We start from the raw sequence: 58,843 nt of genomic DNA, 5'->3' as shown, positions 1-58,843 counted from the left end.
ACAAACTACAAACTAGCAGAATATATTTGCCATGAAAATAACTGTAACAGAGGTATCCTTACTATATAAAGAACTCTTCAACATCCTGAGAAAAATGTTTACATCCAAATTGAAAAATGGGCTAAGGGAGAAACAGAAATGGTCAGTAAACATGAAAAAAATCTTTATTTCACCAACAATCAAATAAATGTAGTTTTAAGAAGTAAAAGTTTTAATCTATAAAATTCTTAAGAATTGCAACTTCTTTTTTAAGATGATGTCCAGAATTGGTGAGAGTAGCTGACCCAGGCTGGGAAAACTCCTAGATCTCCTAGATATCATCTCCCTTCCTAACCCAGAGGGAATTAAGTCCTCCTTCTTTGTTTCAGTGTCACCCTAAACTTCCATCTCTTATCCCTTATTGTTACTGGCTACTTACATGACTGTATCACCCAGTTAAATTTCAACCCCCTGAGAACTGTGGCTTATTCTTCAGTGTACTCCCAGTTCTAGCAGAGAATATAAACCCTACACGTTTATTCTATGTTTATTGAATGAATAAGAAGAGTGAATTTGGTACAGATTTCCAAAGGGCATTTTGATCATGTCTATCAAGTCCTTAAATTCTTTAATATTCCTTTGACTCAGTGATTCAAAACTGAGAAGTCTGTCCTAACCAAAATGTACAAAGATATTTATCTCAGGGTTAGTTTTAAATGTGGAAACAATGCAAATGTCAAACATTCAGTGATAGATTTAATTTTTTTAATTTTTATGTCCTTTTTCACTGTGGTAAAATGCACATAACATACTATTTATTATTTTAACCGTTTTAAAATGTGAAATTCAGTGACATTTAATACATTCACAATGTTGTGCAACCATCACTACTACCTTGTTCCAGCACATTTTCTTCACCCCAAAAGGAAACCTCATACCCATTGAGCAGGCTCTCCCCATTCCGCCTTCCCCCAGAAGGAGGAACCACAATCTGCTTTCTGTCTCTATAGATTTACCTATTCTGGATATCTCTTATAAATGGAATCATGCAGTACTGTATGTGGTCTTTTGTGTCTGGCTTGTTTCATTTAGCATAATGTTTTCCAGATTCAACCATGTGGTAGTAATTCATTCCTTTTTATGGCTGAATAATATACCTTTGTATGAATATACCATATTTTATTTATCCATTAATCAGCTAATGAACATTTGGGTTGTTTCCACCTTTGGCTGTTGTGAATAGTACCGCTATAAACATTCATGTCCAAATTTTTGTTCAAACACTGTTTTCAGTTCTTTGGAGTATATACACCAGGAGTGGAATTGCTGGGTATTTCTATGTTTATGTTCTATAGTAATTCTATGTTAAATTTATTGAGGAAGGGCCAAACTGTTTTCCACAGTGGCTGCACCATTCTACATTCCCACCAACAATGCACAAGGGTTCCATAGATTCACATTTTATTATGTGCTTTTGCGATGCGAGATGGTTCTGGCATGAATAAAACAGCCAAGTCCCTGCTTTTAAGAAGCTGACATTCAGGGACTTCCCTGGTGGTCCAGTGGTTAAGACTCCATGCTCCCAATGCAGGGGACGTGGGTTCAATCCCTGGTGGGGGAACCAGATCCCACATGCATGCCGCAACTAAAGATCCCGCATGCCACAACTAAGACACGGTGCAGCCAAAATAAATAAATAATAAAATAAATAGGTAAATATAAATAAAAAGAAACATATTCAGCAGCGGGAGTCAGGTAATAAACAAGTAAATAAACATAAACCTTCTTTTGATTTTTTTTCAACTCTTTGAAAACATTAAGACCCATTCTTAGTACATGGGCCGTGCAAAAACAAGCTGCAAGCCAGACTTGGCCCGAGGGCTGTAGTTTTCTGACGCCTGATGTACATTCCCACTTACCAAGACTGACCTACCTAGCTGCTGCCAACCTGCCGCCAACCTGCCAGGTACAAAGATCAATGCTGAGCCCGGGATACGATGCCTCACGACTGCCAACCAACCCCTTCAGCAGGAAGAGATAGTGTTACTGTGATACCACAGGGGTTGAGAGGAATGCGTGTAGAACCCAGGTGATCCTGGGACTTCCCTGGTGGTCCAGTGGTTAAGACTCCAAGCTCCCAATGCAGGGGGCATGGGTTCAATCCCTGGTTGGGCAACTAAGATCCTGTAGGCCGCGTGGCGCGGCCAAGGAAAAAGAACCAGGTGATCTAGTCAGGTCTCTTCATATCACTTACTTGACAATTGTACTGCAGATGGACAAGTGCTGCAACCCTGACCTGAGAAGGACATGGTGACAAGGGGCTCAGACCACTACGGGTGAGCCATCAAGGTCTGAAGAAGTGACATGAGCGTGAGGATAGCGGAGGCGGGACAAGATGGGTGTCAGCTGTGGCCCAAGAGCAGCTGCAGCTACGGAGCTGTAGTTCATCCCAAGAGCCTCCCTCTTCCAATTTTTCCCCTTAGTAGGAAAGACCCATGGGACCCATGAAGGAGATGCTCCCCAATAATGTCAGAATAAGGGGATCTGCATGAAGCAAGGCATGGACTTTAGCCATCATGTGAGTGTAACTGAGCAGGACCCTATGGGACCTTCCTGGGACAGACCCCTCCCCCATATCCTCTGCTGTAGCTCCTCTCTGAAGTACCCAGGTAATAGTATCTCATGCATATTTCCTGAGTTTTTCAGATGCTAAAAACCACCACCAAATGCAAGAAATTAACTACCTGATGATCATGTGCATGTAGGCCTATCTAAGGATCAATCCCATCAACCAATCAGAGAATTGTGCATAAGCTGATGACGTACCCTGTGACCACCCTCTCCCTCACCTGGCCTTTAAAAATGATTTGCTGAAGCCCTTCGGGGAGTTCAGGGTTTGAGGGACACAAGCCACACATTCTCCTTTCATGGCTCAGCAGTAAACCTTTCTCTACTCCAAAGTCCAACATTTCGGTTTGTTTGGCCTCACTGTGTGTCAGGCACATGAACTCGGAACGTGAGTTCAGTAACAGAAGTGTGCCCGCTTAGGTCTCCCTTTCAAGAGTGACCTTCCCCCACCACGTGTGTTGTTAGCTAATAGCCTCAGCCACAGTGCCTTCAGGATCCAGTCCGAGAGCAGAAGACCAACGTCCCAGCTCAATCAGTTAGGCAGGTGAAGTTCCCTCTTACACAGCCTCTTTCAGACGTCCTATTCAGGTCTTGCATTGATTGGATGAAGGCTGCCCACATTAGGGAGGACAACCTGCTTTACTCAGTCTACCTGTTCAAACGTTAATCTCATCCCAAAACATCTCCACAGACACACACAGAATGATGTTTGACCGAATGTCTGGCACCCCAAAGCTTAGTCAAGTTAACTATGTTTGTCTATTTGTGTGTTGTGCTTCAAACAGTCTTTGACTATAGGCTCAGTGACACTCATAAAAGGTATAGATACCTGTAAACAAGTTTTTTTACTCGGCCTATTGTTACTCTCTGGGACTGGATAGTAATTGATGGGCATCTTGGATGATATAAAACTAATCTGATTAAAATTAAGATAACTCAATTATGAACCATGTAAAACTAACCTAAAACTCAATTTTACAAATACTGTGTACCTCACTAGCTTAAGAGCTCCTTGAAAACACAGGAACTGTCTTAAATTACCTTTTATTCCCTCAGCCTTATATACTGTCAGAAAGCCTTATAATGTCTCAAAGGTTCAGTCTCTTCATCTGTAGAATGGGGATTAAATGATTAAATGAGATAGTGCAGATAAAATGATAAATACAGTATCTGGCATGTAGTTAGTTCTTATTCAGTGTTAGCTTTTATTATCATCATCATCATCATCATCACTGTTTCTACATAAATCAATTATGCTACAACCATGTAATGAAATGTACCCTTTTAATGTATCCACAACATCTTTCCTTTCCCTCTTCTTCCTTACAAACAGAATTCTAATTTTGTTGAGAATAAGAGTGGTTAGCCTCCCTTGATGATAGGGTTGGCTATAAGACTCAGTTCTGGCTAATTAAGTATAAGTGGGTATTGCTGTCTCCAACTTAATAAGTTCCTTGAATGTGGGGGGTGGGGGGTGATTCAGCTAGCATATGCTTTTTGAACTTTGTCCTACTCTTTCTTTTTTTTTTTTTGGACTGTAGACATGATGCCTGCAGCTCCAGCAGCCATCTTGTGACCATGAGGCAATTTGAGTCTAGAAGCCAGCACTAGGGATAACAGAGAAGAAAGAATGAAGGAGGAGTCTGGATATCCTGAAGCTGCCATACCAGTCCTGGACTCCCTATTCCTGACTTCTCATTATACAAAAAATAAATAAATAAGTAAGTAAATAAAATAAATAAATAAAATAAATAAGAAACTCTAATTTGTTTTGACCACTCTGTATACCTGTTTCCTCACCTATAAAATGGAAAGAATAATAGTAACCTAGCTCATAGGTTTGGAGTGAGAATTAAATGGGTTAATATATGTGACTTAAAATAACTGAAAACTATGAGCAGAATGACCTCTGAAAGTTGTAACATTCTGCTACTTCTTGAGCCATTTCTCTTGCTCTTTTGTGAGAAAAATGCCTGGCATTTAAGTGCTCAGTAATAAGTGTAAGCTAACATGATCAACATTATTATTATTTCAAGTTTTTGTTACAGGCAATTGAACCCAATTCATAACTGATACAGCAGTGATTAAAAACTATACCTATTGGGCTTCCCTGGTGGCGCTGTGGTTGAGAGTCCGCCTGCCGATGCAGGGGACACGGGTTCGTGCCCTGGTCCGCGAAGATCCCACATGCCGCGGAGCGGCTGGGCCCGTGAGCCATGGCCGCTGAGCCTGCGCTTCCGGAGCCTGTGCTCCGCAACGGGAGAGGCCACAACAGTGAAAGGCCCGCGTACCGCAAAAAACAAACAAACAAACAAAAACTATACCTATTAAAACTATCTAATGGCCAGGGAAGATAATTCTTTTTTTTAATTTATTATGTATTTTATTTATTTAGTTTTGGCTGCATTGGGTCTTTGTAGCTGCACGCAGGCTTTCTCTAGTTGCGGTGAGCAGGGGCTACTCTTCCTTGCAGTGCGCGGGCTTCCCCTTGCAGTGGCTTCTCTTGCTGCCAAGCAGGGGCTCTAGGCACGCAGGCTCAGTGGTTGTGGCACATAGGCTTAGTTGTTCCACGGCATGTGGGATCTTCCCAGACCAGGGCTCGAACCTATGTCCCCTGCATTGGCAGGCAGATTCTTAACCACTGTGCCACCAGGGAAGCCCCAGAAGATAATTCTTTATAAAATGTTTAGTGAGGAAGAAAACACATTATAAAACTGTATATATAGTATGACCCCAATTTAAACAATTATAGAAATGCTCAGAAATTCAGAAAAGTCTTAGAAGTAATTAGTTCTGAGTGGTATGATCACAGGTAATGTTTGTTGTCTTTATAGTTCATTTCCAAAATGTTAACAATAAACACAGGACATTTATTACTGGGAAAAATGTTATTTTAAGACATTAAAAAGTAGGCTAAGATATAACAAGTGATTTTTACCTTAAGCATATTCAAGGTAGCAATCCACATGCTAGAATAGATCATCTAAGGAATAAGATAAACAAGTATGTGCAGTAGTGGTGAATTCACCCACAGAGCAGAACTAGTGGGAGCCTGAGGTTAAAAGAACAGTCTGTACATAGGTAAATTGATAATGTGTTTATGTATGTGCCCCAAAGTTTCTGACCCACAAGTAAGGAATGTCTAAAAGGGAACACTGAGTCCTCAGCCTGGGGAACTTGGCTTGCTGCCTACCCATTAGAGTTAGAAGGTATCTAGGAAACACCAGGCATGTCTTATTAAACGCATTTAAAGAGCAGGCTTCTAATTGATTGTTTGTTCATGGAGACAGAGGCAGTGCTGAGCACCATCCATGGCAATTGTCTGAATCAAAAAGTTTTAGCAATAAAATTAAGCTTGATGTACTGACTCAAGGTTTTGGTTTTGTCTATGGAGACGGGCTCATACTTCCATGGCTTTAACACACAGAATTTGTCCCTGTGAGTCTCCCTCTAGCTAGCAGCACGGCCCTCTCAGGTGTGATGTTTGTACTATCGCCCACAAATCAGGAAAGAGCTGTTTTAGGATCAAGGAAATTCATAGGTATATATTTTACACTCGGGTCTTACTTGTGCAATTCTGAGAACAGTACGCAAGGAAAGTGGTTTTCTGACATAAATCCCAATAAAACATAATTTCTTCAAGAAGAGGTGCAGTGCCAACAGACCGTTTTCAGAGATTAACATTTGGCTTTCAAAAAAATTACCAACCTTGGTATTGTGCTCGGAATGAAATACGGTGCTCTTAACCACACATGGCAGAACTTTTGTGAGGAAGTGTTTTACTTCCAAAATTCCTTGGTGTACCTCCCTCCCCACCTGCCTCACGCGCTCCCACTACCACCTGCAGCAGATTTAGAGTTTGGTAAACTGCCCAGCTCAAGCCCCAGCTGAGCGGTGCTTACTTTCTCTACTTTTCCCAGTATCATCTTTTTCAAGACTGGGATACTAAAGCACAAAAGATAAAGGGGCACTTGGTATGTGAGGCAGAAAGTGATTCCAGTGAGTAAATATTTGTACCTCACTTGCTCTTATTATTTCTCAAGGCATTATGAGTAATAATAATAATTGCTAACATTCTGGGCAGGCTTCAATGGCCGTGCCACCTGTGTAGTTGCACGGGACCCCACTCTCGGAACAACCCTGCACTTGGCTTAGTGCTCTGCTATTGTCATCTTAATTTTTGAACGTCTTCATTTTGCACTGAGCCCCACAGATTATGTAGCCAGTCCGATTAACATTTATAGGGCACTCGCTATGCATCAGACTCTGCTCTAAACATTTATCCATATTAAAGTTGGGTGGAGTACCACCAAACTGAATTCATTTCCTCATTACTGAGGGTAATTTACAGGAGTCTGTTTTCTAGCCACTAAAAAGTGCTTAAATTAATTTGGGAGGGGGGAGTAAGGAAACACTTGTTCAGCAACTCTTCGTTTTAAAACAAAAGTTGTTTTTTTTTTTAAACTGTCACATTACTGTCTCTTTCATATCACAGATCTGCAATTACTTGTTGACCAGCTTGTTTCCTACGGAATCATAAGCTCCATGTTTTTCACCACTGAATTTACAAAATCTAACGTAATGTCTGACACATAATAGGTAATCGATAAATGTTTTAATAAACCAAGTGTCCAAAGCATCTTGGAAAATATAAACGTAGAAAAACAATGTCTCTCCTAAAGAGCACAACAGATTATCAAATCAATTGCTATGGATGCGGATTGATGCAAAAATAATGCTTTTTTGTCGTTTTGTAAAATAAAAGTTAATTTAAACAGTTCTTGAGCCCCTGCTATCTGCTTGGCAATGTGCTACATGCCAGAAGCATTCTAATAGATGGAGAAACACTGCAATACATGAACAATGCACACTCAGGAAGCCGTTAGCAACAAAGACAGCGTAGATGACAATGGAGACTAAGATGTGAGGTTTGCGTCCCATTTTGGTAGGGAACAGCCTTTAATGGGGAGAAAACCCCGTGGATGGGTGAAGGAAACAACCAAGAAAGGTGTACGCGAGGGGCGACCTGGGCAAAGGCGCTCAGGGAGTGAGTCCACCGCGTGCAGAAAGCACTGGGGAGGCAGGCCTATCTCTGCAAGGACACACACCTCCTTCCCTTTCACACTGACACGAGAGGCCGTAAATTCTTCTCTTGCCGATGTGAGATCTGATAAAAGCCAGGTTATAACATGGACCAGACAGGGGAAAGCCTGTCCCTCCGGATTATAATATTTAAAACTCAGTATAGTTTGTAAAAACTGTACAGTGTGGTGTACAGGTTAAAACATCTGCTTCCTGACTTGCGGGGGGGCGGTCAGGAGGGGAGAACGCGGTGCACGGGAGAAAAGGGCGGCAAAATAAAGCACTTAAGAAAGAAAGAGCGGGCTAGCGGGAGAAGGGGAGGCAGCTCAAGAAGCCAATGAATGAGATCTAGGCTGCAGCACGTACTCCCGCCGCCCGCATGCGCAGGCGCACGCCGCGTGATCTCGCGGGAAAGAACCATTGCAGGTCCCGGCGTTGCACTCAGGTAGGAGGTGGGGGGGAGGCGGGAGTGAACTCTCGCGAGAAGAGGCGGTTGCTGTAGCGGAGCTCTCTGGCTGTGTGTCTCGAGGATCTGGCGCCGGAGCTGCGGACGGTTTGCTGAGCCCGTTAGTGTCCTTGCTGAGACCCACGCCGCCGTCATGTCCCGGTACCTGCGTCCCCCCAACACGTCTCTCTTCGTAAGAAACGTGGCGGACGATACCAGGTATGTACAGGGGAGGCACTCCGGGCCCAAGAGGGGAGGCCGCGGGCGCTCTGAGAGGACCGGTGTGGCGGCGGCGGCGCGCTGGGCCTGCGCCGGGGGAGGGGAAGGGGTGAAGATGGCGGGTCCCGCGCCGGCTTTCTGGCCCGAACTAGGCCGCGCAGCCGGCATAACCGCCGCGTGGGAGCGAGGGCGGCGCCGCTGGTCCTCCCGGGCAGCCGCGGGAGAGCGGGCCGCGTGGCGGCGTTTCGGTCCCCTCCCCCTCCGCAGATGGGGGCCCCTTCCTTCCCGCTTCCTCTCCGGGCGTTCAGCCTCTGCCTCCACCGAACATCAGCTCCCCCCATTGATTTGAAGTTCACGTTCTTTGGGGTGCACGCCCCCTTGGCCCAGAATTTTTTTTTTTCTAGTTAAAAAAAAACTGCTCTGCAGTAAAATAACGGATCGGGGGAGGGGAGTGTGGCGAAGCATTTGTTACCCTTTTTGTTGTGTTTTATTTGCGATTTTTTTTTTTTGGTGTTGTAGATGTTTGGATAAAGGGAATGTTGAGATTAAAGATATAAAATTCTTCCACTTAAATGGTACGAACTAGTTTTTCCCATTTCCGGGAAATACTGGCCACCCTTTGAAAACGGAGGTTTAGGAAGCCTCTACCATTAGGACGTTGATAGCTAAATTGGATTAACCTGGACCGTCCCTTTGTTCTCGCCAGTTCCCTTAATTGCTTGGAGTTGCCGTCAGACTTTTTTGAAGAGATCTTATCACAAGATGAGATTTACTGTTTAACAAATAATCACTCTACACACACAAATCAAAAAAAAATTAGGTAGCCTCGTATGATTTATATTTTTCTGTCTTTAAGTAGGGCAAGTAAGCAATAGTACTTACTGTAGCGTCTAGGAAACTTTCCCCTTTATGTCATATTGACATTTATTGAGGAATTATATATATTTGTGACTTTTATTTTTCAAACCGTATCTACCATTAAGTGTGTAACCCTGTCGCTAAAATTTGGAGGTAAAATAAGTGCTTTGTATTTTTCAGAATACTAGAGTTGCTTTGATACTGTTTAAAAAAAAACATAGCAGTAGTTAAGTACAACTTAATGCTACTATACTATTTATGAAAAATGAAGGCTGTGGATAAAAGCAATAGAGATAAGTTGTAGTCAAGTTTCCTTAAATGTCTTTTCCTGTTGTTAAGGTTTTATTATAAACTGCGTTATTATCTTTCAGAATCTTGCATTCTGGCTTTTCTTTTTCAAAAAGACATTGTTGTATATTCTTACCGTTGGCTCTTGATGTTGAGATTTAGAAAGCTTGTTTGTTTCAGGTCACCCAGGAACATAGCACAGTCTCTTTCATTAATTGAGATATTACGGAAAGAAACCTATTTCTTACAAAGTAACTTTTAAAGGAGTGGACTTAAAAATTTGGCCTCTTTTTATGATGTTTTAGGTCTGAAGATTTACGACGCGAATTCGGTCGTTATGGTCCTATAGTTGATGTGTATGTTCCACTTGATTTCTACACTCGCCGTCCAAGAGGATTTGCATATGTTCAATATCCTTTCTTCAGATGGCTGATTAGTGAGGGGTGTTGAAGTTTGAAATTCAAGTTTTTGTAAGAGGTAACATCTAAAAAGTAGTTGTTTTTTTTTTGTTTTCTAATAAATGTTTTGTCTTCAATTTTTTCTAAGTTAATTCTGACTCACACATTGCTCTTACTATTTCTTAAAGTTGATCCAAAAACAGTAAAATATTTAAATTCCCATTCATGCTGCTGAAACTCAAATCAGTGATTATGTGATTTAAATCTGAATACACTCTGGTTGCTACCACCTTTAATGTAACTCAAAAGTTAATATGTTCTTGTGCTTAGCAATTAAAGTTTGGTATTCTTGTTTGTTAACTTGAATCACTTGATCAAAAACAAATTGTATAACAATGAGGTAAACTTCTTTAATATTGTCCCCTAATTTGCTGTCCTCTGTTGTTACCTCAGAGAATGTAAAGCTGTACAGTTATGGCGACCCCAAAGAGAAAGCATGAAAGAACCTTTAGAGTAGAGTTCAACACTTAAGGCAAGTAGACAAGCCAAAGACCTCTTAAGGATCAGGCTTGAAGAGAAGGGAGAGTTTGGGAAAAGAAAATATAAAGAAAAGCTGGAAGAAGGACAAGCCTAATGGGAGACAAAGCCTCGCTTTATCTACAAAAGGGGGAAAAGGTTGTTTTTCAAAGTTAAAGATAAAGCCATCTGTCATATTTGGCCAAGCATCTCATGACAAGTCCTTCTGACAAGCACTTAAAGAGTTAAAGGTCAAGATGAAGTTGAATGATGGCCAAGATTAAAGGAGTCATACCTGATGTATCCTACAGAATAACTATTTTCCTTTTTTTTTTTCCTCCTCATGTTTTGTAAGCAGTTAATTTTCAAAATTATTCTGGTTTGGTCTAGTGACAAAACCTGTAACTTGATTTACATGGGCCTTTTTGATGTTGTGATGTGGTCTTGTATAAATGCACTCTCTCTTAGCTTGTGAAGTTAAAGTGTACCAGGATGTAATGTTGTTAAGCTTAAACTCAGCATATTTCTGTTTTGGACCAAGTGGTCCGGTGCCATAGCGTAGCAGGCAGTGCTCTTTGGAGTAGCATGAAGTTCTGGAGTCAGGCCGACTCCATAGAGCCATGCTTAGAGGCCACACAGGTGCATGCACTGGGGACTACTTAGAAATGGCTCTGGTGGTTTTCTAAGGTCAGATCCACTAGAGATACTGTCTGTTTATAGATTTTTTAAAAGGGCTGTTAGGGGCATGCACATAGTCCTAACATCTGAAACTTAGATCTGTGAAACCTGCTGGCCCTGACTGCTTTAGCACATGTGATCAGTTGGCCCAGAATGGGTTGCAGAAGGCCTTATCTTTGGTATGGGTACGTAATCAGGATCTATGGGAAATTGTTCCTTGGCCCAGAGTTTCAGGTGACATTACTTCCTTCAGTGAGATCATCTCCTTGTGGCAACAAAGGTTTGGGCTGTGGACTTCAGGCTAGGAAAAATTCTTACTGCTTAAATTCAGTGGATCTCTTGAAACTTAGCAGAGTTCTAATGAGACTTAGGCGAAATGCCAAAAGCTGCTACTCCTGCAGGCCCAGTGATCAAGGACAGTTGTGGGAATTGGTTGCAAAGCTCTGTTACAGAGAGGATAAGAGGTATATCTGGCTTGGTTTAAAAAAAAAAAAAAAAAAAGTAATGGTACATTCTGGCTTACAATGTGTTGGCCTGATTTTACCTGGTTTGGGGGTGGCCTGGGAACCAGGATCAGCAGTTTGAAGAGTATGTGATACTTGAGCCAGGAAAGAGTTAACCAAAGGAGTCTCAAGGTGAATTATAGCTATTTTTATACACAAAGTCTGTCTGTGGTCTTCAAGTAGTTAAAAAGAAATAGGTATCAGGATTTCGCAAAGACCCTGAGTACAGATTTCTCCGTAACTGGCATCAGAATGATATTTGACTGTCCCTGCTGTGGTCCTCTTTTCTATCTGACCCCATTCCCAGCTAGCTTTCTCTTAACAGGTCTGGTAGAACCTTGCCATGGTTCATCCAATCCCGGATTCTGTTTTTGAGGGTAGCCCCAGAGGATGATAGGCTCTCATAAATAATTTTTATACTTCTTGGTCTGAATCCTTTAAGAAGTTATTCTGTCTCTCAAAGTATCAAAGTAGTATACCCTTTAAATGAACTTGTTCTTTTCAGTTATTTTAGAGCCCAACTGCATTAACCTGGAGGGGTGGTTGATTATAGCGTTCAAGGTTCTAAACTCCCCGTCAACCTTTTTCTTTTCATGATGAAAACTTCGTGATTTAGGACTTGAGAAAAGCTCTCGTTCACTACACATAATAGCCTCAGAGAGAGAGAACTGGGACCCTGTTGTGTTCTTTAAGTCCTTCCAGAACAAAAAATAGGAAATCTAGTGAGGCAGACCTTTTAGTCTCTGGAGTAAAAGAATATTAATATCAGTCTTGAAGAGAGTATATCGCTTCAGGGATTTTTTTAATCAGCACTCAAGATCTGCACTCCTCTCAAATTTAAGAAATAGAAATGGACAAGTTAGAATAGTGAATTTTAGTACAGAATGAAAATCCACAGCCAAACCTAGCCTAGCTCCCCTTCAGAAGCTTTTATATCAAACACTGCTCTGAATATGTGCTTGGCTTCTGTTAGAATGGTGGTTTTAGGAAAGGAACTAAATTTGGTCAGAATAACTTTGTTTGGGGAGAACAAGGCAACAGCCTCTCAGATCAAAAATGGGTACCAGCGGTTCCTGCTTTAGGCTTATAAATACTATCTTGAAATTTCTCAAATTGAAAACCAGTCCCAAACGCACTTCACTTCGGGAAGCTTTATGTTCGGTGTCATGGTTAGGGCTTTCCAGTCCAGGAATCTTTAGAAATGGTCTGTTATTTCTTGGCAGCATGCTTTTATGGTCTGTGCATGGATATAATATGTCTTAAGTATTGCTTGACACTCTCTTGATATCTACAAGTGGCTGGTGTACCAGTCTTCCCAGTAAGGTATAATAAGGAAGACAGCTAAGTGAAATAATAATGTTAGATATGTCTGAGAAAAATAGGAAGATTAATTTGAGGTTGATGCTTTCGTTTCTTGTAAGGTATATTCCGCTTGCTTACACAAGAACTATTGGCATTTTCTTTTTTTCATTTGAAACAAAAATAGAAAAACAGTTTTGGTTTTATTTTAAGAAATTTTTGCTTTAGCATACAAAATAAAATTGACATTTGTTTTTCTTTTTTGTCTTGTTTTGTAAAATTCTTAAAACTCAGGAAAATCTTCTGATGGGATTACTTGGTAGTTCAGCTGTAACAGGCCTTATTTCAGTAATAACTTCATAATATGTATTCATAAGTGTTTTCAAACTCATGCCTTACGGAGTCACAAGTGCTTTAATACTCTAAAGTGTTTATAGCTGAATCAACCAACCAGTTAGTGGGGTCTGGTTGATTTTCTAGAATAATATCGAGAGGTTGTGAATTGTTCCAGACTTACCAACTGAACTTTCATTCATTATCAAAGTTTGCAAAACTTCCCAAGCCCCTTAACATTTAGCACATTTGAGGATGTTCGTGATGCAGAAGATGCTTTACATAATTTGGACAGAAAATGGATTTGTGGACGCCAAATTGAAATACAGTTTGCACAGGGGGATCGAAAGAGTAAGTACCTTTATGCCTATATGTAAAATGCATCATTTCTTTTTTTTTCTGTATATATATATATATTTTTACTTGGATTATAATTGCTTTACAAAGGTGTGTTGGTTTCTGCTGTGTAACAGAGTGAATCAGCTATGTGTATGCATCTATCCCCTCCCTCTTGGGCCTCCCCCACCACCACCACCCCCATCCTACCCATCTAGGTCATCACAGAGCATTGAGCTGAGCTACCTGTGCTATACCACAGGTTCCCACTAGAGATGTGGATGGACCTAGAGTCTGTCATACAGAGTAAAGTAAGTCAGAAAGAGAAACACATGTATGTGGAACCTAGAAAAATCGTACAGATGAACCTGTTTGCAGGGCAGGAATAGAGATGCAAACGTAGAGAATGGACGTGTGGACACAAGAGGGGAAAGGGTGGAGGGTGGGATGAATTGGGAGGTTAGGTTTGACATAAATACAGATTTTTTAATTTTATTTTTTAATTTTATTTTTTCAGCCGATTTATTTATTTTTGGCTGCTTTGGGTCTTTGTTGCTGCGCGTGGGGTTTCTCTAGTTGCGGTGAGCAGGGGCTACTCTTTGTTGCAGTGCGTGGGTTTCTCATTGCGGTGGCTTCTCTTGCGGAGCACGGGCTCTGGGCACACCGGCTTCAGTAGTTGTGGCACGCGGAAATACATCATATTTATACAAATTGTTCTGAGAGTGCTTCTTGGAAGTATTGTGCAATATGTCTCTCTATTCAAAACCCAGAAAGATAGTTTTTGGGAAGATAGAGTATCTTGAATACTTTGCAGAATTTCAGGGTAGACAAACGACTTAGAATGCAGCGATCAGAATGCCTGAGATATGTTTGGACTCTTTAAGAAGGTAGATCAGTACCATCAGCTGTGGCATGTTTAATATACTAAGAGTGGAATTGAAAAGAATAAACTTTGGAAAGTTTTGGTTCTCTTGAGCCATTTCCCTTCTGCATAAAGATCATCAAGGTGTAATTGGGTAATTATGTAGGTGCCTGGCTGTAGAAATGAACAGATAGACTGGGAAAGACTATATAGATTAAATTTAGAAAAGATTTTCTATTAGTACTTGGTTTTTATTAATAATGCAGGCATACACCAGGTGTTGGCTGCATGCTAATGAGGCATAAGTACAGGCTTTGGGGTCAGATACACCTGGGTTTGAATTCTGGCTCAACTGTTATGTTTCCTTAGGCAAGATATTAAAAGATAGAGATTAAAATAACTGCTGGAAGAAAAAAAAAGCTGCTAAAGAGAGGGAGTACTTAGGTAGACACAAGCTGTTGGTGATTCTGTAGTTCTTGGGTTGAATGATAGGTTCCTGGGTAGTCAGTGTTATTTATACATTCATACACATATGCATAAAGTATCTGCTTCATAGGATTGAATGAGATAACATAAGGATTGAGGACTGTCCGGGGTGTGGGTATGTCTAAGGCATTCGACAAGTGTTAGTTTTCTTCTGCTTTTCTTTGTCACGGTTTCTCAGAACTGTATGACTATATATTATTGCGTTTTGACACTACATATCATTCGTAGGCCACCATTAAGTATTTTGTTATTGTTAATTTTGTTCCTACTGAATGGAAACCATGGTAGGATAATTCCAAATTAGCATATGGTTCAAAAGTCATTTGTATTTTAATTTGGAATTTTAAAAATACTTTCATGGTATATTTTCCTAATGTCCAAGTAGTTGGCATATTTTTGGACAACAAACTAGATGTGAGAGGTCTTTGAAAAAACAAAATAGTTGGGGAGATATTTGAGGGTATCATTTTTAACATAAAACAGTCTTCTGATAGACTTGCTTGAAAGTAAATACCTTTTCCAAGATTAACATTCACAAGTAGCCACAGATTTGGAAACATAAAGGAAGGAGATGCAGGAATTTTTCCTATAATTTGGAGGCTTAAATACTACGTTTTTAATGTTTGTAAATATTTCTGTTCTATGTATTTCATAGCTCCAAATCAGATGAAAGCCAAGGAAGGGAGGAATGTGTATAGTTCTTCACGCTATGATGACTATGACAGATATAGACGTTCTAGAAGCCGAAGTTATGAAAGAAGGAGATCAAGAAGTCGTTCCTTTGATTACAACTATAGAAGATCTTATAGCCCTAGAAAGTAAGTGATGTGTACCACAGAAAAGATTTAGTTTGTTGGCCTTTAATTTTTTAAAATCTTCTTGTATACTTTTAATTATGTATATTGTATGCTTCATTGAGACTAAAAATATTTTTAGTGCTTTATTTTAAAAGTTTTATGGTTCATTTTTTTAATTAGAAACCTGTAAATAGACATGTGTCACTGTTTGCTTTTTCTGATGTACTTTTTAGCAGTAGACCGACTGGAAGACCACGGCGTAGCAGAAGCCATTCCGACAATGATAGGTAAATAACTTTGCTTTGAAAAAGACTATACATATCAATTTCAGAGTGAACTTTTGCTCTAAAAATAACAAATTTGATTAATATAGAATCTAATTTTTACTCTAATTGTATCTCTCCTCTGTTTTGAAAGATTCAAACACCGAAATCGATCTTTTTCAAGATCTAAATCCAATTCAAGATCACGGTCCAAGTCCCAGCCCAAGAAAGAAATGAAGGCTAAATCACGTTCTAGGTCTGCATCTCACACCAAAACTAGAGGCACCTCTAAAACAGATTCCAAAACACATTATAAGTCTGGCTCAAGATATGAAAAGGAATCAAGGAAAAAAGAACCACCTAGATCCAAATCTCAGTCAAGATCACAGTCTAGGTCTAGGTCAAAATCTAGATCAAGGTCTTGGACTAGTCCTAAGTCCAGTGGCCACTGATAGTATAAACCATGATATTTTTAGGCATGTATCATTCATTTACTCTCATAGTTTGGTTTACTTAAATTATCAGGAATACAATGTTGCAATGATGCTTAAAAAAACACTTGTCAGTTTTCCCTGTACCAGGCAATGGTTATTATTAAAATGATATGCTGTTGAGAAGCCACTCTTAAGAGTCCAGTTTGTTTAATGTTATGGGCAGCTACCAATTTGTGGTGTCTCTGTATATTTTTGTAAAGATTCTCATTTTTTAATGCTTGAGGTATTGGTGAAAAGATGTTGGTTGACCATAATTTGCAACATTGTCTTATTAAAAATAAACTTTCATATCCATATTTGGTAGAACTGTTAACCTAGAAATGTAGCTTGCTAATCAGGTAGAATGATACAAAAGTGAAGTTGTAGCCACCGTACAACACTGACCCGACTAGACACATTTAGGTTCAGGGTGGACCTTTTTGTCTTGTCAAGGTGTCGAGACCCACGATGATAATTTATGGCACAGTGTGGAATAGTTCTTTTGTTAACCCCACTGTCTCGGGGAATGACGCCAACTGGGTTAAGTAGCATTTTCAGGGAGATGGCGTTTTTGATTGAAACACGGAGCCTTCACTTTTCTGGTTTCTGTGAAGATTTGGAACCATACAAACATTGGAAAAACCCACCTTAAAATTTGGGCAGGTTGATGATGGCAGAAATAATTTTAAGGGGAAAAGAATGCTCTTATGCAGTTACTCTAAACTTTAAGGAGCATTGTTGACCATAATATTGCTTAGTTTTCTCACTGCTGTTAAAAGCAAGTAAAGTGTTTTCAAAGTAGGTTTTGTTTGTGTGTGCGCATAGTGTAAAAGGACTGAATTTTGATACTTAAAGCACTTGGTGTGTGCATTTGTATCAAAATTTGCCCATATCTTTATGAAGGAGGCTTGTTCTTCACGCCTCAGTTTATTTAATGTGAGGCAAGTAAAAAGACAACACTCCCATTCTACGTGATTCTGTGGTGCCATGAGATTTTAAATAATTCTGGAAAAAACTAATTTTAAGGAAGTCACATCTCTTGAGGTTTTGCCTGATTATCCATGTAGTACCTGATGAAAATAATACCCTAACTCTTTATAATTTCTAACATCTCTCTGCGAGACCATTTGGGGGCAATAAAAAGTGACTTGACGTGTCCAATCTCATTTCAGAATAAAAGCTGGCATCCTTAAAATTTTTAGATTGCTTGCTTACAGGCATAATAAGTAAGAAATATTTTAGGGAAACCATTCCTTTTAGAGGATTACTTTTTTCAATTTTGGTTTTAGTAATCTAGGCCTTGCCTGTAAAGAACAAAAGGTGGTTTTTAAATACTGTTTGTGGAATGTGTTTAAAGGATTGATTCTAGAACCTTTGTATATTTGATAGTATTTCTAACTTTCATTTCTTTACTGTTTGCAGTTAATGTTCATGTTCTGCTATGCAATCATTTATATGCACGTTTCTTTAATTTTTTTAGATTTTCCTGGATGTATAGTTTAAACAACAAAAAGTCTATTTAAAACTGTAGCAGTAGTTTGCAGTTCTAGCAAAGAGGAAAGTTGTGGGGTTAAACTTTGTATTTTCTTTCTTATAGAAGCTTCTAAAAAGGTATTTTTATATGTTCTTTTTAACAAATATTGTGTACAACCTTTAAAACATCAATGTTTGGATCAAAACAAGACCCAGCTTATTTTCTGCTTGCTGTAAATTAAGCAAACATGCTATAATAAAAACAAAATGAAGGAAATAATGATTAACTGGAATTATTATAGTTTTGAATGAGATTATACAATAACAACGGATTTAGGAATATTTTAAATCAGTGTTGCACTAGGCACAGGTTTTACTTTGGAAATGATAGAACCTGCCAGAAAGGTACATCTTTTACGTAGTACTTAAAAATTCCTTATGTAATGTCAGAGTTGTTTCATTATTGCTTATTAAACCCCTTGGGTTAAATAACAGAGGTTATTGGTAGTGTTAAGATACGCATTAAAATGAAATTTGAGTTAGCTAATTTTAAGTTTATATTTTCATTATTAGATGGACCAATAATTCTACTCTTCCCCATCCTAAACAAGATGGATTGGGCCTTATGTTTATGGCGTGATTTGAAATATTTTTGCATTGAATGTTCGTGAGCACTTAATATTAAGTGATAATCACTGTGGGGAACTGGTTTAGGTGTTTTGTGGTTTGAGTTCAAGCTGCTTTATAATGACAAGTATAGCTGATATTTATTGAGTATTTATGATGTGCCAGACACTGTTCTGAAAGCTTTATGTGTTAACTCATTTACTCATCACGAGACCCTATGAGAAAGATACTTTTATTTTCTCGTGTAACAGATGATAAGGAAATGGAGGCACAAAGAAAAAGCAGTAAAAGGCAGATCCAGGATTTGAGCTCAGCCGGATCCTTAGATGTTTTTTTTTTTAATGGACTGTAATTAGAGTAGATTGGGGAAATAGCCCGTTTAATTTTTCTGTCTGTATAGAATTAGAAGTAGTGGTTTCGTTTTTATTTTTTACTTGTGTCACTTATTTTTAGACTCATGCTGTTTTCTTGAGAACCTTATATGTTACTTCTAAAGTGACATACCTAAATAACATAGCTTCAAAGGGACTATTTTATAGTTGAACCCATGATAGATAGGATCCTACTGATACTTAAGGATCCTTATACAGGGCTTTAATATTGGGTTACATAGTTGAGTTCCATAATTATTGAGTATCTACTGTGTGTCTGGCACGGCTCAGTATTGGAGTAGAACATATCAAGACTCAAGTGAGAGCTGACACTTCACCTCTCTTTTTGCTTAAGATCTCTGCATTTTTTTTTTTTTTTGAAGCCAAGTAAGCAAGAAGAATAATGACAGATAATGCTTCAGTGAGAAAGGAAAGGTGCTACATAGAGTATGAGCTGTTAAGTTACAACCCAGGGAAAAGACCTGGGAACTATTATACTATTCTCTTGAAAATTTGGCCCTGTAAGCTGCTACATCCAGTTCAACTAACAAAATCCTGTATACCACAGAGAAGAATAAAGAAAACCAAACTGACAAACATCCTTCTTTTATTTAAGACCAAACTGCAGCTGGAATACCCAGTACAGTTCTGCTTACTACACTTCAAGAAAGATCTGAGAAAGCGGAAAAAGAACCAAAGAAGGGCAGTTCAAGCGACCAAAGGGTGGGTGGAAGGTGCTGCAGTATGAATACTGTACGAATATTTTGACTCTGGTCTGAAAAGATAAAAGAATGTTATCGAAACTACATGGAATAATTGAAGTCCCTTCAAGTTTGAAAGTAAGCCTTTTAGGACAAATAAAAGGAAATTCAACTTTGTACTTGTGGAAACTAATCCCTAAATCTGAATAGGTTTATATTGATTCATGGGTAACAGGTCCATGTTAAATTGGAAACTAGGATGTTTGAATATCAAGGAAGACAGCCATAGTCTCTTACAGTGCCTCTATTGGTCTGTCTCAAACTGAATTGGGTGAGAAAAGGTATGGTCCAATATAAACTTGCTTATCTCTTAAAGTCAGTTCTGTTTTTGCTATTGGCAAATCTTGCCTTTGTTTATTCCAGTGCCAGTGTTTTCTGCTTAATGGTTTGCTTTGTTGGCATCTGAGTTTCCTTACTTGTATGCCACATGCGGTTTACATCTTCCTTAAACACTCTCCCACATAAATTCCAATTATACTTGACATCCAGCTAAGAGGGTCCATCTCTTCTCACCTCTTTCCTAGTCAGTATATTCAGCAAACATTTACTGAGCCCTTACTGTGGGCAAAAATTGTACTGGGTAATTGGGGAGAAAAATAGATAAAATTCACTTATTCAATAAATGTCTACTGAGCACAATCTAGTGAATCATTACAGTGTGGCCTCACTGTTTTGTTTGAGGTGTATTATTCATAACTATTTTACACCATTTATATCCTATGTAATTATAAAACCCAATATACTATCAAATATAAGTAATTTTGTGGTTATTTGCCATTTAAAAGTATCCAGTATTTGTTTTCATCCCATTAATACAAATAATGAAAAAATGATATGTTTTAATCTGTAATAAACTGATTTATTGTGCAGTGACTGTAATATACTAGAGTTATATATAATTGTTAACTCTGCCTCCTCAAACACGTTAGGAAACAATCCCCAAAAATATTTAACTTTGCATCAGATGTAAAGGAGACTCTGGGTGCTATAATTAGATTATTTTGAGGCAGATAGCTGTTATTCCCAACTGATTTAGTATGTTCTGTAATTGAGAAAATGTTCACCAAATATACTTTCTAGCGATTTACATGTACATTTTATAGGGGACATGTTCTGTGTATAGTGAATAAATAACTTTTATAGTATCACAAAATGTTTTGGATTCCTTAGTTCCTTATTAGGATATGAAGTTTATCTATACATTGATTTCATCACTTGCATATTTGGTTTTTGTCTTTATTTCTGCCACATTTAAAACTTTGTGTAAAGTTACTCATCTAAAAATACAGACGTGTTTAAGCCTTTAATTTATAAAGATTTTGAAAATATAGCAGAATATACCTAAGGGAGATATGAAACGGAGGTATTTTTACCCGTTTTAATTTTTCAAACTTGCCCGAGATCACACAGCAAGTAAGTGGCAGATACTAGATAAGTGTCCAAGGTTTTTCATTTGGTTCATCTTTTTTTTTCTTTTTTACAAATGGGGAAATTTTATAACAATACAATTAATATAATGGAATCTAGAGTTCACTTAGAGGGAAGATTTAATAGATTTATGAAAATTATTTAATTACAAAAAGTATTTGTAACCTTCTTGGATGGAAAAGGGGTTAAATGTAATCTAAGATCTCAACAGCTGTTGACTCACTTTCCAGCCTGGCTTTCCAAATTTCAATCTCGTGTTGCATTTTGACCATATTCCTGTTTACAAAATCCTGAGATAATTTTGAAGGGGAGGCTGTGACAGGAATAAAATAAGTGTTCAACTAGGCGGTCTATCAGAGCTTTTAGGAGTCCCAGGAGTGAATTGTCCTGATGAAAGAAGTCAGCAACCTTTCCATCTTCAACTACTGACATCTATAAGACATAGCTAGCTGCTATGGAAAAGGATCTTTTTTGGGGGGGTTTCCCTTTGTCCCTTCCTCCAGCAGTGTCAGTTATGTTTATTGTGTTGCTTCTATGTATTCCTAACAGTTGTTTCACCCTTATGTTAAAGATGGGGGATTCCTTTTTTATTTGGAGTACAAAGCAAGGCATGTAAATTCATTTTGTTGATAATTGACAGAGTAGTTTGTAAAGAAGTAAAAGGCCTTTGTGTCGTTTGTTGTAGAGCACATCTCTGAATGCTAGATAATTAAATAAACTGGTCTAGGATCCAAAAAATCTTGGATTTTTTTTTTTTTTTAGGTTTAGTTCTGCCTGACAGATTTGTGGCTCAGTAGGCTTTCCTCATTTGTGTAAGAGGTTTGAGATGTACTCTATCCCACTTGGTTTACGAAGTAATTGCCTATGAGACAATTAAACACTAGAAAACTAGTGTTTTCCTTCAGTTATTTTCCACCTTGTGCTTCTGGGATGAAGAGAATTTACCAGAACTGAAGTGTAAAGATAGGTTATGGGCTCAAGATTCCATTGTACTATATACGCTGCCATCAAAAAGGTATGACAAGTTTAAATTGTAACACTGACAAGGCTCATGCTATGGCTGACTGCAGCCCTACAGGGTAGATGAGCTCTAACAACTTTTTGGTTCTTACAAGTACGATTTGAGAAATTCATGTCAACCATACTTCCTGTACGCTAACCATAACTTTATTAGTACCTTTCTAAGGTATGAGATATAAAATACGATTATTAACTTTTTAAGTTAACCGTAGCTATTAAAAATTTTTGTAGTTAAAGCCAATGTGCTCTTAATTCTCTGAACACTTTTACCACTGGAGTCAGTCCCAAACCAGAAATCTAGTATATACTGTATTTACATGTATACATCAAAACCTAACATAAAGATGCTTGGGATGAAAATTGTTGAATCGAGCGGGATTCCAGTGCAGTACTGCAAAGAACTGGGCAATTCTTGCCACTGTTAATAGAAATTACACTGGGAATAAACAGGAAAAAAAGACTCATTATTTCTGCCAAATCAATTTCTTCCGACAGTTTGCATGAGAAAATACAACCTGGCTCTGGGATTCACTGCTTGCTTAGTGTAGAAATTAAAAGATTTTTCTTGAACTAGTTTGAGTTATCCTATCATTTGGAACGTATTTTAGAAAGCCAGTTTAGTTCTTGGGTCTTTTCTCTCCTCCAAGGTCCCCTTGTGAAAATTGTTTATAGAAAAAAAAATTTGCAGAATTTCTCAAATTGACAAGAACTCTTGTGTTTACCGAAGTCATCTTAAAATGTAGAAGAGGGAGACAGGCGATTACACCTGCTTTACTCAATTTGGTATGAGATGAATTCAGAAGATTTATGTAAATTTCCAAAGTAATATTCTGTGGCCTTTTACTGTTAGCCCTGCTGGGAGGAGGAAGCCACAGTTGCTTTTTTAACTGTATAGCTGCTAATCCAAATGTCTATTATCAGTTAGCAAATTGGTTGCCTCTTAAAACCAACGGTCCTACTGTTATTTCAGTAGGATTAATTATGTGCATTCTAAGAATATTACATGGTCGTAACAATTTTTTATACAATAAAAAGAAGACACAGGAAAAAGCAATTTTATTTTTTAATTTCATGCTTCAAATTCCTGTATGTACATTAAGTACTATTATATAAACTTGTCTTTTATCATTATTTGATATGGGCAATATTATCTCACCTGAATTTGGAGAAATACAACTTACCCATTCTGCTTAAAAGTATCAAAAAAGCTGCCAAATGAGAGAAGAGGGCACCTACACTCATTCTAAATAGACCCCCCCACACACACACTTTCCTTTTAATTTACTACTGAGTTGGCTGTTATAATTAGCGCTTATCTTTAAGATAAGCAAAACATGTTATCATGGTATTAGGCAAGAAATTGCATCTTTTGCAATGAGTGGTCCCCTGGGTTGTACCTGTTGACCAAAAAAAAACCCACTGGCATTGTACACTATACTCATAGGTTACACAAATTGTTAAAAGCCAAAATTAATCTTTTAAGGTAAGAGGAACCCCTTAATAGTTAATCTTTGGGCTTAAGAAATTAAAATAATCCCATACTGCATTTCACATCTCTCAAAAATAGGAAGTGTTTTAGCAGCTTAAAACCTACCTTTTCAGTTATATAAAACTTCTTACACTAGGATTTACTTTGAAATATAGTTTACAGCAAGATCAATTATAGTATACATACAGTGGCACTTTAGCACAAGGGCAAACTTTAAAAACAAGGTTTTTTTGGACCTTTAAAATTAGGCCATAGTATAAAAAGGGTCCATGTCTTACATTCAGCAAATTCATACTAAAATATTCTATTTTTGTAGGATAAACGCCAACAAAACTTTACATATGCTACAAGTTTATTACATGTATTTACATGGCTCTTTCCTAGATATGTAAAACTTTCACATTATATAGCTCCCAACTTTAAACAAGCTTTGCAGGGATGATTTGAAGCCAGATCACTGTAAGAATAGCTTGTGCAGTGCCATAATACTAAAATGTATTCTGAAAGCTACTCGGTGAACACCGAATACTATTTCTATATAAAATGGTTTCGGTGCATTTGTTGGCAGACACCTATCCACTGCATGTCAGTTACAGGGACAATGGGGTATACTGTTTCATTCTAAATAGCCCCTAGTGCCCTTTCCGCATTCCCCACCATACAGTTCACTAAAATACAACTATACTCTAAAAAAAATTCACATTTTCTTTTGGCAGTGCATCAGATTGTTGGCATATTACTGGTTTAGGACATTAAACTTTCAAATATTCAGCTAGTTTTCAACCCCTGTATGTCTTAACTGGATGCTTACAATCACATTTGCCAGATCTCAACAAGTCACTCTGCTGATCCGTGAATGATAATCTTAAATTACTATTTTCCCCCAATAGGCAATAGAAAAAGTTGATTCCTTTACCATTCCCCAAATCTAAACTTGACTGGTTTCACTTGAATGGTTACTCAATTGAGAACACTTAGTATTGATATGAAGTACAATTATCAATAATTTAGTTATTTTAACTTGCACTGATTCTACCATCACAGTGCACATAACACACAAAACAGTTAAGTCTGATTATATTTTCTACATTAATTAAAAGTTTTACAGATTAAATTCCCTAGTGAATTTGGTCTGAGACAATTGCCAATTATCCTTAAATATGACTAAATTTAAACACATAATACTTTATCTCATTTTACACCTGTACTTTAAGTAACGTTTTAAGTTGAAATGTCATTATTTCTTTATCAGAAGGATTAAAGGAAACAGGAACCCAGTGGCTTGGTGGTTTAGGAAGAACACTTGGTGATGGCGGCTCACTAAATTTGGCTCCAGCATAGTTCTGATTAGTCTGAGACTTAAAAAGTAAGGTGGGACTTGATAAGCTAGAGTTCCAGTTTTGATTATTTGGAAAATTTTTGTTCTTCCCCCCACTTTGCATGGCCTGCCATGCAGCTGCTGATGAATTATAAGTATGTCCTCTTTCCTTTTTCTTATGAACAATCTTCATCTGGGAATTCTGATCCTTGGTCTTCTGTCTACTAAGCTGTTGTTGGTTCTTACTAACATTTCTAGACTGAGGGGCTGGAATGTTATACCTCTCTCCACCACCCATCTTCAGCTTCTTTGTCACCTGTAAGTGAATGTAAACAGAATATTGAGTAGAATTCCACTTCAAATAGTTCAAAACTTTAAGAAACTTCAGTAGCTCCAATTTGTAACTCCAGAAATCTTGGGCAAGACCCAAATATGTGCTATTCGGCTGCTTCAACTTCACTATACTGTTCACACTTCATTACATGCACTTTATTATACCTTCCTAAGAACAGTGAGCTTATCCACAATTCTGAATAATCCTCTATTTAAAAATAAAAACAGTTTAGGATGAGTCCATCATAAAATGCCCCATTACAACGGGAAGGTTTTGATACCTTTCAGTCTGCTTTTCAGATTGCAGGATTTCCACCACCTGTCCTCTTCCTTGCTGCCACGCCCAGGATAATAGATGTTGCTTTCTGATAGATCCTTTCCTTTGTCTCAATACAGAAGTTTTCATGGGCCGATCTGCTGAGTTCAGCCTAGGAGCTGAGGCCAACATCTGAGTCTCCTCAGCACACAAGTTTGAGAGAAGTCTTAGCTAGAAAAGCAAATATTTCATTATTTCAATTCAAAAACACAGGAGAAAGTGATCCTTTATATTTACTACATAAATAGTGACTACTTCCTGAACTAAAAGGCAGAAAATAAAGTCTCTAAAGATGGCTTTGACCTTGTAACTGTCATCATTTAAATACCCTCGAGATCCAGGAAACCCTGAGGAATCTGGGGAGGGGTGTCCGCCAAATCCCGCAACAAGCTGCATCTTTTTCCTAGGAACCTTTCAGATTCTCACACGGATTTTGTGACCAAAATGTTAAACCACGGAAGCATTAACTTTTACAGCCATGCCAAGAAATGGGCTTAAAATCTTTCCTAAAGACCATGTTTTGAAAGTCCCACAGAATTTCCCAGTCTTCGGACACATCACATATCTGTTTTCACAAAACCTCCTCTCCCAACGTGTCTACGTCATGCAGCTCTTCCTTTGGATATGAACTCTTGACTCCTCCCCGTCTTAAAATAAGTTTCACAAGCCGTAACAAGCGAAGTCAGTTCTTAAATACAAAAAAATGCCTTCCTATCGTGAACATTAAACATTCGAGATTTCATTTGATATTCCAAGAAACCAAGTTACCGAACAAATAAGAAGCCCTCTTCTTTTCGAAAAGGTGAGCGGCCCTTCCAGACTATGTTAACAGCCCTAAAGAAATTAGTTCCCGGATCGTGAGTCATTCCCAACGCGAGCCCGGAAAGTTCGGTTCTGCCGACGGCGCTGGGCTTCCGAGCGGCTCAGCGTTCCTCGAGCCCGGCCCGGGAACCCGCTCCCCCGGGCCGCTAGCGCCCGCCCGGCCTCGGATCTCGCCTCCTTCCCCCAACAATGGGGAGCGCGGCCGCCAACATGGCCGCACCCGCCGCGCCGCCGCCACTCACCGACTTCGAACCCGGGACTACGGCGGCGGCGGCTCCTGCTCGGCGTCGAAGCCCCCTCCCCTTCCAGGGAGCGACGAGGCACGGAACGAGCGAAGCCCACGAGCACCGATGAGACAGCTGCAGGCCACCTCAGCGTCCCGACCGACCTTCCCCTTCTGCCTCTACCGACAAAATGGAGGCGGCGGTGAGCGCTAGAGCGGGGCCGGGGGGCGCGGCGGCCAATCAAAACACGCCTTTGCGCGGCCCGGCCAATGATACGTGGGCCGCCGCCTGTTGCTGAGGCCCGACGGGGCCGGGGGAGGGGAGGTGGTTGCGGCCGAGGGTTTGAAATCCTCCCCGAGAAGAGCATGTCGGGAACAACCGCCGCGGCACCGGCTGCCGTTCCTCCGCCGGCTACCGGGTGACACCGGCCTCTCCCGGAGGTGCCCGCCCGGCCTCGCCCGGCACTTACAGAACACGGCCAACGCAACCCCCTCGTGGCGACTCCGGGGCCCGAGGCCGGCGCGCCGGGGAAGGGGCGTCAGCCGCACGCCCGGGCAGCGGCTTTCACCCGGGCTGCCCGGCTCGCGGGGCCCGCGGCCCTTGGAACCCGATGGTTCCCCGCCGTGGGGAGTCAGCTAAGGGGCTTTGAGTTCCCGAGTTAAGTTCACCGAGTCGTGTACTCGATCTCTTACTGATGGAAGGTACTCCAGCAAGTTGATTTCTGAAGCTGGCCCCTGGCCACTTAGTCCTGACACTCCTGTCACTCTGTTCCCCGGCCACGGGGACTTCTTTGCAGCTCTCCAGCTTGCGGTTCCTCTGCGGTTCCCTCTTGTCCTCCCTGCCCGCAGCCTCGAAATTCTTGAGTAGTTGCCTCCCTTGTGAAGGCGTTTCCGACACAGGTGCGGATCAAGTTAATCAGTTCCTCTTTTGTGTCCCACTGGCCCTGAACTTCAGTCACACGGTGTGGCGGCTACGTGTCTGCCCACCCCCCCCCCACACACACACACCTCTTTCTCCGAGCGCAGAGCACACTGTAAGCGCACAAGAAAAATCTGCTGCGAGAATGGGGCTCCCTTATTCCCCTTTCTGCCCAGTTTGTAAGTGAAAGCGGGGAGAAAAGGTAGAGTTCAGTTGATTATGCGACCAAGGTGCAGGGAAGAGGAAAAGGGCAACTTCTTTGGAGTAAATGGATAGCAACCCAGAGTTTGTGTTTTAAAGAATACCAATTTCTATGAACGTGTACGCATTTTTGTTACAGGATTTATATGTACTTTTTATAAGTCCCACATAATTCGTTTTTTAATCTTCAGTTTTTCTGCTACCATCATCCCCCACCCCTATGTTCTTGTAGCCATGGACCTTAATTAAGTTTCTTAAGAAAACCAACTTAAAAGAGGAGTTTGTTAATCAAATTAGTTTGGTAAAATGTGTAGAATAGAAAAGATATTTTGAGCACATGGGTCTTTCAGCTGCTAATCATTATAGTCAAGTAAGATGTACATAGTAAGCGACCTTACTGAACGTGTAATCTATTTCCTAAAAATTCAAGAGGCTAGACATCCAACCAGATTACAGCCAGGCTGTATTTAATGGATTCAAGACTTTGACGTAGGAAAAGACCCTTACAATATATTTTTTAATATAGTGATTTGTAAAATGAACAGTCTGGTTTCAGTCCGAGCACTTCTCTTTTCTAATTCTTTTTTATTATCATCATCCAAATATCTTTCACATTCATCCCTCCTATACTCCTATCTCACCCTCCTTTCTACCCTCACGGATCTGATTGTGTTACTTTAAAACAACAACAACGACAAACACTGCATTGGCCCCAAATTGTATTACAAAATTAAATCACCCTCCGGATCTTACCTGTATAAACATACGGGTAATGTATTGGATGCTTGCAAACACACACACGGTGTACTGTATTGGATACTTACTCTGCCTCCCTCTGCCCTGTGCTAAATTGTTTTGCTTACATCATTTCATTTAATTTTCACAAATTGTGGAGTAGGTGCTATTTTGAACTCCATTGTACAGATCCAAACTCTGAGGCCAGTTTAAAGCTGAAAGCCACACACTAAGGTTCCAGAGCCCACCCTGTGTTCCCTGCAGCATCCGTGTCACCCCTGTGTCCTCCCCAGGGCCCCAAATGTGCTTTGCCCAGAGCAGACACTGACTGGCTGCTGACTGGGGTGCTGGGGAAGCTTGGGCAGGGTGAAGCCTCCATCTTGCCGTCTGGCTGAGCCAGCTTCTCTGCCAGAAGGTCAGAGTCAGGCTGCCCGCCAAAGACTGCCGTTAAAGCCTTTACCATGTCCCAGACTCCCAGGAGCCTCCCAATATAGCTCCAGCCTCATCCTTCATTAATATTTACCAAGTGCCCACAACAGCTCAGAACTGGAGAGCAGGAGTTAAAAATCACATCCTTTTCAGGACATCTGATACAGCCTCTGCCTGTCCCAGGCTGGGCTTTAAAGTCGGTTCCACCAACATGATCCAATTAGTGATTCTCAGATCAAATAGGAAAATGTTGATATAAACAAACAGCTCTCAGGATGTCGATCAGCCACCAATACTGGGCACCAAATGCATAATAAATACGTGTGTTTAATACCAAGCATTTATTTAACAAAGATTTACCTGGTGCCTTCTTTGAGGCAGGCACTCCGCCAAGCCCTGGGAATACAGCAGTGAATGAGGCTCCATCGCAGCCCTAAACATCTCAGAAAGCTTTTCCCTTTACCACTTTTCCGAGAGGGAAGCTGGTGTCTGAGGAGATTCATTTCCTCAGTTCTTCCCCAGAGAGTCAAGGACAGGCAGTGCCAATTGTATGCAAACACAAAAATCAACCTGCTAACACTGCGAAGGAGTACAGGTTCCAGACCTTGGGCTCAGACCCTGTAGAATGGAAGGTAAAAGGAGAGGATTTCCACACTCGCTGAAATCCTTTCCCCCGAGAATCTGTTTTGCATTATGTATCTGTAGGAGCTAAAAATCAACATTACCCACCTAATCTGTAAGTAGAAGTGAGGCAAAAGACATTTCTGAAAGTCCAGCTTTGGAGAACTGGCAAGTTGCAGGCGGATGCTTATTCAATTTAGATCCCACGAGGGGGAGAGCAAGTGAGACAAACACCCGAGTTTGCCAAATATTTGGAACAAGTCTCTAGTTGAACTGACTGGCTTTCAGGCTGGATCACTTACCCCGCCACGGTGTCTATCTCAAAACAAGCCGGTTTGGTTCTGTTTCTTCCTCAAGCTCATCTATGAATTCAGAGGACAGCTTTGAGGGCTTGCAGGTCTGTCAGCTGATGGCTTATTTCATTTAGGGCAAGCAAGTTCTTGGCATCTGCCAAGAGGAAAGTGGACGGACAACCTGCCTGATGTTTTGATGTGCGTTAGGACTCTTATCTTGTTGCCAAACTGGTATCAAAACACGCGCACAGTGGTTTTGTTTCCTGGGGAAGCAGCTGCTGCACGCTCCCCAGTTGCTCACACATTCCAGAGCGGTTGCAAATCAGTCCTCAGCCATTACAGCCATTTCGGTCTAATTACTAAATGGGGCACAGGAAGTCAATGTGAAACTCCCACACTTCCTCTGACTCTGACCCAGCGATTCTCAATCTTCAGTATCTTTAAAGGGTTCTGCTGCCTGGACCCCCAGCCCAGGATCAGAATCTTTGAGGATGGGTGCTTGGGTGTTCCAGTTCCAGCTGAAGCCTGGCAGAATATGCCACTCCTAAATATGCCACTTTGGCATAATGATTATTTTGAGCTAAAGGCACTTGGAAAACAGCAGGTGCAGGAAGGGTGCTCTGACCCTCCTCCCCTTTTCTTCCTGAAAGCAGGAGAAAACGCCCTTGTGAAAGATGCCCTTCCTGGGCTTCCCTGGTGGTGCAGTGGTTAAGAATCCACCTGCCAATGCAGGGGACACAGGTTCAGTCCCTGGTCTGGGAAGATCCCACATGCCGTGGAGCAACTAAGCCCGTGGGCCACAACTACTGAGCCTGAGCTCTAGAGCCTGCGAGCCACAACTACTGGAGCCCACGCGCCTAGAGCCCGTGCTCCACAGCAAGAGAAGCCACCGCAATGAGAAGCCCGCGCACTGCAACGAAGAGTAGCCCCCGCTCACCGCAACTAGAGAAAGCCCACGTGCAGCAACAAAGACCCAACACAGCCAGAAAAAAAAAAAAAAAAAAAAAGATACCCTTCCTATACCAAGAGGAAAGAAATGTTCTTATCACCAGAGACGGGTGGCGGGGGCTGGGGAGGGTGTCAAGGCCAAGAGAATTCTGTGCAAACAGACCTTGTCAGAGTAAGTCTGGAACCAAGCAGACCCCTGTGGGCCACCCCCCACCCCTCCCCAAGTATTGATACAAAGGCCCATTCACATCTCCTGCCTCTTGTTTATGGAAAAGCTGAAGTCTCCCAGGCCTCCCTGAGTCACAAAAGAGCAGGCTCAAGCAGCTAATGATTAGGACAACAGAGTCACAGACTCAGTGTCTGATGCACCTTCCTGAGTTGTTTTACAGGTACTGAAACTGCCACCAGAGGGCAAAAGCTAACTGCATGATGACCAGTTAGCTCCATCTTGAGCAGTACTGAAACTATGGCTAGCACAGCTGCAAGAACTGGCCTTAAGAGAATGGGATTAACACTACTGCTCATAATAATCTATATCTTTGTGGGCATCAAAATAATTGTAGCTTGTTCTGCCCATATATGTAAAGGGGCGAGACAACTGTCATCAGGGAGATGCTACATACCCGTGTCGACATCTTCCACTCTAAGGATACAGTGTGCTATGTCAGCATGAAGAAGTTACAGAAGACGGACTTTCACCCATGATCCCATAGAGAGGGAACGATGTTCTGACAAGCGGGGATTTGTGAGCAGCTTTTGGCAGAAAAAAAACTCTTTGCAGGAAAGAGCTCTCTGCAGGAGAGAGCTGTTTATCTTTACACTAATCTTAAACCAGGCATCCCCATGCTCTACTCATCTCCGGCCCTAGTACCCCTTTTAAATCTTTTGATCACACAATAATTTGCCTAGCTTGTTGGTTCTTTCCCTAGATGAGTGAAGTAGACATGAAGAATAAGTAATTAATAGATGACCGGATCTCTTTCCTAGCTTCCCCTTCAGTAATCTCTTGAACAAACCATGTGAACAAAATAGCATCTAAATAAAGATCATGAGTCCCCAAGGACTTATTTTACTTAAAATTCATTTGGCCTTTGGCTTATTTCTAAATAAAGAAAGAAAGATCAGGAGGAGTCGACAAGCCTGCACAGGGGGTTATGGGGACGGCTCTGGCCCCTGATCTCAATGGTTAACTAACATTACTTCCCTGTTTCCTTTTAAAAACTTTCATGGCCGAGCAGAAACTTCAGATGTGATTTTGGAGGATGCTGAGTCCACCTTCTCCCCAGATTGCCGGCATTCAGTTTAAAGGCAACTTTCCTTTCTATCAACACTGATAGAGTATTGATTTTGCAGGCAGTGAAGAGTGGGACCAAATTCAGTAACAACTCTTATCTTCTTTTAGGCTCTCCATATATTTTAGTTACTTTTCCACAGTTGCCTGCCTTTGTTCAATCTAGTAGAAAAGCATTTAGGATTTACCACTTCTTAGGGTCTTCATTTTCCCATGAAGGCTCCGCATCACATAAAACATATTAAATAGACTTGAATGTTTCTACCTTGTTAGTCTGCTTTACATCAATTTAATTCTCAGGTCCAGCTGAAGAGCTTACGAAAGTGGAAGTCAAGTTTTGCCTACCGTGCATCTGATTCCAGTGTCTCCCTCTGGTTGACAGCTCCTGCTCTAAGTTTCTCTAAGGGCAGTCCCCTAGCATGGGGATGTATGTGTGAAGGGGACCCCCTTTGTCCTCCATAATCCTCAAAGGTGGTGATCACACAAACAACTGGAAAAAGTGAGAAACTAGCTCCTGAACACCCAGAGGTACTTAGATTAACTTCGTAAAGTGTTTATCTCACAAGTGGACTCCAGGCTCTACCAGCAAGCTCCCTGCTAGTCCATTAAGCCAAGCTGTCCATTCCTTGGCCCACTGCAGGGGCTGAGCTCCCAGTCCTTCAGGTCAGAAGCTGTGTGAACAGCGAGATGGGAAGCAGTGTTTAGAAGAACAACGAAAACAGGCTCAGACGGGCAACTGGATTGATAATAAGAGGAAATCTGGGACGCTCACCGAAAAAAAATAGTGGGAGATGAGAGCCATCTACTTACATTGGGTTAGCCAAAAAGTTCGCTCAGGTTTTTCCGTAACAACTTACGGAATATATAAGATCATGACAATACCTGTCTCCCAACTAGTCACACCCAGGGCATGAGGAAGAGGCACACAATCCTCAGCTCAGAAGTCGTTGGAGTCGCTAAAGAGAATCGGATGAGATACGAGCCCCCTCAAACTCTCACACCATGTCTGCTCAGCTTGACAATCTCTGAATTCCTGCAGACATCTTGCCTTGTCACTTTCTACTTTGTGTTGCTTTGTACTGTAGCACCTACCACTTTTTTTTTTTTAATTTTTTAAATTTTTGTCTGTGTTGGGTCTTCGTTGCTGCGTGCGGGCTTTCTCTAGTTGCGGCGAGCGGGGGCTACTCTTCGTTGCGGTGCATGGGCTTCTCATTGTGGTGGCTTCTCTTGTTGCAGAGCATGGGCTCTAGGCGCGTGGGCTTCAGTAGTTGTGGCACGCGGGCTCAGTAGTTGTGGCTCACGGGCTCTAGAGCACAGGCTCAGTAGTTGTGGCGCACGGGCTTTGTTGCTCTGTGGCATGTGGGATCTTCCTGGACCAGGGATGGAACCCGTGTCCCCTGCATTGGCAGGCAGATTCTCAACCACTGTGCCACCAGGGAAGCCCCACGTAGCACTTTTAACACATTCCAAATCTACACTATCAGAGTGCTTTCACAAGCATTATTACAATCTTGGTATTAGCTCTACAGGAGAGGTGTTATTACCATTCTACAGATGAAGAAACTAAGGCTCAGAGAGACTTTTTCAAGTCAGCAACAAAGATCTTCTCTCTTAAACATTTTTATTGGAGTTTATCTTGTTACATAAGTAACGTGTGTTAACTGTAGAAAAGGCGGATAAACAAAAAAATAAAATAAAATAAAATAAAACATCTTGCCTCCCAGATAAGCACAGAGATAAGGCTTTCAGAGGATGTCCTTCCAGCCTTTTTTCTATACTGAGAAGCAGTATGGAGTGGTAAGAGCACAGACTCCAAAGCCTGTCCAGAGTCAAATCTCAGCCCTGTGACTTACTGGCATATGACCTTGGCAGGATTTTTAACCTCTCTGTGCTTTAATTTCCTCATCTGTAAAATGGGGATAATACAGTACCTAATAGTTAGTGTAGGGAATTAACTAAGTCAACATCCTTGACGTACTTAGAACAATGCCTGGCACATAGAAAGTCCTTGTTATTGAGCTTTTTTTTTTCTTGTTATAAGAGTGGTAATAAATGGCATATGTTCTTTTGTTATCTGACTTTTTTTTCACTTCTTAAACTCAATATATTGTGAATGTGTTTCTGTGTATATATACATGCCTACATGGTTGTTAACAGTGTTTATGTTGTGATCATCTGTCGTTAATTTCACCAACCCCCCCCCCCCACTGTTGCTTGCAATCTTTTGCTATTACGTGCTGAGTTGAATATCCTTATAGATAAATCTTCACTTCCTTAAATAAATTTTCTTTAAAATAAATTCCCTTTAAATAAATTCCTAGAGGTGAAATTACTAGAGTAAATATATAGGTAAGACTTTTAATGTATGCCCCCAACATCAGGGTAAAAGTGAAGTCTCAGGCTTCCAGCTTTGAGATACTATTCTCCCTCCTTGTTATTTTTATTTTTTATTTTTTTAAATTTATGGCTGTATTGGGTCTCTGTTGCTGCATGCGGATTTTCTCTAGTTGCGGCGAGCGGGGGCTACTCTTCGTTGTGGTGCTCAGGCTTCGCATCGCGGTGGCTTCTCTTGTTGCGGAGCACGGGCTCTAGGCACAGGGCCTTCAGTAGTTGTGGCACATGGGCTTAGTAGTTGTGGCTAGCGGGTTCTAGAGCGCAGGCTCAGTAGTTATGGCGCACGGGCTTAGTTGCTCCACGGCATGTGGAATCTTCCCGGACCAGGGCTCGAACCCGTGTCCCCTGCATTGGCAGGCGGATTCTTAAACACTGTGCCACCAGGGAAGTCCTCCCTCCATGTTATTTATGGCTGCTTCTGTGACATTGGGTCTGTAAGAGGAGTTAGTGAATTTACACAGAAGGGAAGTAGTCTAAAGAATCTGAAAAGGTTTTTTAAAGATGGCATGTTATGTGGCCCCTTTAAGAAATATGCCTGTGAGACAGTTCTTTCTTCAGGGAACATGATGCTAATAAGGTCTACTTACTCAGCACAGTTGACAGCCTCCATAGTCATCGATTTGGCAGTTAATGAGCTACAAACATCTGGAATTTTCCACTGACTCACGTGGCTGATGTTCTCTGGCTGATTGCATAGGTTTGGGAAGAGACTGAGCTTCAACCTTCCATGGCCCAAGAGCTTGTGTTTTGCCACAGCACAAAAGACATAGTGACATAGCTTTAATAGACGATTAACACTTTGGCCTAGTTGACACCATGGTGTGACTACACAAGCACCGAGGAATCTCCACAGCTTCTAATGTGTGGGGAAGTGAAATATCTTCCCCAAGGACAGTCTGATCTCGTGACTCCAGTTCACCATGGCTGAATTTTTATACCGTCTCCTCGCCTTTAATTGATAGATCTTTATTTTATTTTGTTATAAGTGTTACCTTGTGCAATTCAAAGTTATGTCCTTTTGCATATTCCAAATGTACCCCTCATTAGATAATAAGGGGTAAGTACTGACCACTTTACAATGAGCAAGACAGTGTACTAAGCAATTTATATGCATTATCTTATTTAATTCTCAACAGAATCCCCCTAAGGTAAGTAATGTTATTATCCCCATTTAACAGATGAGAAAATTGAGATTCAGAGAGATAGGTTAAAAGATTTTCTCAAAATCACACGCAGAGAACTCACACCTGGGTCAATGAGATACAAAAACCTCTGCTTTTAGCCTGCTACACTGACCTAGTCTTCAGGGTCTGTACTTCTAGAAAATGCTCAGAATACAGCTTGCTCTGGAATGGAAGGTAGCCACCCTTCTGAGTCCAGGCTATCATCAGCCTAGTAAACTTGCACATATATTCTTAACGCCAATTAGAAAGGAAGCAAAGAAAGACTAGACTATAAATATAGTCTCCCATACGTGGGGTTATTTTCAGAGGGATCCTGCCCACAAGGGTATTCCTACAGTGAAAGCGTACTGCTAAGAGGCAGCAGCTGAGGGAGCCTCTGCAGGAGCCAGCCTAAGGAGGAGCACAGCCCACTGCAAAGAAATTACAGCCAGGTGAACTCACGAACAGGAGTTCCTGAAGGACCCCCAAAAGTGCCCAAGAGCAAAAGAGGCAGCTTTTGATATTCATCAAGCCAGGAAAACATGAAGCCATCTGACCAGAGCTCTGATCCAGAAGGAACTTTCCTGCTCTCCTTTACACTTCTTCCTCTGTGACTGAAATCTCAGAGATGTCAAAAGCTATATAGTTAGCAAGCTGCAGAAGGAGAAATAAGGAAGAAGAGAGCATCAACTCTCAACCAAGTTCAGAGTTCTGATTATAACCGGGACTGACCAGTTTTAATTACTGAGTTAAAACTGAGTTTAGGATCGCGCTGCCGGCGTGCAAGATGGCGGTGAAGAAAGACAAGAAGCCTAAGAAGTCAACCTGGAAGTTTAATTTGGACCTTACTCATCCAGTGGAAGGTGGAACTTTTGATTCTGGAAATTTTGGTACCTTCCCTAGTGAATATCTAGGGTTTTCTTCCCTAGTGTGGCATTTTTTCTGTTTTAAAATAGGAACAGTTTCTACGGGAGAAGGTTAAAGTGAATGGAAAAACTGGAAATCTTGGGAATGTCGTTCACATTGAACGCTTCAAGAATAAAATCACAGTTGTTTCTGAGAAAGTTCTCTAAAAGGTATTTGAAATACCTTACCAAGAAATACCTTCGAAAGAACAATCTTCGTGATTGGCTCCGTGTGGTTGCATCTGACAAGGAGACTTATGAACTTCGTTACTTCCAGATTAGTCAAGATGAAGATGGATCCGAGTCTGAGGACTAGATGAAGCCGTCCCTTTCAGCGCTTTGCCTGCTAACAAAACAAATGAAGTATACAAGAGAAACATCTTGAAGTGGACCTTTAGTTTATCCGTGAATAAAAAAAATTACTCTGTATGTTAAGCATTCATCTCTTTGATTTAAGTGTATGCTGTTTATATGATGCTGGATTTCCTTTAATACTTTTTTATAAAAATTTTTGTTGGAGTGTCGTTTATTTACAATGTTTTGTTGGTTTCGGGTATACAGCAAGGTGAATCAGTTATACACATGCACTCCTTTTTTTTTTAAGATTCTTTTCCCATATAGGCCATTACAGAGTATTGAGTAGAGTTCCCTGTGTGATACAGCAGGTTCTTATTAGTTATCTGTTTTATGTATAGTAGGATGTACATGTCAGTCCCAATCTCCCAGTTTATCGCCCCCCACCACCGCCCTTATCCCCTGGTAACCATAAATTTGTTTTCTACATCTGTTACTCTACTTCTGTTTTGTAAATAATTTCATTTGTACTCCTCTGTTGTTGTTGTTTTTAATACTTTCTGTAAGCAGTATTTAAATAGCCTATAGCTAGTGGAATTTCTTCCAGGATTTCTGAAGTGTACTACTTTTACAAATGTCCTTGAGTTAAAGTATATAGTGAAAAAATGAAGCACAATTTTGGGTATAACTTTATATAATAAAATATTTAAATTCTCTTGACAGTCTCAAAAAAAAAATTGAGTTTAAAATTTAAAGTGATCACAGAATTCTATTACCCAAAAGAAAGGATGGTAATATAAAATAACAACTGGTGTAGCACAGACAACATCCAATCAGACATTTGACCAATCAAAATTAGACAGCCAGTAGGGCCATTGGCTAAATGTCAGTCCTGCCTACGAGTAAGCAAAAAGGTCACTTCCCCACGAAAATGGGTGTTTTGACTGGAAAAGAACTATCAACCTGAACAGATTTAAAAGAATAAGTTTATGTACCTAATAACAGACAATCAAATGTATGAAGCAAAAATTGATAGAACTGAAGGGAGAAATAGATATTTCTACAATAATAGTTGGAGACTTCAATATGCCATTCTCATTAAAAGATAGAACAACCAGATGGAATATAAGTAAAGAAATAGAGGACTTGAACAACACAATAAACCAACCAGATCTAACACATATACAGGACACTCTACCCAAGAACAGCACACACATTCTTCTCAAATGCACATGGGACATTCTCCAGTATAAACCATATTTTAGGTCACAAATTAAGTCTAAATATATTTTAAAATATGGATATCATTTAAAGTGTCTTCTCTGACCACAACAGGCTGAAGTCAGAAGTCAATAACAGAAGGAAAACTGGAAAAATCACAAAATTGTGGAAATTAAACAACACACTCTTAAACAATCAGTGGGTCAAATATGTCACAAGGGAAATTAGAAACTACTTAAAACCAAATGAAAATGAGAGCACAACATCCCGAAACTTTTGCAATGCAGCAAAAACAGTGCTAAGGGAGAAATGTGTACGTATAAACACACTAAAAACAAGAAATATCTCAAATCAACAATCTAGCTTTACTACTTAAGGAACTAGAAAAAGAACAAACTAAGCTCAAAGGTAGCAGAAGAAAGGCAATAATAAAGAGTCAAACAGAGATAAATAAAATAGAGAATAGAAAAACAACAGAGAAAATCAACAAAAGTTGGTTCTTTAAAAAGAAGTTCAACAAAATTGACAAATTAGCGATATTGACTAAGAAAAAAAGAGAGGATTCAAATTACTCAAAATCCGGAATGAAAGTTGAGACATTACTACCAATTCTACAAAAATAAAAAGATTATGAGAGCACTATGAACAACTGTACTCCAACAAATTGGATAACCTAGATGAAATGGAAGCATTTCTAGAAACATATAACCTACCAAGACTGAGTCAAAAAACAATGGAAAATCTGACTGGACCTATAATTAGTAAGGAGATTAAATCAGTAATCAAAATCTGACAAAGAAAAAGCTTTGGCCTAATGGCTTCACTGGTGGATTCTACCAACATTTAAGAAGAACTAACACCAATCCTTCTCAAAATTTTCCCAAAAATTGAAGAGGAGGGAACATTTCCTAACTCATTTTATAACACTCTGCTACCAAAGCCAACAAAGACACGACAAGAAAACAAAACTACAGGGCTTCCCTGGTGGCGCAGTGGTTGAGACTCCGCCTGCCGATGCAGGGGACGCGGGTTCGTGCCCCGGTCCGGGAAGATCCCACATGCCGCGGAATGGCCAGGCCCGTGAGCCATGGCCGCTGGGCCTGCGTGTCCAGAGCCTGTGCTCCACAACGGGAGAGGCCACAACAGTGAGAGGCCCGTGTACCGCAAAGAAAAAAAAAGAAAAAGAAAACTACAGACCAATATCCCTTATGAATATTAATACAAAAACTCTCAACAAAATACTATCAAACTGAATTCAACAGCATAGTAAAGGGATTATACACCATGATCAAATGGAATTCATTCCTGATATGCAAGAATGGTTCAACATACAGAAAATTGATCAATGTAATACACCACTTAAATAGAATGAAGGTAAAAACCACATGATCATTTCAACTAATGCAGAAAAAGCATTTGACAAAATAAAACACTCAAAAAGCTAGGAATAGAAAGAAACTACCTCAACATAATAAAAGTCATGTATGAAAAACCCACAGCAGACATCATGCTCAATGGTGAAAGAGTGAAAGCTTTTCCTCTAAGAACAGGAGCAAGGCAAGGATGCTCAGTTTTGCCATTTCTATTAAACATAGTCCCGGAGTCCTATACAGTGCAATTAAGCAAGAAAAAGAAATAAAAGTCATCCATATTGGAAAAGAAGTAAAATTATCTATTTGCAGATGATATGATTTTATATGTAGAAAACCCTAAAATTCCACCAAAATCAATTAGAACTAATAAACAAATTTGACAAAGTAGCATAATAAAAAGTCAGCACCCCCAAATCAGTTGCATTTCTATAAACTAACAATGAACAATATGAAAAGGAAATTAAGAAAACAACTCCATTTATAATAGTATCAAAAAGAATAAAATACTTAGTAATTAATTTAACCAAGGAGGTGAAAGTCTTGTTCAATGAAAACTAAAATAAAAAATTTTTAAACGCTAGAAGAAATTAAAGAAGACATAAATAAGTGGAAAGTCACCAATGTTCATGGATTGGAAGACTTAATATTGTTAAGATGTCAATACTACTCAGTGATCTATACACTCAATGCAATCCCTATCAGTAACCCAATGACATTTGTTTTCAGATAGAAAAATCCATCCTAAAATTCATATGGGTCCCAAGGGACCCTGAATAGCCAAAAGAAGCTTGAAAACAGAAGAAGAAAGTTGGAGTCTCACACTTTCTGATCTCAATACTTACTGCAAAGCTACAGTAATCAAAACAATGGGAAACTGGCATAAACATAGACACACAGATCCATGGAATAGAATAAAGAGCCTAGAAATAAACCCTCACATATATGGTCACGTGATTTCCAACAAGGGTGCCAAGACCATTCAGTGGAGAGAGGACAGTCTTTTCAACAAATGTGCTAGGAAAACTGAATATTCACAAGCAAAAGTATGAAGTTGGACTCTCATTTTTTTTTTTAAAAGAATCTCACTCTTTTTTTTTTTTAATATCCTCAAGGTATTTATTTATTTATTTATTTATTTATTTATTTATTTATTTATTTTTGACTGAGTTGGGTCTTCTTTGTTGTGCATGGGCTTTCTCTAGTTGCAGTAAGCGGGGCTACTCTTCGTTGCAGTGCATGGGCTTCTCATTGTGGTGGCTTCTCTTGTTGCAGAGCCCCGGCTCTAGGTGCGCAGGCTTCAGCAGTTGTGGCTCAGGGGCTCTAGAGCACAGGCTCAGTAGTTGTGGCGCACAGGCTTAGTTGTTCCGCGGCATGTGGGATCTTCCCGGACCAGGGCTCGAACCTGTGTCCTCTTCATTGGCAGGCGGATTCTTAACCACTGTGCCACCAGGGAAGTCCCTGGACTCTCATTTTATCCCATATACAAAATAATAACCCCAGGGCTTCCCTGGTGGCGCAGTGGTTGAGGGTCCGCCTGACAGGGCTTCCCTGGTGGCGCAGTGGTTGAGAGTCCGCCTACCGATGCAGGGGACACGGGTTCGTGCCCCGGTCCGGGAAGATCCCACATGCCGCGGAGCGGCTGGGCCCGTGAGCCATGGCCGCTGAGCCTGCACGTCGGGAGCCTGTGCTCCGCAACGGGAGAGGCTACAACAGTGAGAGGCCCGCGTACCGCAAAAAGAAAAAAAAAACACAAAAAAACCCAAATGCATCAAAGACCTAAACATAGGAGCTAAAACTCTTAAGGAAACATGACACAAGATTTAGATTTGTCAGTGATGTGTTGGATTATGACACCAAAGACACAGACAACAAAAGAAAAGTTGAGCAAATTGGACTTCATGAAAACTAAAAACTTTTGTGCCTCAAAGGACACTATCAACAGAGTGAAATGGCAACCTATGGAATGGGAGAAAATATTTGCACATCATATATCTGATAAGAGATTAATATCCAGAATATATAAAAAAACTCCTAGAAACCAACAACGACAAAATGACCCAATTCAAAAATGGGCAAAGAAGTTGAATAGATATTTCTCCAGAGAAGATATACAGATTGCCAATAAGTATATGAAAAAGATGGTCTACATCACAAATCATTAGGGAATTGCAAGACAAAACCACAATGAGATACCTCTTCACAACCATTAGGATGGCTATTATAAAAACAAAAACAGAAAAGCAAAAAATAATAAGTGTTGGTGAGGATGCAGAGATATTGAAACCCCTGTGCATTGCTGGTAGGAATGCAAATTGGCATGGCCACTGTGGAAAAGAGTATGATGGCTCCTAAAATAATTAAAAATATAATTACCGTACGGTTCATCAATTCCACTTCTGGGTACATACCCAAAAGAATTTAAAGTGGGGTCTCAGGAACTTCGCTGGCGGTCCAGTGGTTAAGACTCCTCGCTTCCACTGCACCGGGTGCAGGTTCGATCCCTGGTCAGGGAGCTAAGATCCCACATGCCCGTGGCATGGCCAAAAAACAGATTATTTTTTACACCCCTGTTCACAGCAACATTATTCAAAATAGCTAAAACATGGAAGCAACTCACGTGTCTATTGATGTGTGAATGGGTAAGCAAAATGTGGCATATACATACGATAACACTATTCCACCTTAAAAGGGCAGGAAATTTTGACAGATGCCACAACATGGTTGAAACTTGAAGATATTATGCTAAGTGAAATAAGCTAATCACCGAAAGATAAATACTGTATGATTCCACTTATATGAAGTTCCTTGAGTAGTCAAACTCATAGAGACAGAAAGTACAATGGTGCTTACCAGGGGCTGGGAAGAGGGAGAATGGGGAATTATTGTTTAATGAGTATAGAGTTTCACATGATCTTGTGAACTATACTTCAATAAAAACAAACAAACAAAAAGTGCATATAGAGTTTCAGTTTTGCAAGATGAAAATGTGCTGGAGATGCTGATGGTAGCACAACTATATGAATGGACTTAATCACTGAACTACACACCTAAAAATGGTTAAGTTGGTAAATTTTAAGGTATGTGAATTTTACCACAGTAAAAAAAAAAAAAAAGAAGAAGCAAAAAAGTAAAATAAAGATACTTCCTTATAGCATGGATCTTCTTTTTCAACATACTATGATACTGAGACCTATCCCTGACATATGGGGTCTGGGGCAAGGGTGCAGACGGAGACCCACATATCGTTTGTGTAATTATTTAAATGGGACAAACTAAAAATCATTTAAATAAAAGATGTCCTATCTTAGTACCTTGTCAAATTTACATTCGTAACGACAAAATCAACCACAGACCTTCCTGTCATTTGGATGCGATTGCCCTATGATTCAAGATCACAGGGCAAGAGATTTGGAAAGCGTTTCCCTGGGGCCTGAACAGTGTTAATCATTAAGAGTGGATGTTGAGGGTTGTCTTGTACCAGCACTGGATGCCGGAAGTGCCCATGTGTTCTTGCCATGCAAAGCAACCCGTATGAGCAGACAGTCCTGGAACTCCGATGACTGGCAAAATTAGGTTTATTTAGATAGTCCGGTTTTCATTCCTGTGTTCATTCATTTTGAGATAGGATGATAATCACCTGTTCATGTATTTCATTCTTAACAATTCATTTTGTAATTTGATTTTGAGCTTTCATTTTTTTCTCTTATTCAATAAATAAGAAAGAAGCTTAGGGTCTTCCCATGATTGCGATAAGGAGTCAGCCCGTCATTTCAATGCTGGATGTGGGGAAGGATCCACTTCCAAAGTCACTCACCTGGCTGTCCACAGGCCTCAGGTTCTTCCTGGCTGTTGGCTGAAAACTTCGTTTCCTTGCCACGGGAGCTTCTCCGCAGGACAGCACACCGTACGGCAATATTTTCCTTCAGGGTGAGTTGAAGTGGGAGAGCAAGCAAGATGGAAGTCACAGTCTTTTTCAACCTAATCTCAGAAGTAACATCCCACCGCTGTTTTCATATTGTGGTAAAATATACATAACATAAAATTGACCAACTTAACCACTTTTAGGTGTACAGTTCAGTGGCATTAAGTGCATTCACACTGGTGTGAAACCATCACCACTACCCATCTACAGAACTTTTTCATCTTCCCAAACTGAAACTCTGTTCTCATTAATCACCAACTCCCCATGTTCCCCTCCTCCCAGCCCCTGATAACCGCCATTCAGGTTTCTGTCTCTATGATTTTGACGACTCTCGGTACCTCATTGAAGTGGAATCATATATTTTCCCTCTGTGTCCAGCTTATTTCACTTAGCATAACATCATCAAGGTTCATCCATGTGGTAATATGTATTAGAATTTCCATTCTTTTTTAAGACAGTAATATTCCACTGGTAAGGATAAACCACATTTTCTCTATGCATTCTCCTGTAGATGGACATTTGGATTATTTCTACCTTTTGGCTATTGTGAATAATGCTACTATGAGCATGGGTGTAACAACTATCTGTTCAAGTCCCTGCTTTCAACTATTGTTTTGTAGCCACAAGTGGAATTGATGAACCGTATGGTAATTATATTTAAAGAATTTTCAGGAACCACTATTCTGTTTTCCATAGCAGCTGCACAGTTTTATACTCTCATCAGCACTACACAAGTGTGCCAATTTCTCCACACCGTTGCCAACACTTGTTATTTTCTGGGTTTTTTTGCTTTTGTTTTATATTAACCATCCTAATGGTTGTGAAAGGGTATCTCATTGTGGTTTTGTCTTGCAATTCCCTAATGGTCTGTGATGTAGACCATCTTTTTCATATACTTATTGGCAATCTGTGTATCTTCTCTGGAGAAATATCTATTCAACTTCTTTGCCCATTTTTGAATTGGGTCATTTTGTCATTGTTGATTTTTAGGAGTTCTTTATATATTCTGGATATTAATCTCTTATCAGATATATGATGTGCAAATATTTTCTCCCATTCGATAGGTTGCCATTTCACTCTGTTGATAGTGTCCTTTGAGGCACAAAATTTTTAGTTTTCATGAAGTCCAGTTTGCTTATTTTTTCTTCTGTTGTCTGTGTCTTTGGTGTCATAATCCAACACGTCTTTGCCAAATCTGACATGGTGAAGCTCTTGTTGCATGTTTCCTTAAGAGTTTTAGCTCTTATGTTTAGGTCTTTGATGCATTTTGGGGTTATTTTATGTATATGGTATAAAATGAGAGTCCAACTTGATACTTTTGCTTGTGGATATTCAGTTTTCCTAGCACATTTGTTGAAAAGACTGTCCTCTCTCCACTGAATGGTCTTGGCACCCTTGTTGGAAATCACGTGACCATATATGTGAGGGTTTATTTCTAGGCTCTTTATTCTATTCCATGGATCTGTGTGTCTATGTTTATGCCAGTTTCCCATTGTTTTGATTACTGTAGCTTTGTAGTAAGTATTGAAATCAGAAAGTGTGAGATATCCAACTTTGTTCTTCCATTTTCAGGATTGTTTTGGCTACTCAGGGTCCCTAACATCTCACCACTTTTGCTATATTCTGTTTATTGGAAACTAGTCACTGAGTCCAGCCCACAGTCAAGAGGAGGAAGGGATGTAAATACAGTTGTCTCTCAGTATATGCAGGGGTTTGGTCCCAGGACCCCCTCAGATACCAAAATCTGTGGATGTTCAACTTCCTTGTATAAAATGGCATAGTAGTTGCTTATAACCGAGGCACACCCTCCCATATACTTTAAATCACCTCTAGATTACTTATAACACCTAATACAATGTAAATATTATGTAAATAGTTGTAAACACAATGTAAATGCTATGTAAATAGTTGCCTGCTTGTGGCAAATTTAAGTTTTCCTTTTTGAAACTTTCTGGAATTTTTTCCCCCTGGAATATTTTCAATCTGTGGTTGACTGAATCTAGGGGTGCAGAACCCATGGATACAGAGGGCTGACGGTACCAGGATGCAGGGGTTACTGGGAGCCATTTTAGGGGCTGCCTACCAGAAGAGCTAACATTTACTGAGGATTTAATATACTAAGCCACGTATATGTACATACACTCATTTAATCCTGACAATAACCCTGGAAATCTTTAACTATGATTAGACCTAGTTTGTACCGGAAGGCATTGAGGTTTAAACAGATTAAACTGTTTACCTATGGCCCCACAGCTACAAAATGATGGGGTTGAGGTTCAAACCCAGCCTGTCTGATTCCAAAGCTGTTGTTTTTAGCTGTTGTACTATCCATGCACACTTGGCTGTTTCAATAGCTCAGGTGAATGTAAAATGTTATCGGTTATAATTTAGAGCTTAAAATTGCCAAAAGTCTCAGATGACTGTTCATGAGCAGAAGAATGAGCTCTTTCACCTGCATTTAGCACTCGTCAAATGAATCCTATTTTGGTTCAATGTCAACTTGTTAAGGAAGTTCGCTACTCACTGTGGAAAATGAGTGACAAGCCCACTAACACAAACATGTTGAAGAATTTCCCTTCTTGCTACACTGGAAATGGTATAGGCTCTCCAGACTTCTTCTTTTCTTTTCTTTTTTTTTTTTTTAACTTTTTTTTTTAAATTATTTTTTATTTATTTTTTTGGCTGCGTTGGGTCTTCGTTGCTGCACACGGGCTTTCTCTAGTTGTGGCAAGCAGGGACCACTCTTCGTTGCCGTGCATGGGCCTATTGTGGTGGCTTCTCTTGTTGCAGAGCACAGACTCTAGGCACGCGGGCTCAGTAGTTGTGGCTCGCGGGCTCTCTAGCACAGGCTCAGCAGTTGTGGCACACGGGCTTAGTTGCTCTGCGGCATGTGGGATCTTCCCGGACCAGGGCTCGAACCCATGTCCCTTGCATTGGCAGGCGGATTCTTAACCACTGAGCCACCAGGGAAGCCCTCTTTTTTTTTCTAATATTTATTTATTTGGTTGCAGCACATCTTAGTTGCAGAAGGCAGGCTCCTTAGTTGTGGCATGGGAACTCTTAGTTGCGGCATGCATGTGGGATCTAGTTCCCTGACCAGGGATCGAACCAGGCCCCCCTGCATTGGGAGCGCAGAGTCTTATCCACTGTGCCACTGGGGAAGTCCCAGTTCTCACGACTTCTATAAGAAGAACCTCAGCTTGAGGGAAGCTTTTGGACCTAACTTCATGGGCAGCTCATAACATCAAATCTCTTGAACTTCCCCAGAGTTTCTGGATCAGGTCACACACAAGAGAACTTTGAAAAAACAGGTTTCCACAGAACCTCTGGGCCTGAGAGGGTTCTGCTTTCAAATAACTTCTCCCCCACCTCCTCCCCAGTCAGATTCTGCTGCTTGTGAACGGAAGGTCCTCTTCCTACCCTGAGGAATGTGTCCGGGAAAGTCTGCTGGAGCCATAAAGCCTCTCTGCTTCTCTTTCTTCCCCTTCTGTTGAGACCGCATCTGCAAACTCTCAGTGAGAAAATGATACGTTGAGTTTTAAAGCCCAGGATAGAAAGTGTGGTTTAGAAGTGTTTCAGGAACACTGAGATTTTTTTTTATGTGTTTTTGAAAGGTGTTCTTGTTTTCATTACACTGTAATGAGCAGATATAATTGCCTTAGCCCTTCAGCTTAAACAAGGAATCCACTCCCTCCATCCACTCTTTTTTCCTGAGCTCCAATTCGGTCCTTGGAGCTGGATTGGATCCTTTGTGGGTGCAGCGATGAATGAGACATGGATCTTGCCTTTAAGGCATTTTGACAAGAGTCAGAAATGAGAGCAACTGTGTACACTGTACAGCAGAGCAAGCCAAGTGTTCTGAGGGAGCTACAAAGAACTATAAATAAGTTTCTTCACGTTTTGCATACAGCACTACTTTCCCTTACTTAGAGAAGCACTTTCCCTTACTTTCACAAGCTCTCCTTGAGAAGCACTTTCCCTTACTTTCACAAGCTCTCCTTGAGTTCCGCCCCACCCCACTGGGTCAACACAATGTTAAGAGCACAAGCTCTGGAGTTGGACAGCCTGGTTTTGAATCCCAGCCCTGCCACTCAGATGATGCACAGCCTTGGGCAAGTATCTTAATGTCTCTGGGTCAGGTTCCTCACTGGGAAAATGGAGATGATAATCTGTATCTCACTGGGTGGTTGTGAGGATTAAGGGAAGTGGTGTTTAACGGGCTCAAAGCCCAGGAGGTACAGAGCATTTAATAACATTAGCAGTTACAGCATTTCCCTTCCATAAATGAGGAGCCTGAGGTTTAGCTGACTTGGGCAAACTGACTTGCCCAGAATCATTCAGCTAGTAGCCAGTGGACCAGGGCTTGAACCCAAGAATTCTCACACCAAGTCCAATGCTCTTTCTGTTGTTCAGCAGCCTGAAAGCTATGGGAGTTCAGAACTTGACCCCAGGTCTGGGAAAAGGGGTTGGGGGTGGGGGCAATGGAAATTCAGGGAGGTTTCCTAAGACAGCATGGAATGGAGATTGTCCTTGAGTTCCCGTATCAGAAAACCTTCATCTAAAGATAAATTCGGTAAGATACATGCACCCCAATGTTCACATCAGCACTATTTACAATAGCCAAGACATGGAAGCAACCTAAATGTCCATCAAGAGATGAATGGATAAAGAAGATGTGGTACATATATGCAATGGAATACTACTGAGTCATTAAAAATAGTGAAATAATGCCATTTGTGGCAACATGGATGGACCTAGAGATTATCATACTAAGTGAAGTAAGTCAGACAGAGAAAGACAACTATCATATGATATCACTTACATGTGGAATCTAAAAAAAAAAAAAAAAAGATACAAATGAACTTATTTACAAAACAGAAATAGACCCACAGACATAGAAAACAAATTTATGGCTACCAAAGGGGAAAGGGGTGGAGGAGGGATCAATTAGGAGGTTGGAATTAACATATACACACCACTATAAATAAAATAGATAACCAACAAGGACCTACTCTATAGCACAGGGAACTGTACTCAATATTTTGTAATCGCCTATAAGGGAAAAGAATCTGTAAAAGAATATATGTATATCTATATCTATCATCTATCTATCTATCTATCTATCTATCTATCTATCTATCTATCTATCTATATACATAACTGAATCACTTGGCTGTACACCTGAAACTAACACAACATTGTAAACCAACTATACTTCAATAAAATAAAAAATAAAGTAAAGATTTCTTCCAACAACAACTCAGGTTGACAGTGTATCCTCTTAGATGTATTAGTGTAATTTCTTTCTTCATGTCGTACATTCAATTACTTTTCATGGCTCCCTCCTCTGTGTTTTCAAACACACAGTGCACACTTCTATTATAGCACTCATTGGAGAGTATTTGGGTTACCTGTGGTTCTAGTTACTATTGTTGCCTAATAAGTCACCCCAGAGCTTAATGGTTTAAAGCAACAGCAATGGTTTTATTATCTCTCCAAGTTTCTGTGGGTCCAGCATACAAGAAGGATCGGCTGGGCAGACTGACTTCGGTCTCTCATGTGGTTGCTGGTGGCAGATGGTGGATGAAGCCGACTGGGCATCTCTCTGTCTTCATGGTCTCTCACAGCCTCTCCTTGTGGTCTCTTCACATGGGTGAGTTTGGGCTTCCACACAGCATGGCAACCGCAGGGCTGTCAGATCCTTTACATGGTAACTGAAGTCTTCAAGAGCGAGGGTTCCCAGCCTTGAAAGTCACATAGCATCACTTCTGGCATACTCTTTCAGTTAAAATAATCATGAAAGTCTTCCTAATTTCAAGAGGAGGTGACATAAACCTCACCTCTCAATGGGAGAAGTCGTACAGATGGCAGGCTTTGTTTAGGTCGTCTCTGGATAATGCAGTCTGCCAGTCTTGCATTTGTGTCCACCTTCCATGCTAGAACACTTGTGCATTCATTCGCTCATGCAGTCATTTGTTCACTCATCAAACATTTGTTGAGTGCCTACTATGTGTCAAGCACTAAGCCGGTCCCTTTATATAGATTATTTCATCTAATCTTCGTGTCAGCCCTTTGAAGCCAGTGCATTATCCCATTTAACAAGTGAGGAAACTAAAGCTCAGAATGGTGCAGTGATTTGCCCGAGGCCACACAAATAATGGAGAAGCAGTGATTTTAACCCAGAGCTGCCTATTCCAGAGCCTATGCCCATTCCTCACACCAGGCTACACTCCCAGCTTCAACATAACCTGGTCACCTGTAGGGCCTTTCGATCTGATCTGCACCTTGGTGAGTCTCCTTGCCCTCCATTCCCCCAGGGTAGGTCACTGGCTGGGAAAAGGAATGAGGAAGACACTGCCTGGGACCAGTGGGAAGAAACCCCAAGCCCTGGGCCAGCCATGGGCCTTGCATTTGTGGTTCCAGAGGTTCTGGCTGCACAGTGCATGACTGGGATTCATGCCCTTATTGATTCACCTATTCACACATGGCAAATAAGGTTTATTTCAGTGCCAACTCCAGTGGACAGTGGCAGCCTGTAGTGCTGCATTGTGGAGGATTGTGTGTAGCACTGGGCTCAGCAGGAATAAGGGCCTCTATCAACTAGTCATGTCTACCATGGACATGCAACTGGGAGTTGCAACTCAACTCTCGGCCCTTGCATCCACCTTCCCAATATTATAAAGTTACATCTCTTTTCTTATGGGAGGATACTAGGATGCAAGCACCATGAGGGTAAGGACTTCGTTTTGTTTACTGCTGTGATCCCAGCACCTAGAACAGGGCCCAATGGGAATTAGGATCTCTATAAACATTCATTGAATAAAAGAGATAGTTATGACATAGAAGTTAAATGGGTTGATTCCATGGATTTGAATTTCAGCTCTGCCCCTTGCTGGCTGGATAACATTGGGTAAGTCATTTTATTTAACCTTTCTGAGGTTCAGCTACTTCATTCACTCATTTGTTCATTCAATAAATATCAGTTGAACACCTAGTATGTACCAAACACCGTTCTAGGCATTGGAGATGTAGAAGTGACCAAAATAGACATAGATCCCTGCCCTCGTGGAGTTTATATTTTAGGAAAGAGAAACAGACAAATGAACAAATAAGTGAAATATAGAGATTTATAGAAAGGACTTTTGGATAAATACAAGTTTCTGGCTTTCAGACCATAATGCTGAACTGGATTAAAATGCAAAGAAAAAAAGCAAGTCAGAGTATCCAAGAACAATGAGAGAATATCAAAAGTTATAAGCTATGCTTACTTGGACTACCAGAAGGAGAAGAAAGAAAGAATGGAGTAGAAGAAATATTTGAAATATTAATGGCTGGTAACTTTCCAAAATTAATAACAAGCACTGAACCACAGATCCAAGAAGCACAGAAATCTTATCCAATGAGGTAAATACCCCCAAATGCACAGCTAGACATATCATATTCAAAATGCAGAAAACCAAAGACAAAGAGAAAATCTTGAAAGGTGTCAGGAAGTTGGGGATAGTGGGATAGAAAGAATACCTTATCTATAGAGGAACAAAGATAATAATTACACCAGACCTCTCATCCCAAACCAGGAAAGTGAGAAGAGAGTGGAGTGAATAATTTAGTGTGTTGAGAGAAAAAAGCCCATGAACCTAGAATTCTATCCAGCAAAATTATCCTTCGAAAGTAAATGAGAAATGAAGACTCTCAGACAAACAAGAACTGAGGGAATTAATTGCTAGCAGATTTTCTCTGCAAGAAATTTTGAAAGAAGTTATTCAAAAAGAAGTAAAATATAGGTCAGAAACTTGGATGCACATAAAGAAGAGCAATGTAAAAGGAATGAATGAAGAACTCTTCGAGAACTGAGTAGGCATTCAACATCACTTTGAACGTTGGAATAAATGAATGAGTGAGTAATAGTAAATGTCAGCCTTTTAAATAAAGTGTTTGGTGATATTTCAAAAACTATATAGTGGGTGTCAGATGATAAGTGTTTGTTTGTTTTGGCTGTGTTGGGTCTTTGTTGCTGCACGTGGGCTTTCTCTAGTTGCAGCAAGTGGGGGCTACTCTTCGTTGCTGTGTGCGGGCTTCTCATTGCGGTGGCTTCCCTTGTTGCGGAGCATGGGCTCTAGGTGCTCGGGTTTCGGTAGTTGCAGCACACTGGCTCAGTGGTTGCGGCACACAAGGCCTAGGGTTTGCAGGCTTCAGTAGTTGTGGCACACAGGCTCTGGAGTGCAGGCTCAGTAGCTGTGGCACACGGGCTTAGTTGCTCTGCAGCATGTGGGATCTTCCCGGACCAGGGATCGAACCCGTGTCCCCTGCATTGGCAGACAGATTCTTAGCCAATGCGCCACCAGGGAAGTCCTTGATAAGTGCTTTGAAGAAACATAAATCGAAGCAGGAGGACAGGAAATCATGAAGTAAAGTAGAAGATTTGCCTCCTGGCCTATAAGACCCTTTGAAGATTTTAATCCAGGGCACAAAGGATGGTAGACCTCAACTCAGCCAAATCACTTGGACCTCCTTCTAACTCCTTCCTAGGAAAGACTATGTTATATTTCCATATGTAATGTAATATGGATATATGATCTTTATTGCTAAGACTTGTGAAGATTTTCTCACAAATGAAAAAGTGTTTGTTGAAAAGTTTAGTTCTATGCCTTGACTCCTTCCAGGCCTACCCAAATCCTTTCCCCTATAGATCTTCCCTGCTAGGTCACAAGTCCCGCTTCTCAATCTGTTGGGTTTTTTTTTTTTTTTTTAATTTATTTATTTATTGGCTGCATTGGGTCTTGGTTGCTGTGCGCGGGCTTTCTCTAGTTGCAGTGAGCGGGGGCTACTCTTTGTTGCGGTGCACGGGCTTCTCATTGCGGTGGCTTCTCTTGTTGTGGAGCACAGGCTCTAGGCGTGTGGGCTTCAGCAGTTGTGGCACGGGAGCTCAGTAGTTGTGGCTCGTCGGCTCTAGAGCGCAGGCTCAGTAGTTGTGGCGCACGGGCTTAGTTGCTCCGCGGCATGTGGGCTCTTCCCGGACCAGGGCTCGAACCCGTGTCCCCTGCATTGGCAGGTGGATTCTTAATCACTGCACCACCAGGCAAGTCCCCTCAATCTGTTTTTGTTTTTGTTTTCTTGAATGGTTATATCTGTCAATTAGCTGGTAGGTATTTATTTGTCTGCTTATGTGTCTAGAACTGTGCACGGTGAGGGTTCAATACCTGGGGGTTGTTTTTATTTTCCTTTCATTTATCCAATGCATGTTTACTAAGTACCTACTGAAAATCAGAGCTGGGCGGTCCACCCCATCCTCTAATTTTACAGGAGAAGCATCTAAGGCTCAGACTTGTTCAAGATCACACAGCCAGGATGAGGCAGAGCTAGAACTTGAACCCCAATCCAGTCCTGCCTCCACCGTTGCTTCCTCAACCATTCAGGTATTCCCCACAACCCCTTGCTTGTGGACTGTCTCCTATGTCCTCTCATGGGTCCTGAAAGCTATTGGAAAATTATTCATGACACTTGTTAAAGATGGTAAGAAAGGCTTTATTCAAGGGCTGGGGGTAGGGGAGCATTATGATGAGTGTAGGGACCACTGCAATGGTTTTTGGCAGCGGGAGAGAGATCGGACTCAGCTCTGAATACAGCACGGGCACGTGGGGATTTCTAGCCAAGGGGCAGGGTGGGTGTGAGTGGATGGAAAATTACTAAGAGGCAACATCAGGAGTAAGGGGTGTGAGGGGTGGGTTTCTGGCTAAACTGCCCTAACAGGATTCCTGCTGAAGGCCGGCCAGGGCGATCAGACATCACCTTGGGGCTGGTGGAGGCTGAGGAAGCCAATTAGATATGGAGGGAGATCAGACATGGAGGATGGGGGATTCTAACTAAACCAACCTCACAGAATTCTTGCTAAAATTGGACAGCGCAGAGATGAACATGAAAGTCCAAAAGTTGAAGCCTGATTGAAAAGTTCAGGGGAGGCTGAGTAGAATTTGGTCGAGGAGAGAATCTTTATTGCTATTCAGACTACGATTAAAAAACGTGAAATAGTCCAGTCAACTTTCTTTTCTCGGAAGGTTCAAGATAAACCTATCGACAGCTTCTTGAGCCAACTCTGAGTCAGGAGTGTCCAGCCAGTTGGACACTTTGGAATCTGCCCAGAGTGGAAACCACCTTTGCTGACCCTAAGATTGCTTAATCACCGGGCCCAGCCAGTCAGGCATCAGGAAGGGCCTCCCTCTGACCCACTTCCCTTGACCCTGCATGGAGGCCTTGGGCGCTGCCTCCTCTTTGTTTAAAGAAGGGTCCTTCCTGCTCCTCCCCTGCCTTCGGGCTCATTTTGTCCTCAGCCTTAACTCTCTTTGCCCTCTCTGCATTTCTCTGAATTGGGAAGTGAAAAGAGGGTTCTCTGCCCTCCCCACTCCTCCAGGACATCGCCCGCTACTCAAACCGCCCCCACCCCACCCAGGCTGCGTTCTCCTGTTCCCTGTTCCCTATGTCTTGCTGATCACATGTGCCTTTTGGACTCCTCCACAGACCCAAGCACAGTTCTAGACACAGAAGTAGGCAAATAAATACCTACCAGCTATTTGACAGATGTAACCATTCAAGAAAAAAACAAAACCAAAAACAGATTGAGAAGTGGGATTTGTGACCTAGCAGGGAAGATCCATAGGGGAAAGGATTTGGTTAGGCCTGGAGGAAGGAGTCAAGATCAGACAGAGAAGCAGGAGGGAGAGGACACTACAGGCTGGGATGACAGCATAACCAAAGACGCAGAGGCAGTGATATGCAGGCAGGTCAGAATTCCAGACCCGGACAGGAGGCCCTCTAACAAGTGTTTGCAAATTTCAGTTTGTGGGTGATTAAAAATTATGTTTTTGGCTACAAATAACATTTTAAAGAATAAAACAGAGTAGATTTGAAGAGAATAAAGAGGATTATTACTGTTACATGAAATTGATGCTGTAATTTTATTCATAGCATGTAAATGTTATTATTATTATTTTTAGATAGTTGGTTATTTAAGTAATTAAATTGCTATTTAAGTACAATTTTCCTTTTTTACTAATGCTTGCCACAAAAGCTAATGGAAAACTTGGAATATCTCAAAGACTTAGATATCAAATCTCAAACTGTCCAACAAAGAAATAATGACGTTTTGACCAGCAAACTCCATCACAGAGCGTGTGAAGGAAATATTGATATGGTAATCACTTGGCTCTGTATTTCAAATAATTCAGAGAGGATGAGCACACTATGCATGTTCAACAACCTCACCTGACGTTAGCATAGCCTCAGCTCCACACAGCTCATAATTCATATGCTCTTCGCCAGAGCAGGAAGCAAAGGTCCTGAGAGAAGTGATGAAATCAATTTAAGATGGTCTTGCATGATTCACTTTGATTTCCCTTGGAAAGACCCACAAAACTAAAGGATATGGGGGAGGGGGAGGAAGGACAGCTGGGTCAATGTCGTATTGTGTCCTGGATGTTCATCTTTCTTTTTAAATTAATTTTTATCGGAGTATAGTTGATTTACAATGTTGTGTTACTTTCTGCTGTACAGCAAAGTGCATCAGTTACGCATACACATATATCCACTAGTTTTTAGAGTCTCTTCCCACGTAGGTCATTACAGAGTATTGTGAAGAGTTCCCTGTGCTGACAAAGTGAGACAGTGGCATGGACATATATACACTACCAAATGTAAGATAGATAGCTAGTGGGAAGCAGCCGCATAGCACAGGGAGATCAGCTCGGTGCTTTGTGACCGCCTAGAGGGGTGGGATAGGGAGGGTGGGAGGGAGACGCAAGAGGGAGGAGATATGGGGATATATGTATACGTATAGCTGATTCACTTTGTTATACAGCAGAAACTAACACACCATTGTAAAGCAATTATACTCCAATAAAGATGTTTTTTAAAAAAGCTCAATAAATAAAAGTTATTCCATAAGAAAAAAAGAGTTCCCCGTGATGTACACTAGGTCCTTATGAGTTATCTATTTTATATATAGTAGTGTGTATATGTTGATCCCAATCTCCCAATTTATCCCTTCCCCCCCTTTCCCCCCGGTAACCATAAGTTTGTTTTCTACATCTGTGACTCTATTTCTGTTTTGTAAATAGGTTCATCTGTAACATTTGTTTTAGACACCATATATAAATGATATCATATGATATTTGTTTTTCTCTGTCTGACTTACTTCACTCAGCATGTCATCTCTAGGACCATCCATGTTGCTGCAAATGGCATTATTTCATTCTTTTTTATGGCCGAGTATAAATGTTAGAAATGTAATGGGTCATAATGTAAAATGAATTTTTCATGGATTACGGTAAAAAAAATTTTTTTTAACTTTTACTAAACCAGCCTGTTCATTTCACAGATGAGGGGACTGGGGCTCATAGCGAGAGCTAGGGCAGCCCTGGGGACCGGACACAGATCTCTTGACCCCTGGTGCTCTTCCACAAAGCATCCCACCCCCTGAGCTAAGGGAGCAGATAGAACTCAGCTCTTAAGCACTATGATTCCCATTATTTTTCCCTCCCCGGGGACACTCCCCATTTTCTCATTCAACACATACTTGTTGAGCGCCCACCGTGGGTTGGGCATTTGCGCCAGGTACTGGGATAGTATGAAGTTTATGATGGGAATGTAGGATTTACTGCCCGACGATGGTTTTCTCTTGGGTTAACTTTTAAATTTTTTGTTCTGATTGGGGACATTGAAGAAAAATTATTCTGACAATTGTTAAAATGGTAAGGAAAACTTTGTTCAGAAATACTGCAATAGGAATATTGCAATAGGGAAGAGAGATGGGGATCAACTCCAAATACAGCAAAGGCAGCTGGGGATTTAAAGCCAAGGCGCAGGGTGAGGGTGCCAGTGGGTTGAAAGTTACTAAGAAGAGATATTGAGGGTAGGGGGATTCTTGCTAAAGGCAGGCCAAGGACTGAGACAGCAAAGTTGGGGGATGAGGGAACAGTCCTGGTGGTCCAGTGGTTAAAACTCCGCACTTCCGCTGCAGGTCCCTGGTCAGGGAACTAAGCTGCTGCATGCCACGCGGCCAAAAAACAAAACAAAGTTGGGGGATGAGGAATTTGAAAGATATCAATGGTGGGAGGGGAGGATGACTTAGTAGCCTTCTTTGCTAAGACTGGGCTGGGCAGGCCTAAGGCAGGACAGGGACCAACATCAAGGCCTAGTTGAAAAGGGGACTCCGAGGAGCCTGTCTACAGTTTGGTCGGGGAGAGAGTCTTAGTGATGGCATCTATATCTGTCTTATTAACCTTGTGTTTACAGTTGTCCCTGATATTTATATGGTGCTTTCCGTTTCTTGCATTTAGTTGCTAGGGAGCATTAATTAGTACAAAGGAAAACTGAAGTTCAAGGAAATTAAGTAACTTGATCAAGGTCACACAGCTGTTCAGTGGCAGAACTGGGAATGGACGCCCAGGTCCATCCGCTTCAGAGCCCAGATGCTTAACCACCGCGCTGCATTGCTTCTCATGGCCAGACCCAGTTGGAAAATCCAAATCCAGTACTCTGCTACTGAAGACGCCTGCCACAGGTCCTGATCGGGAGCCCAGAGGTTATCTGCCTGCACTTGCACTGCGGTCTGAGCCCCATGGTGAGAGACGAGGCTACTATTAAACTCTCTCAGGTCCCTGAGCCTAGCAGGCTCAGATCTGCCCTCAGCCCCTGCCAACGCTGTTATTTATAGAGCTAATTGTTTCCCTGCTGGCTGGGCTCTGCCCCCCAGGGCAAAGAGCCGATGGAAAGACCCACATGCTTCGCCTGGGCACCAGAGCCCAAAGTTTGGCTCCAAATTCAGGCTCTGTTGATCCACCCTCTAATTCATCTTTTTAGCCGTCCTCTCTCCTCTGTCCCCAAGGCCCCCACAGGCATGCTGAGGCCCTCAGCACCTCTGGCCTGGACTTGCGGCAGCCGAGAGCAAAAGATCAGAAAGCTAGCAGTGGCTCTCTGGTTCCCTGCAGAGGGATCGGAGGCAGGCATTTTTGTCTTCTCCCTCACATATATTTTAAATTTCCCAAATGTCTGCAATGAGAATTATTACACCTTTAGGGGGGCCCCTTGGGTGAGTTTACTGTCTTAAGTAGCCCCCTCCAGTCTAGGGTACCCTCCTCGCAGGTAACTGATTCATTGATGTACTGAATTTCTTTTATCCCCCTTCCTCCTGCGCTCCCCTCTGCCCCTCCCTCTCCACTACAGGTAATCTCTATGCGGTACCTCTTTGGTCACCAAATAACCTTGACTTTAAATGTATCCTTGTAAAATATGTTGTATTGTTCTCTGTGTGTAAGTGTTTTCTAATCTACAAAAATAGTAGTATGCCACACGTCTTATTCTGCTTCTCTCTTTTTTTTAACTTGCACATATGTGGACATTGTCTGTGACTTCTGTTTAATTTCATAATCAGAAAAAAAGACCCAACGAATAGCAAAGGTGGGGTCTGATGCATTTCAGAGTTAGCTGTGAGTGGATGCGGAGTCACACGTCCCCTTCTTTTGACATACAAAGGCAATACCTTGGAAAAGGGAAGAATAGGTACCCCTGGGGAGGGGATGTGCGTGCATTCATCTATGAGAAATTACCAGCTATCCTCACTGGGAGGGCTGGAGAGGGAGAGGATGGGACAACATGGAAATGCAGAGCCAGAAGTGTCCTTAGGCAGAGGTTGCAAACTGGAGGCCCGCAGGATAGATCCGGGCTGAAGATGTGTTTTTTGTTTAATTAAACACATGTTTGATTAAAAAATCAAGGAATTCCAGATTTGGGGTATCTCTTGAAAAGTCATATGGTTTGGCCACTTGAGCTCATTCCTTCAAGGAACAATCAGCAGAGCCGAGAGGCACCAACCTCCTTTGTGTCAACCTCCTGAGACATGGCAAGGGCTCTCTCAGCTGAAGTATAGTTGATTTACAATGTTGTGTTAATTTCTGCTGTACGGCAAAGTGACTCAGTTGTGTGTGTGTATAAAGATATATACATTCTTTTTTATAGTCTTTTCCACTATGGCTTATCCCAGGACATTGAATATAGTTCCCTGTGCAGTAGGACACTGTTGTCCATCCATTCTATATGTAATAGTTTGCATCTACTAATCCCAAACTCCCAGTCCATCCCTCCCCACCCTCCCTCCCCCTTGGCAACCACAAGTCTGTTCTCTATGTCTGTGAGTCTGTTTCTGCTTTGTAGATAGGTTCATTTGTGTCATATTTTAGATTCTATATATAAGTGATATCATTCGGTATTTGTCTTTTTCTTTCTGACTTACTTCACTTAGTATGATAATCTCTAGTTGCATCCACGTTGCTGCAAATGGCATTATTTTGTTCTTTTTTATGGCTGAGTAGTATTCCACTGTATCTATGTACCACATCTTCTTTATCCATTCCTCTGTTGATGGGCATTTAGGTTGTTTCCGTGTCTTGGCTACTGTCAATAGTGCTGCTATGAACATAGGGGTACATGTATCTTTTTTAAGTATAGTTTTGTCCAGAT

At 41.0% G+C, this 58,843-nt stretch overlaps 2 protein-coding genes and 1 long non-coding RNA gene across 8 annotated transcripts; 2 read left to right on the top strand and 1 right to left on the bottom strand.

Annotated features, from left to right (window-relative positions):
* The first annotated feature begins 8,127 nt into the window (after positions 1-8,127).
* SRSF10 (serine and arginine rich splicing factor 10) lies at positions 8,128-20,828 on the top strand. 6 transcript variants are annotated; one of them, XM_067723976.1, is made up of 6 exons: positions 8,128-8,353; positions 9,805-9,911; positions 13,476-13,577; positions 15,566-15,728; positions 15,944-15,994; positions 16,125-19,060. In XM_067723976.1, exons 1-6 carry the CDS (start codon positions 8,289-8,291, stop codon positions 16,420-16,422), a joined length of 786 nt encoding a protein of 261 aa, XP_067580077.1. In that variant the 5' UTR covers positions 8,128-8,288; the 3' UTR covers positions 16,423-19,060. The 6 variants fall into 6 exon arrangements, with proteins under 6 accessions (XP_067580077.1, XP_067580076.1, XP_067580090.1 ...); XM_067723975.1 differs by having other exon boundaries at positions 8,129-8,353; positions 15,941-15,994; XM_067723989.1 differs by lacking the exon at positions 16,125-19,060 and adding an exon at positions 19,531-20,828 and having other exon boundaries at positions 8,130-8,353.
* A 2,334-nt stretch (positions 20,829-23,162) lies between these two features.
* PNRC2 (proline rich nuclear receptor coactivator 2) lies at positions 23,163-25,683 on the bottom strand. The gene is made up of 2 exons (XM_067724078.1): positions 25,545-25,683; positions 23,163-25,246 (listed from the first exon to the last, which is right to left on the bottom strand). The coding sequence occupies exon 2, from the start codon at positions 25,226-25,228 to the stop codon at positions 24,809-24,811; it is 420 nt and encodes a 139-aa protein (XP_067580179.1). The 5' UTR covers positions 25,229-25,246; positions 25,545-25,683; the 3' UTR covers positions 23,163-24,808.
* Positions 25,684-26,069: 386 nt separating this feature from the next.
* LOC137217362 (uncharacterized) lies at positions 26,070-51,289 on the top strand. Its single transcript, XR_010940077.1, has 4 exons — positions 26,070-26,381; positions 43,131-43,338; positions 48,834-48,986; positions 50,505-51,289. It is a non-coding gene; the product is annotated as an uncharacterized lncRNA (long non-coding RNA).
* Positions 51,290-58,843: the final 7,554 nt, after the last annotated feature.

Source organism: Pseudorca crassidens, chromosome 2 (genome assembly GCF_039906515.1).
Source record: "Pseudorca crassidens isolate mPseCra1 chromosome 2, mPseCra1.hap1, whole genome shotgun sequence".
NCBI lineage: Eukaryota > Metazoa > Chordata > Mammalia > Artiodactyla > Delphinidae > Pseudorca > Pseudorca crassidens.
The sequence above is the reverse complement of the archived record's forward strand: the minus strand, read 5'-3'. Positions and strand labels throughout refer to the sequence as shown.

What these genes read in the sequence shown, in the direction of transcription:
- SRSF10 (XM_067723975.1), top strand. Translation starts at nt 8,289, where the DNA reads ATGTCCCGGTACCTGCGTCCCCCCAACACGTCTCTCTTCGTAAGAAAC. An exon ending in AGGATTTGCATATGTTCAAT is followed by an intron (nt 9,912 to 13,475) that starts ATCCTTTCTTCA and finishes CATTTAGCACAT; the next exon opens with TTGAGGATGTTCGTGATGCA. An exon ending in AGCCATTCCGACAATGATAG is followed by an intron (nt 15,995 to 16,124) that starts GTAAATAACTTT and finishes CTGTTTTGAAAG; the next exon opens with ATTCAAACACCGAAATCGAT.
- PNRC2 (XM_067724078.1), bottom strand. Translation starts at nt 25,228, where the DNA reads ATGGGTGGTGGAGAGAGGTATAACATTCCAGCCCCTCAGTCTAGAAAT.